This window comes from Thermobia domestica, chromosome 9 (genome assembly GCF_964235325.1).
Source record: "Thermobia domestica chromosome 9, izTheDome1.hap1.1, whole genome shotgun sequence".
Classification (NCBI taxonomy): domain Eukaryota; kingdom Metazoa; phylum Arthropoda; class Insecta; order Zygentoma; family Lepismatidae; genus Thermobia; species Thermobia domestica.
The window spans coordinates 147,908,711-147,980,799 of record NC_137462.1 but is presented as its reverse complement, the minus strand read 5'-3'; the positions used below and the strand labels follow the sequence as shown (position 1 = coordinate 147,980,799).

At 34.6% G+C, this 72,089-nt stretch overlaps 1 protein-coding gene across 1 annotated transcript; it reads right to left on the bottom strand.

The window, feature by feature from the left end:
- Positions 1-18,522: 18,522 nt before the first annotated feature.
- On the bottom strand, positions 18,523-42,195 carry LOC145694171 (general odorant-binding protein 56h-like). Its single transcript, XM_081770288.1, has 7 exons — positions 42,094-42,195; positions 36,677-36,740; positions 33,498-33,547; positions 28,246-28,281; positions 25,890-26,019; positions 22,551-22,606; positions 18,523-18,655 (listed from the first exon to the last, which is right to left on the bottom strand). The coding sequence occupies exons 1-7, from the start codon at positions 42,148-42,150 to the stop codon at positions 18,653-18,655; spliced, it is 396 nt and encodes a 131-aa protein (XP_081626414.1). The 5' UTR covers positions 42,151-42,195; the 3' UTR covers positions 18,523-18,652.
- Positions 42,196-72,089: the final 29,894 nt, after the last annotated feature.

Here is a 72,089-nt window from a genome sequence, read left to right as displayed (position 1 = left end):
TGTATTTCTAATACGCAATTAATTCTTCGTAAACAAATACAACTCTATAGTATCTGAAGCGGCTTGAGTTGGATTCAATGAAAACGTGAACATGTATTCGAACTGCGCAATGTATTGTTAATTATCATGAACTGGAAGAATTAGGAAAAAAATGGAAGCGCGACTGATGAGCACCAAACATCAAAATTTCACAAAGCATGGTCAAAGCTCACACCTCAAAGACCAGAAAAAAAGATTGCCCCATCAACTAACCGTTGTCTTGTCCAAGTCAGTTGCTTCTTTTCATTGTGAAATTTCCTGCAAGTTAATCAGAATGTTGAAAATTTCCTACATTTTAAATTTATTTAGTATGTACTGATCAATCAGAACATTATGACTACCAACCTACTATCGATATAATTTCCGTCCAGGCAATATCTGTGTCACCTGCCGACTAATGCCTGCTAGTCAGTCACGCGTACGGTGCATGTAGTATCAGTGAGAGTGCTGGCCATGTGTAGAATGGGGAAGGCGCGCGATCTGAGTTTGACCGAGGGCAGGTTGTAATGACCCGCATACTCGGCAGGAGAATTTCGGAAACTGCATGACTTGTCGGATGTTCGAGGAGTGCTGTGGTGAGTGTCTTCAACAAGTCGCGAAACCAAGGGAAAACGACGTCCAAACGTCGAGGGGTTGGGCGCCAACACCTCATTACAGATGTCGGACGTCATAGGCTGGGCAGACTGGTAAAACAAGACAGGCAGCGAACTGTGGCAGAACTAACATCATACTTTATTACTGGGCAATGTACAAGTGCGTTTGAACACACAGTGCACCGAACACCCCTAACGATGGGCCTCCGAAGCCCATGTCCCATCTATGTGCGAATGTTAACACCACGACATCGGCAACTACGACTGAAATGAACACATGACCATCGTCATTAAACCTTGGCACAGTGGCAGAGCGTTGCATTGTCTGATGAATTCCGATACCTTCTTCATCATGACGATGGGAGGGTGCGGATTCGTCGTGTTTCAAGAGAACAGTTCTTTGACACCTGTACTGCGGGACGGAGACAAGCTGGCGGTGGCTTAATTATGCTCCGGAAAACATTTACGTGAGCATCTATGTGTCTAGTGAAGCTCGAGCAAGGCACCATGACGGCCAAGGCGTATCACACACTGCTTGCAGACGACGACCATGTTTCCCAACAGTAGTGGCATTTTTCGAAAAGATAATGCACCATATCACAAGGCCAGGATTGTGATGGAGTGGTTCGAGGAACACAGGGACAAGTTCCAAGTGATGTGCTGGCCGCCCAACTCGCCTGATCTGAACCTAATCGAACACAAATGGGATGTGATTGAACATGACTTCAGAGCGCATCGCCCCTCTTCCCGGAATTTACGGGAATTAGATGACCTGTGTGCAAGGGCCCGATCCTGGGGGGCCGAGGGGGCCCGGGCACCCCCAAAGCTCATGTGAACCCCCGCATTGTATTTATGAATATACAATATTTGGCATAATTTGAATACAATTTGTCTTAAAATCCTCATATATATGCCTTCTGCATCTGAATGCCCCCCCACATTTACAGAAAAATTGGCGCCCTTGCCTATGTGTAAAAATCAACTCTCTCCAGTGACCTTTCAAGGATCATTGCGTCCATGCCAAGACGCGTCGCCATTGTTATCCGTGCCAAAGTTGGACACACTGACAATAAGGTAGGTAGTCATAATATTCTGGCTGATGTGTGCGTATATTTTAACTCATATATTTTGTCTCGACTCGAATTTTGAGACGTCTCGACTCGAATTCGAGTCGAGTCGAGACAGAGACTGTCGAGTCGAGACAGACACATATTTTCGAGTCGAGACAACATTTTCTCGAGACGAGTCGAGACAGGCTTAAATCTCGACTCGACTCGACTCGAACGCATCCCTATTTGTCAGAGATTTATGACCCCTATTGACTAAAAATCAACATTGCCACATCGCTCTATTGTCCCTTTCTTTCATCTTCCATTCATTGTTTTCTTAAGAATGCTGAATTTTGTTTCTTTCCATATAGTTTAGGCAAGTATTACTAAAGTACGGCAACGTTGAAGAGAATAACAGAGCACTTGCTGCCTAAGATCAACCGAAGGTTGTGTGTGGAAAAATGGATAGTGGTTGGGGCAAGTGAAAAGTGGATAGTGTCTCCCAGGTAACACAAATTGGAACAGAAGACGTTTTTTAAAAGGTATCACATGACGTCTTTTTTTTGGTGATAATGTCATCAAATATCACGTGATCTGCGACGTCTTCTGTAAGGTGCAGTAGACGTCTACAGAGGACGATTTGTGCACCGTCATTTCTTTCACCTCGATTTCGTCGTCCGTAGACGTCTACTGATGACCTATATAGTACCATCATGGTACGTCATCTTTTTAACCTCAATCACGTCATCCTGGTACCTACTTCAGGTACCCTTTTGGTTATCCTGGTACCCATTGGTAATCATGTAAGAGATATGTGAAAATTTGGTAGAACCGCGAGTTCAAGTAATGCCACTTGTGTTTCTAAGTTTACAATTGGAGCGTTCCTATGAAACCATGACCAGTGCTAGTAAAACTCGTATCACTGTCAAAACCCCACTTCTTTCCACTACCCTTACTAGCGCGTATACCCATAATCGCTGACGTGCCTGCTCCCTTCGGACACATTCCCGCGCGTTCGCACTGCCCTGACTTGATTAGATAGTATTCGTGCTTCTTAGTGGCAACATAGCAAAGGTTAGTTTAGTTTTAAAGTTTTATGCTACACATCTAGAAGCCGCATTAATAAGTAAATCGTAAAACAATCGTTGGGGTATTCTGGACCCTAAAGTAACAATCTAACAAACTACTCTAACCTAAGCTAATGTGAAAAGAAATCACCAAAATTGTAACATTTTTCTTAGAAAAAATTGCTGTACCTCTTCTCCTAGACATATATCTAGTTGTAATTTTTAAAACAATTCCGGTGGCACCCTTGAATTGTATCTATGCGAAAGTGGAAAGCTTTTAGGAAACAATAAGAAGGAAATTAATGAAAGATTTATAATTTATCAACAATTATTTCAAGTCATGTGCCAAAAGTAAACCTGTACGGGAAATTCAATGCAAATACTCACTTGTCTTAAATCTGATGTTTTTTATTTTCACGGGAAGCCAATTTTCTTGTGGTTGTTCCCCTGTTTTAAGCGTACGTTTGAAACGAGTAGACACTTTATATGGAGGCCATAGAACTTCACATTTTCGTGGAGTGAGCCAAATTTCGTTGGCAATAATAACTGGATTGCCTTCAGGCAACTGTATCTCCGGTTCTTCCTCAATGACACAATACATAGTTCTTCTTCACACTAATTAAATGCAATGTTCTGAAAAGATAAGATGAGATATTTTCCTTCTCCTCCGGTATAGTAGCACAGTGGTATGTTATGACAATCTTGCTGTAAAACGAGTACTTTTACTACTAAAAATTAAATTAACACTACCCGACTTTCTAAATGATGGACGCTCGCTATTCTATCACGTGATTCTATCAAGCACGACTCCCAGCATGCACCGCGCTTTTAGCACCTCAAAAAAACGTCCTTTTTAGGTGGTGTTTGAGACGTCAGTTCTTTCAACCATTCTGGCACGTGATAAACACGTACAATTTCGGTCATGTTTGACACGTCATTTTTACTACCATTCTGGCACGTGATAAACACGTACAATTTAAGTCATGTTTGACACGTCATTTTTACTACCATACACGTGATAAAGACGTTCCAAATTTTCAAAAGACGTAATTTGAATTCGAACCCCCAAAAAAGACGTTCATGGTCCGGTTTGTGTTACCTGGGCTGTAACAGTAGCTGTTCTAGCTTTCTATGGTGGGGTAAGGGACGGACGTACTAACAATATAGTGTTAAAAAGGTTTTACAGGTGATTATACTAAATAATAGTCTTGCAACTTACAAATCATCCATCTTCATTTGTCTGTGTTTAATTTGTCAGCACCTTACAAGCATTACTTTAGCAAGCGGAGACCGTCTCCTTTAGCCTAACCGGCATAAACGTGGGACGTAAAACTTAAAGATTTCATTTTTAGCAAGCAGAAGCCATCAAACCTTAGCAAACCTTAGCTGTCCATTATGCACGTAAGGATGGTGGCGTTTATTTCAAGAACTGTTCGTCACATTTAGATGCTGTTTTCACTAAATGAATAAATAACCTTTTCCAAAGGAAGCTCTTGTGTATGAAATATTGAAAAAAAATGATAATAAATTAATTGTATACCAGATTATCTTTAAAATATTGTGCTCTTAAATTCAAAATTGTGAAAATGTTTATTGTAAATTGAAAAGCCACCTATTTAGTATCTTCTTCGATAATATTATTCCCTTTCTGAGGCAACAGCATTATTCTGTCGCTATAAAACTTATATTATTTCTGGTCAAATAAGTCGATACATGGTTTTGTAACCAAAGTAACACAATTCTGAGAGTCCAATAGAGACCGAAACGGAGTTCAGCGGTGACCTTGTTAGTGATAACAAACTTTTGGTGTGTTGTAGAGAAGAGGAAGTGATTAAAGTGAAAAGTGTTCATCTTACATTTAAGATACACATCCACATTTACTCATAAACACATATAATTTCATCCACAACTATTCTTTTCATCTATATTTAATTTATTTTCATTTTTTTCAACTTTTACACCCTGATCAACTGAGTAGCTAGCCCTCTTCGTCCCGCTGGACCTCCTTCCCAATTTTAACTTTGATACTTCCCTACTATGGCAATTTTATACCTCTCCCAATTTTGAGATACTATACACTTCTTTCACGATTATACTGAATTTATCTTTTTAAACTTACTTCAATTTTTAACTATATAATTCAGGCAATTCGACTCTCAAGTCGGCCAACAATTGCAAATGGTGGCGTCCGCCATTTGTAAATTTTTAATACAATTTTATACAAATAATTAATTTCTACACAAATAATTCACTATTTCTTCATTTGTAGCACATGAAACCTTAGTTGTTGGTACATCAAATAATTAAACACCATTAATGGTGATGAAGACAAGACAAGACCGAAACAAACGATAGTTTGAGTCAATGACAGTTACGGACTATGTGGTGAATGTACTACAACCTTCTAGTGAAATTTTAGAAATGTCTGATTGGTTGTTACAGATTTATACGGCATGGCATTGTCATCGTAGTGTAAAACACCTTTTCTGTTGATCAGTTACTTCCGTTTGTTTTGAATTGCTAAGAACATTTCAGTTAATTGTCTGAATCTTTCGCCCTGCCCGGCAGCAGTAGCTTGAGGATAACATTCAAATCCAGTAGGGGAGGAGCCAGGGGTCCTCCATGTGCACCCCTCCCCTGATCCTTTGCGACATATATTTTTATATTGCTTACAGCCCAAGGAAAATTTTAAGCCATGTTCCCAAAAAAGAAAACTGGCACTACTATAAAATAGCGAGCCTTTCTTTTTAACCTTTATAAGACCAGCAGGTATTTCACGGAAAGCGTAGACCTTCACTTAGACGGTCCTAGAGATTCCCCTAATTATCACAGGGCCACGAATAATACTTCGTTGGAAAGCTTATTTTACGTAGATTCCAATGAAGTAACAAGTGAGGAGATTGTGCGTTATTTGTAGAAGAATAAGAAGAAGAAACCCCGCAAAAAATCTTAAAAAAAGACATTTTCTGGAAATCCTGAAATGCTGGCAACACTTGCTACCATCGTACGCAGGCAAAATCACTCTAATGTATACATTGTACCTTGGTGTCAATAATATTTAAAAATCATATACATTGGTGCAATAGCAAGCGAGATAAAAATTCGATACTCGTCAGTACTGAGAACCGCCCTGAATAAGGTTTTTTAAGGGCTAGAAGTGGTACTCACATTGATGACTCTGGTGATCTCCCTATTTAACACAGGACCATGAACTACATTTCGTTGCAAACTTTTTTCAACACAGAGTCCAGCGAAGTAACATTTGTACAGATTGTAGGATATTTGTAGAAGAGGAGGAAGAAGAAACTCAAGAAATTGAAATATATATTGGGAACAACTGCACTGGCAACACTTGCTATTATCTTACGCATACAAAATTACACTAATGTGTACATTATATTTTTATATTAACAGTATCCAAAACTTATAGACATTGGTGGAATAGAAAGCAGGATAACAGCTGGATACCCGATAGTACTGAAGATCGCCCTGTATGAGGCGTTTGAAGGTCTGAATAAGACAAGTTGAGACCTAGTGACCCCTTTCCCCCGGTTACCGTGTAAAGGTGGACATTTCACTCATATTTTGAAATTACCCAATGCACAAGAACGGATTGATAAGTTACTGGAAGTAAAAAGAAAAAGACAGTTACAAACGTCACCAACAGAAAGACTTAAGATCTGTTCCCAAATTCCAGATACTGTGCAAGAAAGAGATGGTTATCACAGGGAGTGTTATCAAAAATTTACCAAAAACCTTGATCGACTTAAAGCTGAAACATCTACCTCCTCAGTCCAAGATGAGAAGAGTTACTCAACGTCACGACGATCACAGTCTAAAGATCGAATCCTCTTCCAGCCTGATTGCATTTTCTGTAATGTAGTTGAACCTAAACGCATTTATAAGAATAAAGCCAGAACAAGTGAAAAAACATCTCTCTTCGAGTATGGTGATGGAAACACTGTTCTAATATGTGCTGAAGCGAAAGGTGATGAAAAGCTTTTAAGGAGAATCAGAAATGTTGATTTATTTGCAGTTGAAGCCAGATTTCATCCATCTTGTAGGAAGTCCTACTGTAATATTGATACCCACTGGAGAACTAAGAATGAAGAACAAAAGCTGATACAAATGCAGATGGAGGAAGCACACAAAAATGCTTTTGAAGTAGTTCTTGAAGAGGTTAGAATGAAAGTCGTACAACTCAAATTGATTATGAAACTTAAAGATTTGAATGATTTGTACATTGCAGAATTAGAAAAGTCAAATTGTCGGAATCCAAATCATAGATCTGAAAAACTAAAGGCAAAATTATTGAAACATGAAATCAGCTAACACATCTCATTTACTCAGAGCAAGTGTTTTCAAGCTGTCCTTGTTTACAGTAAGTCCCTTGATACTGATACCGCAGTCCAAATGGCTTTTCAACTAGGATCAGAGAATAGCATTGAGAATGCAGCCAGAAATCTTCATGATTCTATCATTAGAACATTCAGAGCGGAAGGAGACCTTAAGTGGCCACCAACGTCAAAAGAACTTGACCAAGATGTCAAACTTCCGAAGAATTTGGAAAATTTTCTGTTCATTGTCATGTCCAACAGCAAGGAAAAGCAAAGTGATAAAACCAAGAAACTTATTTCTTCAATAGCCCAAAACATCTGCCGGGCCACAACCAATGGACAATGGAAGATGCCAATGCATGTATTACTCTGCCTGAATCTTAGACATTTATTTCGAAGCAAGGAACTAATAACCCTCCTCAACAAACTGGGTCATTGTGAATCGTATTTGTTTAGTTTAGAGGCAGAGACTGCAATGGTTAATGAGATTTTGAACAAATCTTCTGTTGTATCTGATGCTATTGTAATGAGGCCAAGTGGGAAATTTCTTTTTCATTCTGAGTTTGATAATTTTGATCAACATGTGAATGAATTGACAGGTGCTAGCTCTGTTCATACAGCTCATGGAATAATGCTGCAGGAAGTAGAGGAAGATGACATCAGAAGTGAATGTATCAAAGATACAGAAGTGAGGACCAAACAGAGAAGCTGGAATTTAACAATTAACATGAGTTACCTGATTGCTTTGTACACATTTGAAACAGTCTTAAGTTAGTCATATATCAAATTCATTATTCAGAGGGGCAATCAGCTTTCTCAAGAAGTCTTCAAAACTACTTGTGTTGGGTGTGGCTAAGGTCTCAGGAAACGTCTGATTTGAATAAAATACCTGGATGGAGTGGATTTCAGTCAATCGCTGGTGAGCCACCCAAGAAGCTCACAATCATAGGTTACTATCCAGTCATTTACAAGCCAATCACAGACTACAGTACAGTGAAGGAAGGTTTGAGATTAGCAGAAGAAGCTTCTCAAGCTGTTGGGCAAGATTTTGTAATCATAACCTTTGACTTAGGTGTGTGCATGAAAGCATTTCCAGTAATTTGAAACTCTCCTTTGGAATACTGGAAGCACATAATTCTTTTATTCACCTTTCATTTAACATGTGCCTATTTCTCAGTTATAGGAAAGAAAATGACAGGGTCATGTTTAGATAATGTTATGATAGAAGCTGGACTAATGACATCGGGATCGATGAAAGGAGTATTGAGTGGTAAGAACTACAGTAGAGCTATGCATTGCTATAAAATAGTTCTTGAAGCTTTGGAAAGAATGCTTCTCAAAACCTTTCAGTTTAATAAAAAAGATGATTTGAATATGTTGGAAAATTTGAAAGATTATTTTAAGCAAGCAATATTAGAACCCAATCATGACAGCATTAATTTGATCATGCAGAATGAAGAAGTTGCTCACTTTTGTAAAGAATATCAAGATTTCAGACAAGAAGTTAAAAAGGGATCACTTGGTAAAACAGCTCAGTTTTGGGTGTCATTTATGGATCATGTGTGGCTGGTTTTGGAACTTCATGAAGCTGTTAAGAAAAATGACTTTTATCTGTATGCAGAGTGTTTACATTTAATGTCACCTTTGTTCTTTAGCTACTCTGCTCAAAACTATGCACGATATACTACAATCTTTTCAGTTATGATAGCTAACATTGAACATACTCACCCAGGTGCAAAGGAACTGTTAAAAATGGGTGCTTTCAGTGTTGCGAGGAGTATGGTTCCAGGGTGTAGAACAGATGTAGATATAACCATAGAAGAAACATTCATGAAGCATGCAAAGTCAAGAGGAGGTGCTGGAGGTAGTGGGGGTAGGGTTGACCGGAATCACAAGGAACTATGGTGCATACCAAAGATGGATACTGACAACACATATGCGTTCGGAAATGTTAGGAGCAACTTTACATATGGCTGGTATCAAAAATAGAAAAGGAAATATTCATCGAGACTTAGGAAGATCAGCAACTGAAAGAGGGCACAAGAAAGTATTGCGAGTAATAGAAGCTTTTGAAGATTACATGAATCCCTTTGACATTAAAGAAGATCGGTTATATGTAATATATTCAGGTGTTTCTGTGTCTCCAAATATTGAGGAAGATATTCTTCAAGCTGAATAGCTAGGGAAAGGTGCCAGAGATACTTTTGTGGAAGAGCGACTGAAAAAGAATGAGAAATTTTTTGAGAGCAAAAAAAAAAAACTGAACTTGAAAACTATGGCAAACATGCAAATTAGTGTCAAGGCGGCAATAAGTACAAACCAAGTTATAGAATACAGACGTCAAGGAAATATTCTATCTCAGCTACTAGTGAAGGCACAAGAAAAAGATATGAAGATAGATTTGAAACAGCTTATGACATATTCTTTATCACCAATACCATACAGCATCGGTACCACTAATGGATTTCTTTGCCAAGACTATCAAAGCCAAGTTGTTTTTGTACTTTGCAAAAGATGTTTGTGATTAGGCTTTTTCCCCTGATCCAAAAATGTTGACTGTCGAAGATGGTAATGCATACTTTCACATTTTGAAATAAAGTCCACCAACTTTCAAGGACATAGCTTTGAAGATTTTCCATATGACTTCTAAACAAGGTGATGTCATCTTCAGTACTGATATGTACAGCAAGATATCAGTAAAAGCTTTGGAAAGAAAACGAAGAGGAGAAGCAGAAAAGTTGATTGTGTCAGGCCCGAAATCCAAGAAACCTAAAGACTGAAAATTGTTTTTGAAAAATGAAGAAAATAAGCAACAGTTAGTAAATGTTATGCATGATGTTTGGTCAACAGAGAAAGAAGTAAAGGATTTGATAGGAACTCGCAATTTTTTTTTCAGTAAAGAATGGTGAAGCTTTCAATCTCTCTGTTTCCAAAGAAGCCGTATTGATACCAGAACTGACATCAAACCAAGAAGAAACAGATACGAGAGTCATTATCTTTGCATGTATGCTGCTGAAATGGGTTACGAGGAAGTGAGAGTTAAAAGTCCTGATAGTGACATTTTTTTGGATATTGCTTGCTCATGCAAGTAACATCAGATGCAAAATATTGTTTCAATCAGGATATGGTAACAAGAAAAGGTTACTTAATGTTAGTAAACTGTCAGAGGATTATGGTGCTGAGAAGTGTTCTGCTTTACTGGGGCTTCATGCTTTTACAGGGTGTGATTCAACAAGTGCCTTCAAAGGAAAAGGAAAGATCAAACCTTTAAAAATGCTGCTCTCTCAGAAGTATCAACCCTATCTTGCACCTTTCCAAAAACTTGGAGCATCATGGACTGTAGATGACAAATTAGTTTCACTCCTAGAGTTTCCAAATTAGTTCGTTCAATTGGTGAACTTAGGCTGCTCTTAGTAAAAAACAAATGCCAAGACAAAGATCTCATCCTTTCAATGGAAGCAAACGTTGACTTTTCCATGTTACCGCCCTCAAAGGCCTGTTTAATTGACCCGTTGCTGAATACACTTTTTGCACTGAGAAACCTTTTCAGGTATGAAAGTGATAGTGATTGTGAAAGTGATTGCGTTTGCTGAATAACTGCAGAAGTGTCCCTAATTTGATTTGTCTATTTGTACAGTGAAGATTTCGTTTTATCTCCTCCGGCAGCATATACAGGTACGTTGCATCTTACTCCTATAAAAATAATTAAACTAACATGCACTGTAAGGGTTGGTAACGCCAGAAATTGTAAAAAAGAATTCCCTTCGATACTAATAGCGTACCATTCTAATTGCAATCTAAAGGCTATATCCCCCCCCCCAATTGGGCAAAGTAACTATTTTTTAAATCAGAATTGTTATTGGAGGATATCAAACGTAATAACGAAGATTCATGTGCGTAGTTCTAATAGAAGGGGGATAATATTGAGGGGTAATAGGAGTTGTTTTGTAAGTCTAATAAAAATGGCCTTAAAGAAATTTGAGGTTTTTCTCATGTTGTATTTCGCTGATCTCTATGATTGTTGCATATGTTTGACATATCTATCTAGAGCATACGCAGAAATTATTTCGTTGACGTGCAGCAAGTGCAAGGGTTGCCAATTGCCCACGAATCTTAGAATTTTCAGAATTTTTCAAAAATTTTCAGTTTTTTCTTCTTCTTCTTCTAGGAGTAAAGCACGAAAGGTGGAAGCATTACCCCGTTGGAATCTGTGTTCCATAAGCTTTTCAATGATGTATCATTTATGACGATGCGATATTTAGGGGGAAATAAAAGCATCAAAATGAAGGTTAACTATTTTCTTTATTTTGCTGGCAGACGTACATAGGTTCTACTAAATAAGGGCAATTCTTAAGGTGTAGAGCCAGTTTGTTTTCTTGGGAACATAGCTATAAATTTTCTTTAGACTATGAAGATTTAAAAAAGTATGGTCTCATAGGATCAGGGGGGGGGGTGCACATGGAGGACCCCTGGCTCCCCGACTACAGCAAACGCAGAGCATATCTCTCCTGGACGTCAGTGTGGACTTTGAAACAGACTGTGGAGCTTCTCCTCACTTCGAACACTGTATTTTTTGTACATTGGTTTCGTAGCGTGTACACTTTTTTATTACTGATTATCAACCACTTCAGAAATCGCTTTAGTTTGTTACATTTCAGTAGAGATTTGCAAATAAAAGTTCAAACAAGTAAATGTTTCTTTCATCAGATCATGTTGAATCCAAACATAGACTTCCTGTAACTTGCTTTCTCCAAATGGTTTATCAATGTTTGTTGATGAATATTTAGATCATTGGCAATTTCATGGCAGCTTAGAAGCTTCTTTTGCTTGATTTTACCAGAATTTCATCCAATTTTACTATGGTTCGTCGCTCCTGGGCATCGAAATTTTCAGAACGGGACCAACGGAACATTTTATTGATAATGTATGGTATCTTGCCCATTACCACCACATTTTGTTTTTCGTTGGACTGCGCGGCATCCCACTTCTCGTGGGCATCCCACTTATCTTCATGGCGCATCACTTTACATATAATAATAATACCACCATTTTATATGCATCTACTAGCTTCAACTATCAACTGTCAAATGATATAACATATGACTTGTTGTACTAATATACCATAAGATTTGAAACAATAACATCATCTCGTCCGTCAAAGATTCCATTCATTTTAGACTACATGATATAAAATCTAGATTACTAGACTTTTTTTGTCTTCTAACACTAGACGGAGTGAAAAATCACCCAGCTTTCTTGTTTATCTTTTTTTTTTTTTCTCTCTCTAGGTACGATTTACTTTATTTGAAGCTAATAATTATATATTAAGATAGATATATTTATGCAACTTACAGACTTTTTTTGTAAATAATTTCAAACGGAACCTGTTTAAAACGTACATGAACTAAAATCTCACTTTTAGCACAAAAACATTAGTCAGCATTTGTCTGATCACTAATAATAAGACTTTTATGCTTTACCCATTTTTTTTTATATATATAAAACTGAAACAAATATTTCAATAAGTTTTCCCTGTGTGTATTTTATTTCTTTCGATATATATTCAATACACTTTTTTTGACAATATGAGAAAAGATACGTTTGACAAAACTTTAAAAATGTAAAATGCATGTTAAGAAGATATCTATTTCTTGAGTACTTGTTAGTATTACAGCATACGACTTGTGTCTACATATTATGCAGTCATTGAAATGTGTGATTAATTCAAGTTTCGTTAGCCAGAGTTGCTTAATCAAAAGTAACGCAAACACTAGGCTGGGTGAAAAATCATCCACCCTCCTGTATTTGACGCTGAACTAAATCTGAAAACACTTTCTCAACATTCTGTCACATACTGCACAGAAAGAAAGAAGAATACCAGAGGTTGCGTGAAACTAGGTGATGGTACCCTCTGGTAACACGCTACGAAAGCAAACTCTGGGTGAATTTTCACACAGTCTAGTAATCTAGGGTAGAAGAAATATTCAAATAATTCCTGAAATGTCTGATGAAAACACTTTAAAATACTCAGCAACTAGGTGTAAAAGTGCGGAGGAACGCGAGAGGACGCCGTCTCCTCACCTCAAAATATATGTATTGCGTTCCCCCAGTTCTTAGAAAAATTACAATGGGCCAAGATAGGCAGGGGGAACGGCGTGACGCTATGTCGCTACCTACCGTCCGCCCACCTTTTCAGATCCACTCTTACCCCTGTCAGCAACCATAATAATAAAGAAAGTAAGATGGGTTGGATATATCCAAGGAGATAAATTCATTTTATTGCCGTAAAGTACAGTATATACTCAAATATTAGCCATACAACCAGAACCGTACTTAGAGATTTCGACGCCCGGGGAGAAATAAAATTCGGCTCCCCCTACACTCACCTCACCAAGCTTTTTTTTTTTTTTTTTTTTTTTTACATATAAGACATGTAGTTTTCCTTGTTATACTACACTGAATTTTTTTCAAGCTGCTTGGACAGATCGTTTTACAAGTAAGATCATTATCTATTCTTTTACAAATAAGAGCTGTTTTCAAGAGGCTTATTTTGTACTTTCTGTTAAACTTGACAAACCTACCTTTGTTCACGGGCGTCAAGCCCACCGGGGACATGTCGCTCCAATATTTATAAAGCTGTTTTCGTCCTCTCCTCTGCGAAGTATCTTAGGTTAAGTATGACCGAAAGGAATCTCAACCATATAGCAGTTTGCTACGTTCACAAACCAATGTTAGACAAAGTGGATATGAAAAAAGTAACACAAAAGTTTGTTTCCAATTGTGGAAAAAGACACGCAGTTTGTATGCCTATGGAGATAAAGGTGTAGTAAACTGTAAAGTAACAAACTGTTTGTGTTTAGATAGCAAGCAGCAAAGCAAATTTAGTTAGCTTAAAAAAAATCAACTATTTTTTTAACCATATATTGTTGAACTTCATCTACATTATTTTTAGGCTTGAAGATCTTAAACGTGTTTTCAAAACTTTATTATCTCTGAGTATTCACTTCACAGTACTTTTTATCATTATTTTGTTTTCACATACATTTAGTATCATTTAAATTTAACTAAAATTATAAAATAAGGTTGAATTTTACTGTTTGAATAAATAAGCATACTGTAAAGCGAGTGTGTCTGTGTGTTTTTTTTTTTTTTCGTTCAGTACCGCATTTTCCAAAAAGATAAAAATAAAACACAAAACATTCTTAGTTTTGGTTATTTTTTAGATCAAAATTGCTTTAAAATGCAATGTACGAAGACTTTTTTTTAAAATTTTCCGGGAAGGATCCCTGGACTACCCACTTTCTTGGAGGTATTCCATACATTCCAATCCCCCTGGTATAGTCTGACCCTCCCAAATTTCATGTGCTGCTGACGCCAATGCCTTTGGTTGTATACAAATTCACTTGGAAGAAGAATTGTTGCAATTTACAACTATCTACAACATTTCATCCTATCGATAAGAATAGAAGTTTCAATCCATTAAAAATTATGTTCTTTTATAATGTTCAACATGGGTGACAACATTAAATTCCAGTATTAATTGTAAACTTTTGAAAGTTTATTCTATATGTGACCACACAAAAAGCATTTTAACTTCTATTCTTTTACGGTACAAAATGTGAAATGTAACGGAAATTCAGAAACAAAAATTCGAAATTCTTTGCGAATTTCTCAATATTGATCAAGGGAGGTGAAGAATGTTTAATGTCTTATTTAAAATCCAAAATATTGTTTGGCTACTACATACGTTTGAAATTCTAGTAATTATTTAATTTCTTAATGAAAGTTCTAAATTTAAATTTATTTCTTATTTATTAACATATTAAAAATACGCTAACATATTCACACATTATACGCATATATATATATATATATATATATATATATATATATATATATATATATATAGATAGATAGATAGATAGATAGATAGATAGATAGATAGATAGATAGATCAGAGTGCTGATTAATTCGTGTGTCAATTTCATTTGTTCACTGTGCAAAAGTGGTATGAGGTAAAGCCGTGGAATTTGGTGTAATTTTAGACGAAGGACATAAGTTTTGTTTTGCCATAGAAGCATGTCACTTGTACTGAAGATTGAAGAGATATAGGGTCAAAGATCGAATTTCGATTTTTCCTTACGGGATTCCAATTTTAAATTCTGAAAGAGCCTGAAAAAAGGTAAATTGAAATGATAACAAAGAAAAAGCTGTATGGTATGATTCTATGTCGCAAACCGACCAAGTATGCGTCAATCAAGTGTCAAGGTCAGATCAAGGTCACAGGTCATCTTGAGAACCCACTTGAATACACTGAAAACAACGCAATGTCCGTCATGTCAAACAGGTTCTCAAGGTGACCTGTGACATTGATCTGACAGTGACATCTAACCATCACACTTCATTGACTCATATTTGGTTGGTTTGTGACATAGAATCATACCATACAGCTTTTTCTTTGTTATCACTTCGATTATAGTTTTTTCAGGCTCTTTCAGAATTTAACATTGGAATTCCATAAGGAAAAAAATCGAAATTTGATTTTTGACCCTATATCTCTTCACTCTTCAGAACAAGTGACATGCTTCTATGGCGAAACAAAACTTATGTCCTTCGTCTAAAATTACATCAAATTCCACGGCTTTACCTCCTACCACTTTTGCACAATGAACAAATGAAATTGACACAGGAATTAATCAACACTCTGTATATATATATATATATATATATATATATATATATATATATATATATATATATATATATATATATATATACGTACAATGTGTGTATATGTTTTGTATGTATGTAAATAGATAAAAAATATCACGCAATTAGAAACATCCGCACAAAAATATATCCTAGCGATACAGGTAGTTCGAAAAATGATCCCAATAAACTCATTCAAATTGGAAGCATTTCATATGTCAATGAAATAAAAAATCACTGGTAGTGATCAGTCTTTCATAAAGACGAAATTCGTTGGGTTAAGTTCTGACCCTTTAAGCCCCTATTCTACATCTGTTTCAAGTTCGAAAATGTTATTATTCCCTTTGTTTCCCTTCATTTTTAATATTTCCGTGCAAAGAGCAGCTTGCGTGTTCTCTACAACTATCTCATTTTCATACCTTCACTCTCAACGCCGTAGTTAATCAGATATGGGTACAAAAGTATGATTAACTAAGCAAATTCATCACCATCAAAACGCCGAACACATATTTCAGACTGGCAGTTTCCGATTTTGAAAACGCTACTGCGTACACTATAAGTGATTACTTGGCACATTGTATATAACATCGTTATTAACAAATCATATATAATAACTTTCATTAGTAATAAGTAAAAACTCATTGTGGGTCTTACCAAAAGTTTTGTGTTGCGAGCGGAGCGAGCAAGAAAATTTTTAACAAATCTATTTAGCAAATTGACAATATTGATTTAATAAAGCGCCAATACCTTTTCGAGGCGACGTGTCGTTTACTCATTTCCAACACTTTTCCTTTCTTCTTCCTCGCTCGCCCCCCTCTAGCTACGGCTCTGGATACAACATCTCGATAATTTTTCGATCCTGTTTTAACCGACGTATGAAAAGAAAGAAAGCTTTCGGTTTGGCATGCAGGTTTGCATGAAGTAAGAGTGTTCACAATTATGTTGATAACTGTTGGTCATATTTCAATGTGTTTTTCTTTTCCTAATCATATAAGGTATTTCCATACATATACCTTACATATAAGGTAAAAGTGCGGTGTTACGTATAAAATGCTTGAAAAATGTTAAATAACTATGAAATAACTTTCATACTTATTCACTAGGTTAGAATACAATATTGTTCTGGGTATTCAAGCCTAACTTCGAAATTGACGCACTGACTTTGATCACTTTTTTTTTTTTTTTTTTTGGAAGAATATACTTTCCTAGGGGTCCCATATACATTTCGTTTGAGATTCTTCGGAGTTAGATAGTGAAACTCCTCAAGTAATGTAGTTGGTCAAGGTAACTAAACGACCTTAATACATGCATGTTTGTACACAATTTCAACATAGTAGTACTGATTTTGACTGTTCCTTTCTGTATGACGGGAGAATACTTTATCATTTGTATTATGTAAATTTCATGACGATATAACAATAGCCTTTAAAGGTAGACTATGAAGTTCCTCAGCAGTTTGTAGTGCTAATACCAATGTGTGTTCATGTATACTCATTTACACGTACACCGAGTTAATATATAGGTCCTATTCGAATATAAGCCTATATATTTGTTCACGTGTGTTTCGAACATAAACCTATTTTCTAGGACGTTTGTGACCTTTCATAACTTTATATATCTGGGGTAATGAAAAAGTGAAAACATTCAAAAAATTTAAAAGAAAAAATGCGACATCAAAAATTCACTGGAAAACAGAGAATAGCTCTTTTTAAAATATGAACCGTCTTCAAGCAACACCTGAAAGGCATAAAAGAGTAAAAGCACTAAAAACAGAAAACGTTTAAAACCAGAAAATAATTCATTTTATTACCTAGAAAATATGTTATCATTTGTGCCAAGATCAGCAAATTAATGCCTCATAAATTTACATGAAAATAGTGGTAATTTTTTGATGTGTTAGGCATTAACTTGTTCGACTTCATAGCTTCAGAACTATCTTACAGATAATACCAACTTCTTAAAGTTTTATTCTATTATTATTATTATCATTATTATCATTATTATTATTATTATTATTATTATTATTATTATTATTATTATTATTATTATTATTATTATTATTATTATTATTTGTTACTGAAAAGGAATGAAAGAATTTTCAGGAGGTTCGATTGTAGCTCAAGCCAATAGAGCTTTGAGGTAGACAAACACCCTATGCATGGGGTTTCCCGCTTATTTTCACTTTCTTCTTCCCACCCTTTTGTTCATTAGCCTTGTTAGAATCTCTCTTAGAAATATAAAATTGGACTTTCAACTTTAAAAAAATGATCAGTTAACATTATGTATTTTTTCTTTAGACATTTGCTTCAAGCACACTTCGAATATGAAAATATGTGCTTGGAAACTGGATGCATTGCTATAAATCTGGGGTAAAACCTTGAAACACATTACACTTATTATTATTAGAATGTTACATATTTTGTCCATTGGATTACTTCAACAGTGTACAATGAATATGAAGGACTAAAGTTTTCTTTAAGATAAATTTGTTTTATGTATAGTACAATGAAGCCCATCTACCACCACGAACAGGAGTTTTCTCATATTATCTTAGAAAATCTCTTACTGACGATAGTAGGTTGACTTTTGAAATATTTTTCTCGAATTTTTAAGGCTGGTTTCATCATTGACATGCATTTCAGACATTTTTGAACCTGGATATAGGGGGATGCACAGTACATAGTGTAGGAGTTTACATAAAATTATAAACAATTAAGTAATTTGAAATGGCGATCTTTATTCGTTATATATGTTTTTTACAATAGTTTCCTTCTTAACAATCAACATCATAGCGTTCTACAGTGTATTCATGTAATTCTGAAGTTCTCCTATAATTGAATCCATGTAAGTGGAATTATTCACTGTAAAAAATAGCACAATATTAGACTGATACTTTGTAATTAGTTTGCACCCTAAATATGGATAATCAAATCCATTTAATAATAAAATAATATTTGTTTATTATAAAGAAAAGCATAAAATGCCCCGTGATAAGATATGTACACGAATGAATAGACTTCATTCAGATGATGAAAATTATACGTATGTGTGAGTGTAAATCTTCAAACATAGTATCCCTGAACGTTGATGTAGTATAATAACTACCTATTTATACTAAGCCGATATTAAATTATTTTCTCAGCAAGCTTTTTACTACGATATTTGCATAACAGTATACGGCATGGTTAACGAAATACAGCCTAAAGTTGGGTTTTATTCTTGAATATTAATTTTTATTCATAGTATTCTCCAAAGCATATATATAAATCAATAACCCCACCATGGCTGTTCCCAAGCCCGTGCTGAGAAAGGGACATCAGTCCCCTCTAACTGTGGTCTGAATTGCATGCATTGTGGCAATCCGAAACTGGAGGTGAAGATTGGAACTCGGGAAGTACGTTAAAACACTATACGTCTAGTTATGTCTTCTGGAGCTACGATATCATAAAGGTAACAAAGAAAGTTCTGTCGCCTTTTCACCCACCAACTGCGACTATCGATATATCACCCAAGACGTACCTGGAAAATCAAAAGTAGCCTCCATCAGCATCGACGACCTTCTGTAATAGTTCTGGAAGGCCATGGATGCCATCGCGGTTGAACATGGTGGGCCGTGAAGTTAAGGAGAAATCAAGTTCATTTTGCACCTCTACTAGGGATTTCAACTGGCGTCCCTAAGGTGATTGTCCAAGGAATGGAACAGGTGATAATCGGACAGTGCAATGTCCGGGCAGTATGAACGATACAATAGTGTTTCCCATCCAAGGTATGGAATGTTGTCCCGGGGAATCCTATCCGCGTGGGGCTTAGCGTTGTCATCTAACAGGAGGAATCCTTTGTAATTCAGAAGTTCTGGCTCCAAAGCTTTGAGTTTTTCTTAACACGACTCAACTGCTGACAGTACACAGTTGCATTGATGCTCTGGACAGCTGGTAGCAGTTGCCGATGCAGGATACAGCGAGCACTCAACCAAACACACAGGACGATCTTCTTCTGGCGTAGTGCTGGTTTCGGCTGTTTTGAAAGCAGCTCATCGAATGGTAATCAATGATGATTGCGACGTATAGCTTCGTATAGAACAAACTTCTCATCAGATGTCAACTTCATGTCCAGAAATGGCTCCTTCTTCCGACGAGACAGCAAAGACACACGGTTGTCTACTCGCGTTGCCTTTTGAGTCGGAGTCAAATCATGTGGGACTCATCGACCCAAGCTGTTGTGCTTCCTAAGTTAATGAAGATGCTGCCGAATGGCTTCTTCACTCACAGTGAATTGCAGTGCCAGTACTTCACATGTTTGGATATTATTCATCTCAATTGCTGCCTGAAGATCTTTATTTTGTACGAGTGTTTGTCATCCTTCACGTAATACGTATTCGAGTGTTTCATCACTGTCCTTAAATGTGTTTGATAACCGCTGCATTGTCTATATAGCTACGACACCCTCACCAAAGGTCTGTCATATGTTCCGCCCGCTGTACCAGCGTTTGATCCCAGTTTGAACTCGTACTGCATACACGCCCATGTGACGCTCTGTGGGAGTCCCATGTTCACTCTGTCCTTACGCAAGTTCACAGGTACCTGAATTCCCACAACCAGGTAGTATGTTGGATATATCCATACCAACAATTGATCTTTTCCTTATTTTTATTTGCATTCAACACACGGTGTGAGCGTCAATTGAACACAGACCTCCACAAAAAGAGACAGAACTTTTTTTTGGATATCTTTAGATATTATGTTGTAGCTACCAATGACTGCAGGACATTAACTTAAGACAGATGTGAGGCTTTGCCTATCCTCTGAAATGGGTGACTAAATGGTGTCATTCTATCCAGGAGAGTGCGTTCTACCTCGTCACTGCCTTATAGAGTTAGGCTATAAATCTAGCGCCCCTACCGGCGGAACTAAGTCTTTGGCTATCCTACGAAATGGACAACTAGGTCTTGTTCCTAAGTACACGAGATGAGACTACGTGATACCCCAAAACGTATGAGTTGAGTTGATTTTGAGTTTAACGTCCCGTTCAGCAGCGAGGCTATTTGAGACGTGGACCTACTGATTAACGTGAAATCCAAACCACATGAGCTCCCGCCGAGAATCGAACCCGGGCCTCCCACGCCAAAGGCTCGTATGGCCCAAAACGTATGAAAGAGAGGTAGTTGATGTGCAATTGATGGAGAATCAAACGTCCTATCGGTAGGATAATGTAGGTACTGACCTCAAAGAGCGTTTCGTGCGTGCTCTTAGGCACAAAATTGGATATTTGGTATCCTAATGCATACTCATATCTCAAGAGTAAGAGATGTAGTGATGAATAACCTATTAAAATTCATGGCCCTGACGATGGAACTGCCGTTCAGAAGTGGCCATTGTCTTGAAGAAGACAGTCTACATCCGTCACTGTGCCTGGTAAGCACGCCGTACGTCTACCGTGTTCAGGGGATATTCCTTATTGCTTGAACGGCCCTACTGAAGTAGGGTGTGGTGGTCCAGCCTAATGTTAGTCTATTCATACCGTTGAGTTCGGAAGGTAGCCACAACGTACATGTTTCGTAGTCGTGTGAAAGATAGGTAGCACCGGATTCCTTGGGTGAGCCTACTAGGGAAGATTCGCACCAAATGAACATGTCTGCTTGCATACGGTCTACATCAACCATCGGTTCTGGTAATATAAGATATGACTCTACCGTAATTAGAGAAAGTCCCGTGTTGCTTGGACGATCCTACAGGGAAGAGAATTCAGTTTACTCTCTACACGAGTGACTGAACGGTAACTGGGAAAAAGCCTATCATAGGTATCTGGGTAACGGTTTCTGTTCTCAGTAAAAGGGAGAAGTTTGGGCTCACATCAAACTCAAACAGTGACTTAAGGGGGCAGACTACTAAAAATGATACAAAAACTAACCATTTTTCTTGGGCCCGTTTTTCATAAGCGTAAATAGATCATGAAATGTAACTTACCACAATAATAGACAATCTTATTGTACAGCCGAAAATATAAATCAAAGTAATTTTCAGTGTTGCCATCTATAGAAATTGCAGTGTGGCTAGAATACGTATTACCCAAAATCTAGACTAAGGCAGCGACTAGAAAAAAATGAACTTAACGGTAATTGATGACATCATGTTGTCTTGGTTTCTTGTTAACAACCTTTTAAATAATATTTGTATTTATGTTGTACTGTTTATTACAAAATTATTCATCTTCTACTGTTTATTAGAAATCTGACAAACCAACGAAGAATGGTACGTTCATCTCCATGCCTCGTCCTAATGCTTTTGTGGCTTGCTGTGCAGAATGTCTAAGTTTGAAATCATAAAAGAAAAGATAATTACGAACATAGCTTCTTTATAATAGTTTCATACTACCCTATTCAGCAATGCACTTCTAACTGACAAAGTACTTCATCCTGATTTCTGGACGTGCACACAATTTGTGATACTAGACACAAAAGTGGACATTTCATTTTCACGAACCTAATATTTACACGAATTAAACAAGATAAGTTTAAAAAAAGAAACCCTAGGAATAAAATATTGAGACAATTTAAAATCTTCATTAATTATATTGTTCTCTTCCTTAAATGCGCTGAAGAAAATTTAAAGCACCGACAGTTTATTCAATCATAAATATTAAAACACTTAAATTTTCTTCTAATTTGATCATTTCTAGTTGTATAATGTATTTTCACTTTCCTCTATCTATTCATAGACGTTGTTACAATAAAAAAATATTTTTTCTCTTAATACTTACGTGAAAATGTTTCATTACGCACATGCTCGCTTCGAAACATTCTTCGCAAGTTGACGCTGGAAATGAGAAATCAGAATTATAATTTTACAGCATTAATTCCGTTTGACGGGTAAACTAGCTCCAAACTTGTGAAGGATATAATCGATAAATATTTTCGAGTTGAATAAAATTATATTGGTGAACATCAATTCTTTTGCATATTTTTCGAGAAACAGAGGAAAACTGCTTTGTAAATCTAAACATTGATGACGTACTGTAATCATACTACCTATTATGTTGAAAATGTTAAAGAAGAATACAATAATCACGCATTTCTTTAGTACTATTAGTTAGAAGATTGTATCTATTGCTCTTTGATTTCCATAACAGTGAGACACAAGCAGTCCTACCACTAACGCACATGATATTTGTAAATTTCATTTTGATAATGTTATTGTTAGTTCTTATCTATTCATATTCAAAGATGTGTTACCCATTGTACCAAAACAAAACTGAATGCAAAGTGTATCTCACCTTATTCCTACAGTCTCTGAATACTCTGAAGTGTTTTGACGCTAGACAAACCTCTGACTATTTACCCTGGTTTAAGCGATCCCTTATGGCTAAGTAGTTATCGTACGCGCTTTCAGTGCGGAAGATCCCGAATTGTTTTCCGATATCTCATGTGGTTTGTATTTCACGTTCAGCTATAGATCCACGTTTCATATAGCCTCGGTGCTGCCAAGAATTTTAAACCCCAAATTGACCGATCAAACAAGATTAGATTAAATGACTAGTACTCTTTCAGTGCGATGAAGTCCAGTTTGATTTCAGAGTAGGATTATTTCTGTTTCGGAATTTGTATGTTTCTTGCTGCTGGAGAGAGATCTTAAATTACTATACACCATAGCTACTAAGAAACATTTCTTGTTCTGTTCTAATCAGAACACCCTTTCTTCTCTTATTTTCTTTTCTTTCAGAAACAATTTCTTAATCATTTATTTATTTCCCAAAGTTGATTTTATTAGTTAGAACAACATCGAACATAGTAGAATACGTGTATGTAAACTAAAGCTGTTCCTCTTACCAACACAGTATTTGTAATGCAGTTTTCTTGATGTTTGAAGCAGTTATACAATACCAGACCAAGATCAGCGCCTAGCCTGAACAGGCTGGATCCTGAAGCGGGATGAAGCATAGGAACCGTATATTTGACTCCTCCTCCTTACGTATTACAGAATAAGTTAGTTTATTGTACTGCAAACCTCTATGTAAGAGTTTCTTTTATATTATTTTTTTATAAAATGTGTTTTCCGCTTTACTGTGATCCTACCCTATATATGGTAGCTGAACAACGAAACTTTCAGTATCCGCATCTGAATGTAGGATCCTTTGACGATGACAATTTTATCGTTGTAATTTGCAGCACAAGAATTACATCTATGATATAACTATTATCTGATTCCCTTTTATCTCGTGATGTTTATTCTCAACATTCATATAGTCTTCTTATCCATTTCATTGTTAAATTGCTAATATTCTAAAACTAATGACTGAAGTCTTACGCCTCAACTAAAAATGTTCTCCATATATTAAAACAGAATGAATAATAACAACACGACCATCAACTTTGGCAAGTAGAGATGTTTCGACTGATCGCTAGGTCTTAATAATCTTTCTTCAATGGATAACAAACACAACGGGCAAAATCTGGATCAGCCGATTTAGTTTGAGAATTTTATTTTTAACTGTAAGTGTACAGTTTACCAAATTATAGTGTATTTACAGTGGAAACATATTTTAAAATATCAGGTTCGATAGGTGCTTGATTGTGTACACGTACAGTACTGTATTATACCTGTATATTTCGTAATGCAGTTATGAATATTACACACTACAAACTTGAGCTGGCTATATACTGAGGGAGCACAAGGGTGGAAGCAAGTGTTGCGTCATTTTCTCTTGATTGAGATTTTTTCCGAAACAAGCTTCCCAGTTTTCAAATAAATCGGCTGCACAGCGAGCCCGTGCTCCAGGAACACTCGCAATTCCGACCGAACCTTGAAGCAATGTCGGGCGCCCACCCTTATTTACTTGTTGCGCGGCAAAACTTCAGGACCACTTTGATCGGAGCATGCGCAGATGAATGAGACCTGAAATTCCTGTCTTTTTTGTTTGTATTTACCGTGGATTGTATTCCAATGGATGTGAAGCCACCACTCACACAGCGGGAGAAAATAGCTAATGTACTCCAGTAAAAATGATTTGTAACATTTGCTTTTGCCCACTTGTTCCCTTATTGTGTATGAAGCCCGCGTGTCAGAACTTACGGATGAATCATTAACATTGGGCCTTTTTATCTGTTAAAACGAGAGAATAGCAGATATTAGTGTACATTTGAAATTGCATTATCTTACTTGTTTGAGAAGAACGGTTATAGAAGAATAGTTTAGGGCAGTGACGACAAAGGATGGCGCGCGTTCCAAATGCGACCCCGTATAAAATTGTATCTGGCCCCTAATCCGGATTATTGTATCCCAGGTTTAGCCAGATTATGAGAAGCTTCAGCAATTAATAGGCCTTAGTGCTACAAGAATTTTAAAACGTACAATTGTTGGTTTTAATAAACAAAATTGGCACAATCTAATTTACATTTTGGGTTATATTCTTTGTATCCTCATAAAAATATTTGACCATCATTCGTGTATGCACTACAGTCTAGAGCATCTGAACATGTACACATCTTGCACAGTTATGCAATAACCCTAAAAACATCAAGGTAATAATACTCGTATATGGAATTTGGAATTACTTAAGTCTCACATTTACCTGGAGAAAGTTAGGAAGATGTTATAAATAGGATGTAATAAACACAATGGTCTAATTAATAGATAGATGTGTATAACCATGAATTTTCTTCAAATTACAACAAACAGCATTAGCATTACTCAGAAAAGTACAAAATGATATTGCAAAATTGTACCCTGAATACATGATACTATTATCATATTAAATTATTTTACTCGTATTTATAAAATACTATTAGACTTATATGAATCTTCATATACTGAATATCACGATATATTATTGTTATCATTTACTCCCATCATTACAGCGTGCCTCTGTAATACTGTTTTGCAATATTCGAACTGCACTTAAAACATTTGAACAGCACATCATACTTTTGAAAATGCTTACATCATTCTGCTTTAATGTTAGAGATTTAATACTCAGTTACACGTAAACATGGATTAAAACAATAAACAACTCTAACTATTTTCAACGTGCTTGAAACAATCTTATAATAAACAAATTCCATTGGTTGTATGAAACATTCTTAGAAAAATGCTAAGATACTACCTTTCATTCCATCACACTCCGTTCTCATCTTCTGGAATTTCTCTTCATTCTCATCACTTTCGGATCGGAATTTCTTCATCTTGTCACAGTGCTCCATAGGCTCTGTGTTAAAAGTGCCGTCTTCTCTAACCTGTGTAGGTTTGAAAAATAAATTAATGATTGCTCCTCTTGTTAAAAATAATATAAAAATTAGTTCCTCAACTTGAAGTCGGTGTCCAAAGGGTTGAAGGGAAATGGGAACGACAAATATAATTACAGATACTATCTTGTTCGCAAAAAAATGCATTTTTAAAAATTATTTTGAATTCCTTATTCTATTGTATCTATTTTATTTCATGTTTATTGTCAAACAAGCTGAATAGCAATCTACTGAGAATGAAGCCTTAGCTTAATCTCTAAATGGAGACGAACCCCTGCTAGGATCTGGAAGGGCACGTGCGACCTTGTAATGGCCTTATCGAGGTTTTTAGGTCACTCATGGAAACTGTGTCTATACCGGCGGAGATGAATTTTGGTATCCTCTGAAATGGTAAAAGTAAATAATGTCTTTGAATCCAAGAGATAAGACTACGTGAGACCCTAAAAAGTATGAAAGAGAAGTAGTGGTGTGCCAGTGCGGTGAATACCGGGAAGATGATGTTACATCCCTCAATGAACACTTAGTACGTGTTCTTGGGTCTGGAATGAAATATAGTATTCCAACGCACTCTCATACATCAAGAGTAAGGAAGGTAGTGGGAACAACCCTTCGTTTCAATTTTGTTACCCTTTTTACTGGATGCAGGTACTGCAATCCTTCCAAGGGAGGCGCCGCTCCCAATCTTTTAGTCACTAAAGGGAAAAATTCTATAACGACCACTGGGTCTGGTAATGTACACTGTACCTCTATCGTAACTAGAAGTCGTTCTGTATTTCTTGGACGATCCTACAAGGATGAGTGTGGTGGTTCCACACAAATGATGGCCTATACCATATTGCATTCGAAGGTAGTTTAGTTATAACGTGTATGCGTTATAACTAAATACACAAAAGGTAGGTAGTCCAGTATTGCTTGTACGAGCCTACCAGAGGAGAAAACTACGGTGGCTTCTCAAATGGCAATGTGTCCCCAGATAGTTTACATGAGTAATTGACTCTGGTAATGTGCACTATATCTCCACCGTAATTAGAGCAAATTCCGAATTGCTTGCACGATCCTAACGGGGCTAACGTCAGTTTACTACTTGAAAACTGAACAGTAATTGGAGAAAAGTTTTAATCCCAGGTATCTGGATAATGATTTCCGATACCAGTTTAAAGAAGGAATCTTTCTGGGAGGAGGGATTGCCATGAAACCCAAATAGTGACTTAATATGTACCATTGATTCGGGATGAAATATCAACTGTTCGCAGTATTTTAACGAAAAAGTTGGAAGCCATTGATCGATAGAGGTACACAGGGTCTGGAAGTCCTCCCGATCATGCGTGGAGATGCCGGATTAACTTACGCTCTGCAGAGTGGTGGTCAATCAGTGAGGTACCGCAACTGGTGTTAACACTGGTGGTTTGTTTGCATTGCGTTATAGTACTCGGTTGCAATTATTGCCGCACATAGAAGGACCTGACTTCTTATCAGCGTTTAATTGATGAGTAGAATAAACTGGTAGGCAATGAGAACTTCAGTCTGGCCACCCAGTGGGCATATCTCACTCCATGGGTGTGTAATCTTACAATCTAATATCATTTTGTACTTCCCATACCCTTCTTATCCATGGAAGCAAGGTTACATAACAAGATCGACGGATAAACATGGAAAATGCACCACATGCACAAAGAAAATTTTGCCTAATAACTGAGCAACCACAGACTTTGTGGTAGCCGGTACCAGCATACTAAATTAGTCCGATAAGTCATAGCATGTCGTTTGAAATGTGAAATACGTGGTGAACGACTACTTCATCTCTAATGTGTGAAACTATGTCACATGTACAGTTGCTTTTTAAAAACTTGTATTACACTCATCCAACATAATCCAATATACTTGTGAATAAAATAGTATATTCATATATTATTAGTGTCGGCTCCTGATTAAAGTCTCATCAGTAAAAATTTATATCTCATCACATGAGCTAGGGTAAATGAGCTTCATACAGTTTCAGACAGTAGTTTGCACAAATTACCATATTCGGTAAACTCTCTTCCGCGTGTTTACAGTGATATCTTTTCTTAATATTTACCAATGTCACTTCCATCGTCAGTTATGGTTGATTACACAATTTACTGCTATAAAGGTTCTATCTTCAATTTACTCTCCTTTTTCTAACATTTATCACTACATTCTTTACAATCTTACAATCTAATATCATTTTGTACTTACCATGCCCCTCTTATCCATTACGCATTTGAAATGGCACTAGAATAGATAAGTGTAAGATATAATGTTAAAATACACTCATGAAATGCTATATAAGTTACAATTTACATTCTCTAAAAACATCAAATACCCTGCATATTCTATGTTAACATGCTCCTAGTGCTATTATTATATATAATACAAGTGCAACTTTCAAAGTAAGTGTCGTTCAGCAATAAACTCAATTGAAAAAAAACATACTGACTAGACTGGGTACAATTTTTCTTCGAAGATATTACATACATTCAACTACTTCTGTACGGAGGTTTCTATTGTATTCACAGATTTGTCATTTCACAAAGTCATTTTATGAAAAATATCCTCATAGAAGTACACCGCCTAAGAGAATAATCGACTATAGGATGATGAAACCTTTCCTTTACAACAACGTTTTGAGATACAGAAGGAGTGGTAGTTCTTCTTGCCAAATCTGAGCTATAGGTTAATGATTCAATTGCTCTCATCCAAGACATGCCTTTTATGGTTTGCTCTTGGATAGCAGTCCGGAGATTTGTATTGTAAAGAAAAAGATCTCAGGACGCTCTCAGCATTTATTCTGAATTGGGACCAACATTTCTGTAAGATTTTATAACACATTCCAACTAACAGGACATGAATGAATATAAAACAATACAAAATGTAATAACCCGGAGATCTTCTTTTGGCTTTTTATTATATCTCCCCGCGAATCAAATGTATCCGAACAACTACCTCATCTCGTAGTGTCAATCATCATCATCATCATAAGTATTGGCAGGTCACTATCTGCAACTGAGAAGCCTCCATTATTCACGGTCTTCATCTAACCTCTTCGTCTTTACGTACGATTTCTCCTTTTGATATCGTTCGTTAATTGTAGACTCCTTCACCCTCTTCCTCTCTTTCCTACCACCATACCTCCAGCAATTCCCTCATGATACAGTTCATTCTTACCCAATCTTCCAATCTGTTTCTTTTCCTCTTCTTAATAATATCGAAAATAGTTTTTTTTTCTCCCTCACTATTTCCATCATCCTCTCATTCGTTTTCCCTTCTGTCATTCTTCTCTTAGCTAATTCTAATCCAATGGAGAAGTTAATTCTCTTCATTCTTCTCCACACCCATATTTCCAAAGCTTGCAGTCAGGCATTGCTTTTGCGTAATGTCCATGTTTCTGATCCATAAAGTACAATACTCTACACGAAACATTTTATGAGTCTTTTTCTCAACTCTTTATTCAAGGTCTATTAAAATAGCATTTTTTTCCTCCGAAACTTTTCTTTCGACATTCCTCTTCTTCCTTTTACTTCTCGGTAACACTTCACATCATCACTAATTATAATTCTCTGGGATTGAAACGTAGTCACCTTTTCTATTTTCTCCCTCCTATTTCTATATTTGACACCGAAACCTTCCTTCCTTTCACCATGGCTTTTGTCTTTCTAATATTTATTTTTATTCTATATTCTTCACAACTCTTCTTCAAGTATTTATTTTCTCTTCAGATTTTGCAACAAACGCCATGTCATTTGCAAACCGAATACACCTAATCATTCTACCTCCTACTGAAATGCAATCTTCATTTTGTATGCTCCTCTTCACTATGTCTTGTAGATAAATATTAAATAATGTAGGCGAGAGACAGCATCCCTGTTGAATCCCCCTTCCAATCCTCTGTCATTTCCTCCTCTATTCTAACACTTACTTGTTGGTTCATATATAAGTTTCTTATGAGTCTTCGATCTTTCCATTCCAACCCAATCTTCTTTAGAAGTTCCAACAACAATTCTCAATTCACACGGTCAAAAGCCTTTTTTGGATCAACAAATACCTCATATATATCTTTCTCTATCTAAAACATTTCGCCGATCACAGTTAATAATCCAATTGAATCTCTTATGCTCTTACCTCTCCTGAACCAGAACTACTCTTTATTTATTCTTTGATACAACTTTCTGTGCAGAATTCGAAGCAAGGTTTTTACTGCGTGAGATTTTAGACCAATAGTTCTATAATCCTCACATCTCTTTGGGTTCGATTTCTTAACCATCTGTATCATGATCCTCGTCAGGAAGTATCTTGGCCACTCTCCAGTATCATATATTTCATTGCAGAGTCGGAACAATTCGTTCTTGCCTTGTCTCCCATATTCTTAATGAATTCGATTCATATATTACCTATCCTATTTATCTTTCCATTCCTAATCTCGGGAATATCTTTTTCAAACTCATCCCGAAGAATACTAAACCAATTATCATCCTCGCCTTCACCATTTTCTACTCCATCATTTGGGCCACATGGTCATTCCTATTCTAAGTCCTTACTGTATTATTTCCATCTTCCTAACACTTCACGTCTCTTCTCGACTACATTATCTTTCCTATTTTTTACTGTCATCGTAATACCGCTTCTTTCCTGCGAAGTTCTATAGATTTCATCTCCTGGTACATTTCCTCATATTTCCCAACTCTTTGTAAAATCTCTTGTATATTCTCACATTTTGTTTTGTAACACTCTTCCCTTCCTATGTCTGTTTTCCTTCGCAAATCGTTGTTTAACTTCTTGTATATGTTTCTGCCCTTTTCTATATCAATCTGTTTCCACATTTTCCTTTCCGTCATTTTCTACATCTATTCTGTAAAATTTTCTTTAGCCCTTTTGTGTTCGCTGTAATCTACTACTTCTTCTGCATCCTGCTGTATGACAAGTTCCATTATGTTCCAACCATCTGTTACTACCTCCACCTACTATTTGCTCGTTTGAGTATTTTTCTTGGAATTTCTCATCGAAATGGTTTCTTTCTTCCTTGTTTTTCAACTTTTCAATATTCAACAAATTGATGCCTACTTTTCTTCTTCTTGCATTTTTCATTTGAATATCCATTTCAGCCAGCACAAGGTTATAATTAGAGAAAATGTCAGTCTCGGGTGGGACTTTGCTTTCTTAAAGCTTTTCTGATATCCATCCTGAATCATAACATAGTCTATCTGATGTCTTCCGCCATCTATTGGAAACTTCCACGTATATAATCTTCTCTTCCGCTGATTGAAAAATGAGTTCGTAGCTACTAGTGAAGTCTGTCTACAGAAAGTGACTAGTCCTCCTCTCCTTTCATTTCTTCTGCCTAAACCATATTAGACTACTATCAAATTCACTATCAAAAAATAAACAAAGCAGGTGTAACCAAGAGTGAAGGTTATGAGGTATTCACCAGGGAGGCAGCTTGTGGAGGTAATAGACACAGAACTATTCTCGGGATTTCTTCGAAAACCTATTTTAGTACATTACAACCGTGATTGTTGTACCTAGCGTCATGAAGGCAACACGCAAAACCTCGCGTCTTTCCCAAAACAAGACTGCCATAACAGACGACTGGCTTCAGCAAGATCACCACACATGAACTCTGTACTTTTTTTCTCACATAGTTACGAACTTTTAATCAACCATGCCATTATGACTATACAGTTTCGCAGATCTGACGACAAATATGTTCACATTTTAGACTTATAAGATCAAGAGGCAGATAATTAACCTTATTTCACAGGTAGCAGATTGTTCTATCTTCTTAAACCTTTTAATCACCCGATGTAAAGTGTATGCTGACGAAGTAGCTAAACAAATTGGTCTGTTGTGAGTCAAGCATGCTGGTAGTCAATTTACATGTGAAATAGGAAGATATTGTGTGTGTATTGTTCAAAGATACTTACTTTAAAAAGAACTTGTAATAAGAGGAATCGCATATGCTTTAACAGTTCTGTAGTAGTAGGATAGTATAAATGAAGAACATAATTATTTACAGAAATCTTGTTTTACTCTACAGTAAGAAACGTAAACTGTACCCCATTATTCTGGAACTTACCTTTCATGAGTAAAATATTTATATAAAATGTCAATTGCCACTGTATATACAGCACGATATTACTGCTGGCACGGTGATGATTGCATTGTCAATATTTTTTTCTTTTACGTAAGTTACAAAGTAACCATTAAATATTACCTTAATCAAGAAGTAAATACTAGTGTTGTAGTTACATTGTACTCTAATAAACAGGAGAAATATTTATATTAATTTGTAGATAACTCATTTGAAAGCAAAATGAAGTGGTCGAGTTCGTTAAGTAGAGTTATCTTCTTCAAGTAAATGCCAAAACTCAATGGCACATGTGCTTTATCAAATTTCAGGACTCGGTAAAATTATTTGTCGATCCTCTCAAAGTTCAGGACTAGGTAAAATTATTTGTCGATCCTCTCAAAGTTCAGGACTAGGTAAAATTATTTGTCGATCCTCTCAAAGTTCAGGACTAGGTAAAATTATTTGTCGATCCTCTCAAAGTTCAGGACTAGGTAAAATTATTTGTCGATCCTCTCAACATTTACCTGTAGCATAGCAAGCTAGCTCTTAGGAGAGCCACTATGGGTGATAACATGGAAAAGTGTCCGACGATTAGATAATGATCAATCATTTATATTGCATGTGAATGTGGTATCTGAGAATTCTTTACCTCTGACATACGTTTGAGGTCATCATTCTGTGATTTAAGTGTAAGACAATGAACAGGCTAAAGCGGAAATCGCTGGGAAAAGGTTAAAATCCGTTCTTATACAACTTTCCGTAATGTATAGCATTTTTCGTAATCATTCTTCGTACAATTTTCTTCCGAGTGAATATTAATACAAGTTTAGACACTACCCACTTTCTTGTACACTGAAAGGATGCATCTTAGAAATTTAATGGAAACTTTCGATTCTTAACCTTAGAACATCTTCTTCAAATTGACTTGCTTAGGGCGTTAATAATATAAATTACATTTTGAATTAAAACAATATATGCGTGTGAAATTTTAAAACAACCAGTTTGGAATTCTATCAAATAATGTTGCAGTGATTGTGTAATAACTTTCATTTTACATTGAAGTTAATTCAACTGGTATATAAAAACATTTGACACTCGATCATAAAGGAATTTTATACTAAAATGAAAAGTATTGTACTTACAATGCCTCGAAGTAAAAATCCACAAATGTTTTCTCATTCAGATATTCGCAGATAAAGCTTTCCAGTAACGAAGTGTAATTCAAAATCTCTATATATATTCGAAATAAGATATTACATTATTTATATTTTGAGCAAAAGAAATAAATATGTATTTAAAAGTTTTAGAAGCTTCTAAAAACATATTTAAAAGGTTATATTTTCAAAAATGATTCTGAAGAACATGTTTAATTCATATTTCCTACCTTAACTTTTTGACTTGCTTCACCACTCTCCTTCCATTGATCGAAGTCGGCTGTAGATGAAAGAGAAAGAATATATATATATATATATATATATATATATATATATATATATATATATATATATAATTACTATTTACAGACAAATTCAGGTTCACCTTACAAATTGACACTCTTGATATTCTGAACTCGATATAACCTGATACTTGTTGCAGCCCCTACAACATCCGAGAACTGGAGGCGTTGTCACCACGTAGAGTGGGATCATGATGGAAATGTAGCAGAACATGAAACTCTTACATATCATTATGTCATCCTTTAACAGTACATACGACTTTCCAGGAATGAAGTTTGTGTTGACTTGTGTTTTATGGATAACAACGCACGTTTATATTAAGGTCTTTACTCTGTGAGTAATTTGAAGCAAATGGTATCAGGCGAAAATTTAGTCAACCAGATTTCTAGATGACTTATGAGCATACATGATGCTTACTGAGCATGCATGGGAAATTCTAGTACAATGGATTGCCAAAAATCAATTCTTCACTAAGTTTATCTACAATATTAGAGTTAGTTCAAGCATATCAAGAACATGTAAAGGAGAATGCTCGCACAGTGAATTCCGACCACGAATACTACTAATGAATTATGTAGAATGTAGAAACGATCTGTTTGTTAATTTTAACTGCAGGTATACCTACTCGTCTTGAAATATCACAATGTATAATTCTAGTAGCATAAGTTTTATTCACCTCCCAACTCATGAACATATTTTTCTATACATTATACGACTGTACAGTTTAAATATATCTCATTATTAGCCACGCATTTAACACATTTTCATTCCACCGAGCCTTCCGTGATCATTCCCATTTTTTGTCACCTATCTAATTTTAAAGGACAATCGTAGGAGGTGCTACAATTCAAGCTCCACTCACGTTCTATCCAACTGTCCATCCATTCAGAGCATGGCAAATTATGTTCTTTCACCAGTATCAGTCAAGGACATCATCATCTTGAAATGAGATTTGCAGTTGACTTATGAATCATAATTGCAATGTTGCCTCAATATAGTCGTCTCTATTATCTTTTCCACACACTCTTCCGGCGGACACTGTCACAAGTTTAATACACTTCACTGTGCAAGTGTGACAGGCAATTTATAAAATTACAACTCAAACAGAGCTTTGTTTTTTCATTAATTATAAAATATTTTCTGTTGTCTAGCTTTACATCATTGAAAGGACATAGGTTTATATTTAGTATCGATAAATTATCGCTAATATTAGACCATATAATTTTATTCAAATATTCAGAAATTAGTATGTTTTCTCATGATTCTTCTATCTCGAATATGTTACAGAATATTTTTAAAATCTCTAATACAATGGTTTGACTATATGATAGAACAACTTTGATATGTTTAAGAAATTTTAAAATTGTTTATGGATATTTAAAAGGGGAATTTGAAGTACGCTTTCTCAAATATGACCATTTCAAATAATGCTTTATAGTTTTACTAATAGAAGTGCCCACCTTTCTACAGGAAGAACAATGCGTATGCTAATTGTTTTGAAAATAAAGAAACGGCCGAAATAAATATGGGTGTAACGACAAGCCACTGCTTCGATATTGTACCTATTCATTCTTGGAACAGCTAACTTCCTCGCTTTTCACACTGGAAGAATAAGGTTAATGCAAAACAATTCGAAGATATGAACGGTATGCAACCCGGAACACTGTAAAATGGATGAGTTTTCATGCAATACGGTTCATTGGATATACAGGGTGTTTCCAAACAACATCGACAACATTTGGGAGGGTTATTCTTGACACCAAGATAAGACAAAAAGTATAGACCAATCTTAGTGCACATATGCGTCCTTTCAGAGTTATAAACTGCCGGAAACACGAACAAAAAATGAATTTTAAAGGTTCATAGCTTCAAGATTATGCCATCTATCGCAGTCGGGTCAAGACTTCACTTAGGAAGTAGTATGAGCCCTATTCAAATATCCATGTTTCAGAATCCTGCGATACTTCCGCAAGAATTTTCATAGAGGTAGTTGGTGAGTACTTCAAATTATATGCCCCGTAGGCAAATTCTCTCTATAAAAATTGTTGTGTGAGTCCTTACGATTCTGAAACATGGATTTTTGGATAAGGCAAGTATTAATTATTAAGTGAAGTCTTGGCCCGACTATGGTAGGTCCTATAATTTTGGTGCTATGGATCTTTAAAGTTCATTTTCTCACGTTTTCGGCAGCCTATAGCTCCGATAGGAAGCATTTGTGCACCAAGATTGGTGTATACTTTTGGTCTTACTTTGGTGTCGAGAATCACCTCTCAAAAGTTGTCAGTGTTGTTTTGGAACACCTTGTATAAGTATTTTATTTATAATTTTGGCATTTGATTGTGACCTTTCCAAATTTCTCTCCAGTTGAAAATAGAAAAAGGCTTCTTAGATTATGGTGAAGATATATTTCCAAACAAAATTTGGTGTTCTACTTTTCTTGTGCTTCATTTCTATGCAAAAATCTAATGGCAGAAGTGCACACACACACAGACACACACAAGTGATGACAAACAGATACACCCACACACACATTATTTTATGTATTAATTTGGTCTATGTTGACAGATTAGCTTAGTCCCAGAGTATGAACACTAATTTTGTAAAGGATGTATTTTTATTAGTTTCAATAAATATTGTGAGATATGTCATGCAGTTAGACCAATCATTTCCTACTGATCATTGTATGACGTACAATGCACATTTGCAATCTGAGAAAACCAGAGAGAAACAAAATGACAAAAAGAGAAGGATAAAGTAGGAGAGAAAGTGTTGGCAGTGTACCGATTGTCATGGATTCACAAATAGTATGCCTTTTAACAAATCTACTTTTTTGTGGATGATCTTGTTTGCTTTTCACTATTCACTCTATTTTATCGACGGTAAACTACCTGCTAGCCCTTCCCCTCTCATTGAGAAGGCGAGAATGAAATTTTGAAACGTCACAGAACATACAGTTAGAAATGAAGGTGTCATACAGTACTTCGGTATTAATTAGTATAATTAGCTGAAAAGACTTGGAGACTGACAACACTCGTATGGTGTTACTTTAAATAAGTGATAGGAAGAAAGTTTATGATATTAATTAATATCAAATTCAATCTTATACCTTTCGTTATTCCATGCTCTTCTGCACACTGCTGGAACGCCTGATCTTCTCCTTGTTCATCTTCCTATAAGAAGAAAATAAAGTTAATTATCAACTTATCCTTATAATGCATAGTCGAATAGATAGTACCTTACAGAACTGGAGAGAACGGAAAAAATTAGTTTAATCATCTCTCTACATTCTAAGAATTTGTTGAGAACAAATTGACAATTATTACCTGCATCACTCGTGTGAATCTGAAGTTCTGTGTGTGATGCATGGTTTGAAGGAATGCCGTTCTTAAAATTCATTTTAATGTAACGAACTCTCGTTTGTGAAATTTTCAACACCAAGAACGAATAACGAAATTCATCCAAATTTGCACGATTTGTACGACAGTGTATGACTCATGAGCCATATAATTTTAGAGAGAAGACGCGTCAGTTGGCTCAGCGCCTATCTGTACTGACGAGGGAAGGGCATGATGTCACTCAGAGATAATTGCAGTAAATTTGGTGTAGGAGTAGGTAATGGGAATAGAAAAGAACATGTGGAAGCATTCGTATCGCAGGCGTTCAGAATCAGAAATAATGGGCCCTACAATTCATGAGAAGTATTATCTGTCAGTCAGATATTGATGTGATGGAGCCTTTGCTCGCTGTTGCGACCGATGCAGAAGAAGTTAAATAAAGTAGAATGAACAGAAAAGAGGAACTGAACAGAAAATGCACCAATATCCGCCCTCAGTCCCACCAAAGGAATGCTGAGATACTAAATCATCAACTGCCCTAGTCATTACCCACCTTATCTCTATAAAATAGGAATTGAAATATTTTTTTTAGAGAAAGCAATCTCATCTGTTTCAGACTGAAGGTGTGATGTATTTTTAAGCATATTTAATTTTTAAATACATTTCATGGTACTATATATGGCTGTTATATTTCTTAATGTTTCTATTAACAACTATTTCATCATGTCAAAAAAGCAATATATAACTCACTGTACTGCAATATTAAGGTCAATTATGGTATTTTCCAATCTTGTTGAGACAAATTTATAGCTAACTTTACGAACATAGCATATATGTAGACAGTGAAGACGTTCTGTCTCATATGCGCTAGACGATAGAAGTAAAACGCTGATGTTCATTTTGTCTTCACACTATTAAAATGCAGTGTTTGTGAAACATTCTTGAATTATATTTGGAGTATTGAACGCAGTTATTACGAGGTTGTTTCTGTCCAATACATTTTGCTGCTTTCTATTGGTGAATAGACCAAATTCTAATATTTCCTTTATCCCTTGCGTTAACATAGTTGTGTTAATGAACAGTCTTGTATGTATTCAAACGGCTATTTTTGTTCTGACCGTCCATAGTCATTACCACTAATCCCGAAATATATATTTAAATTCGCCTCACAAACACACAGCACTTTAATTTTGGTGGGCGCCATGTCGTAGATATCAAACACTCGTATAAATGAAATTTGCTAATATTGGTGGGTTCAAACATTTAATACCTGCGTATTAACAGTATCTTATAGTGTGAAGAAATACAGCAATTTCATTTCGACCCTTCACTGGAGAATTGCTGTATATGCCAATGATTAATTTCTGTATATATTTTCTTTATTTTTTAATATAATTTCATTAAGCTAACTTGTGATGCATACCCAATTGATAACGGCAAGGGCAGAGCAGATTTAGTATCAAACTATTCGCCTGGTGGGAGTGAGGGCAGGCATTGGCTCATTTTCTGTTCAGCTCATCTTTTCTGTTTTCATTCTACTTTATTTTACTTCTTCCGCGTTGACTGTATATTTTCAAGAGTACGTTCCACCTTTTGAAAACGTCCTTCAATTTTATCTTCTATCCTGGCATTGGACTGTTCCATTTGTTCAATCCTTTCCTCTATATAGGCCTACTTAATTTAGGTAATTAGTTACAATCTAACTGTCACTGCAGCCCAAACGAGATTTGACTGATAAGACTGCTCGTAGTAGAGAACATTTTATTGATTTATTAAAGTTTAGAGTTCCTCTCAACAGCGAGACTATATAAAAATGGACTTACAAGATAAGGGGGAATCCAAACCACGTGACACCCACTGAGAAACGAATCAGGACATCCCAAGCCAAAGACACGTACACTACCACATAGCCAGAAGGGAGCTCTTGGCGATGTTTTGGCAGGAGATTTGAGCCTGTCACCGTCGATCTTGGATTTCTAGATTGTGGACCCCTTACATTTAATTTAGTCATTTTAAAAATTGCTTTATAAATTGATAGGTGAAAGTAAGAGAATTGCAACTTATCAGATATACCCATAACTACACACACTAGAAGCAAATTAACATTGGACAGTAAAGTTCTTAATTAATTGAATCGATAAGTTCGAAAACCTGGAGTCATCTCTCCACATTTTGACTAAATTGAGATTATTTCACTTGACAGCTCAACTGATATGGACACACATTCAAGATGAAAACAATTCATCTTCCCCCACTGGTTATAGAAAATATTGATTATTGAAATCCCTTTTTAGTTCGAGAACATGACGTATCCTTGAAATGAGTTAATTTTTTGTCTATTCAGCAAAATGAAGATGACTGGTTTTCCACCTCAACGATTCAATTCATTATCAGCATGTAAAATACTAAATTTCATTTTGTATGATTAAAACAAATAAAGTAAATATCTTTACTGTACAGCTCCACAATAATTGCGCTCTTTATGCTGTTCCTATTGGAATTTTGACATAGGCAATTACTACCAAAAGAATTATTCCTATTAATAATAGGTTTTCTGATAGCAGAGAAGAAATCTTTGCATCCTTTTTAAAATTATAAATACACTTTATAGATACTGAAATTGAACAGGTTAAATTAAATTCGAAAATTATGTGTTACAAGTGTTATCCGTGTTGTTCTTAATTCTTGTTCCAAATAGTAATTAGCAATTGGTTTTACAAATTTTCTCAAATACAAATCTCAAATTTCACACCCACTGACTCACCAACCAAATGTCTCTACAGGAAAAAGTTTCAAATGTCTACTAAGCAAATTAAGATCTACCTCTATGCAGTGTTACTCGGATGAGTTTTGTAGCTCGTGCATGACTACGATATACAGTAATAATAGTAATAATAATAATAATAATAATAATAATAATAATTATTATTATTATTATTATTATTATTATTATTATTATTATTATTATTATTATTATTATTATTGAGATCTTTATGATACATTGAACAACAAACAGGAAGAAACCACAAATGTAGAGGTTGTTCGACAACTATAATTCCCATGACTCGCAATTTTTAAAAGGAAAATTAGTTTACGACGTAATATTCCTAATACGCGACTGAAAAGGACTAACAATCAACAAATATATTCATGATTTCAGTAAGCCAAAATAAATAATTAAAAGAGTCAAGGAAAAAAAATATGGCAATTTAATTCGAATTGAGTATGAATTTAGTGCAGGAAACATGGGATATGAACTGTTTTCGTTTATACGTTTAAATTTTAAGGAGAAAAAGATATCTGTCAGGTTATATTAAAATATACATATTATGACACCCAGTCTTACATATCGGGCCTTATATTCAAGCGCAAGATTATTCGTTGTCGTAGCTTTTCAGTTTGTAATAAACCTATCTCAGAAACAAAGAATTGAAAAGAGATAAATTCGAATAAGAATATGCATTTATTTATAGGAGTTTTAATAGCGCTACGAAAAATCGCATGCAAAAAAAAAAAATCACATTTCGTGAATACATCAATATTTCGTATTATAAAAGAAAGTAGGAATAATATATATTTCAATAACAAAAATTTTAAGTATTAGTTTGTACTCTTCCAGGAATTTCAAAATAAATAAAAGAAACTCATTTGTTTATCTCACATACTTTTAAAAATATCGAAATATTGATATTTAGGTAGAGGAAAAACCAAGTTAATTTTGGTATAAAATTCCTTCAACGATTTTGCATAAATGTCCTATATTCTTTGATTCAATTTGTTTAGTTAAATTTGTGACAAGTTGTAGATCTGAAAGGAGACCTGCTGTCTCTAATTATGTTTAATTGAATACACTTATTTGTACCCGATTAATTCGGTGAGGAAATAACATAAGGCAATATGTCATTTTCTTTTGTTAACATGAATATCTTCTCACTTCTCTCCACTGTCCCACAATCGAGAAAAAGCTTAGTTTATGAGTGAACTAAAATGCCATTACTAAACAATTTTCCTAACAATTTGGAACGCCAAAGTCATATTTGTTTTTACTCACATTGATTTGTGTGGGAAACTATTTTCCTGTGTGCTTTTAAACGAACTGAATTTTTAAATATATGATTTTAGTGTATTCTTCAAACTTTCTTGAGCCTATCCTGCTTCTTCGAAACGATCATACATTGTATATAATTCTCTATTAATGGAATTAAATTTGATTGTTGGGTATTACATATATAGGGTGTTTCAAAACAACACCGACAACGTTTGGGAGGTGATTCCTCACACCAAGATAAGACAAAAAGTATAGACCAACGTGGGTGCACAAATGCTTCCTTTCGGAGTAATAAGCTACCGAAAACATGAAAAAATTAACTTTAAAGGTTCATAGCTCCTTACTAGCTCCCTTACTAGCTTCATAACTCCCATTAAAGGTTCATACTATGAGACCTACCACAGTCGGATCAAGACTTCACTTAGAAATTAATATGTGCCCTATCCAAGAATCCATGTTTCAGAATTCCAAGGTACTCACGAAACAATTTTTGTATAGGGAGTTTGGCTACGGAGATATAAATTGAAGTACTCACGAACTACCTCTATAAAAATTGTTGCGGAAGTACCGTAGGATTCTGCAACATGGATCCTTATATAGGGCACATACTAGTTCCTTATTCCTAAGTGAGGTATTGATGCGACCACGGTAGGTGTCATAGCTTTGGAGCTATGGAAATTTAAAGTTCATTTTTTTTATGTTTTCGACAGCCTACAACTCCGAAAGGAAGCATTTGTGCACCCAAGTTGGTCTGTACTTTTTGTCTTATCTAGGTATCAGGAATCACCTCCCAAACCTTGTCGGTGTTGTTTTGAAATGCCCTATATATATATATATATATATATATATATATATATATAATAAACATGATAGCGAAGTAATCAATATGTATCAATTCTCTGTTTTACCAAAAAATTAAAATATATACCCCACATCAAGTTACTAACTTAGCAGTTTATGAATACATTTTCTTTTCTTCTTTTTATTTTATTTTATTTTTTTACTTTTTGATGATTTTCCTGAACCGGCTTTTTTGATGCTTAAACATTAAATAATGAACACCACAAATGAATCTGAAGTAAATCACGTAAATATTATGATTTATTTTTACCCACAGAAAGAATTATAAATGATACTTACATTGCAGTTAACAGCTATGAAGAGAAATGCGAAAATAACAAAAAATTGGATCTTCATATTGGGTTTGCTTTTGCAAAACGTATACACTTCCGTGTTTTGATATCGGGTGTGTATGAGAAAAATCTATAGATATATCACTCTTTATATACGATTAGGTAGAGGAAGCTGTCACGTTGTTCCTGACTACAACTTCCATTTTTCTTCTGAAAATCAAACTTAGAATTATTTGTAAAGAAGACGACTACAATAGGATGTCAGCTCGTATGACATGAACATGACACATTATGACAATATTGTATATATATATATATATATATGTAAGTGTGACTCATTTGTAAATCATTTCTGCCGTCTATAACGACTTTAATTATAAACACATTTCTTCAAGGCAATTTAGTAAATATGTTGGACAGTACAAACACCCCAAAGACATAAGCGTAGCTACACACAGACTCACGTTATTTTGTCATTAACGTTAGAATGGATGGATCAATTTAAGATTTGTTTTCCTTTTTATGAAGCACTGAGGTTATGAATGAGAAATCCTATATTATTAACATGAATTTCGAATGATGATCTTGGCTTGTATCCAGTACTTACCACCATGCAAGATCAACCCTTAATATAGGCCTGTTCACCACACTATCTCGCCCTCAAGATAGCTAAGAGAATCTCAAAGAGGGTTTAATTATTGGACCACTCGACCAGGCCGCCAAGAATGAGTTTCTGTATCACACAATACGCCTCCTCTTTGAGGAATAGACAAAACAACACTGGAAAAATTCATACAAAATCAGTTACTTTCAATACTATTAGTCAGCATACAGTATATATATATATATATATATATATATATATATATATATATATATATATATATAGGTAGATAGATAGATAGATAGATAGATAGATACATTGCCTTGTGTTGTTCAATAAATTATACAACCTACGTATTTTTAAAATACTTACGATGAAAGGTAAGATAAAAATCTATAATATACTTACTGCATACTCTAATATTTAGGAAACGATGGTCACGTGAAGCAAAAGAAGGATGTCTGTAAGAAAAAAAATCCCCTATTTTCCCGAACTTTTAAGAATTCTGAGCGTGAAAATGTCTGGTTTTTGTTTCGTTTTTTTTTCTTTCATTATGTTTTAATTCATTCCAATCTATAAACACAGCTTGTATTTCAGTCGAAAAATGAGTGTGCTATATAAACACATTATCTAGACGAAGAGGGCGGGTGTAGTTTATAAGGATGATCTGGTATTAATTGTCAAGTAAGTCATTCAATAAGCAGTTATAAGGTTGGATTGCTTATAGGGGATTTATTTCTATAATTTATTTATTTATTTATTTGAAGAAAAAAGTGGTACGTGCTCTGAATGATTTAAGTTTGCTGTAGAACATGATCTCGTATTAAAAACTGTAAGATGCAGGTGACTTAGAATGACCTTCGACAGTTTTTAAAATTTATTCATTATAAACTTAATTACAATGATATTATGACAATATAACTAATTGTTTTTCTAATGCCCTGAAAAGTAATTGACTTTATAAGATGAATGCCATAATAACAAATTACATATAAAGAGAACTTCGAAACAACATCAATAAACTTACAAAGGTGAAGCATTACCACAGGGCCGTCGCGTGGATTGTAAACGCCCAGGGCGAGAATTCCCAGGCACCTCCTCCATGTTTTATGAGAAACAACCAGAGTTTATTCTGAACTCCTAGATTTAAATATGGAATGTAAGGTAAAAGAAGTTGGTATTATGTCATTTTTTCAAAATATAAATAGCTTTTGTAGTTAAAATATAAAAGTTAATGAAAACAGTTTTGAATTCTTGATATCGGGAGCTATTCTTGTTTATTTTGAACTTGATACATATCAGCATAGTAAGAGCACAGAATATACAAATAACGGTACAAATATTACATTCCAAGATTTAAAAAAAAAAACTCTTCTCACAAAGGGCTGGAGAGAGTTCCAGTGGAATAAACCTTGGCCTAATGACGCACAGTGGATTATTTAGTCTTGAAACCAGGACAAAATATTTACCATTTAGTATCATAAAATAATCCATTAAATTAAATTAATTTGTGTTTACCTACAGTTTTAAGGGTACATTATAGCCAAAACCTGGTCCTGCCGTATTGAACAGTCACGAAAATCAGAGAAATTATAATATCTCGTGTATTAATTATTTTTTATTGCTTTAAACTGTCTATGATAAGTACTTTGAAACATTTTAATTCTTGGTATTGTACTTTGAAACATTTAAACAAAAATTCTTGATATTGTGCTATTAATTAGCATTTGCTACATCAAATAATGGATAAAAAAAGCAACATAAACGTAAAATAGAAACAGCAATACACTTTTTTTTTAGATATACTGCACAGGGTGTGGCCAAAAGTCTAGACCGGGCTAAATATTTAAGAAACTCTAAACGCAGTCTCTCCAAAGGGTTTGGTATCAATGTTGGTGGTATGGAGAAACATTATGACGTAGTTAAGGTTGTCGTCCGCCATCTTGGTGGCCGCCATATTGGAATCAACTTGTTTATTTTAAATGGCAATATGGCAATATGACATATCAAACAACATCCCCATTCGAAGAGAAATCCAATGGTAAAATTATGTTTCCAAAATCTGCAACGGTTTTGAACTTTAAATGAATTTAAGATCGGTTTTGTTATCTTTTTAAAGCATTGTATGGACGGAAACTAACTGTCTACTTTTATCTTGTAAGTAGGATGGGATGTTAACTCGAGAGGAAAGAATTGAAATTATCTTTTTGGCTCGATTAAGATGTCGTTCATTGAAGACGGCTGCTATTATTGCTGAACTGCGTCCTTTAAGTCGAAAATGTTTGTTTCTAGTCTCAGCTGCTTCATCTCAGAGTTACTCAATAGGCAAAATAGCATATTTTATGATTGCTGGTCCATGAATTAAAACTTTATATAGGGCTGGAGTCATCGGATACCAATCATATAGTTTCACATGAAGTTCTGCAGTGGCAATAGCGAAATTCTGAAATTTCTACGTCTATTTCATGGCCATTAGAAATTGCCTACAAAATAACCTTGAAATATTTTTATTAAGTTTAAATCCACACCAGTTATTCGGGCAGCAGTTTCATGGTCAGCAGAAAACCTCCGTGAAGTGTTCTCATCGTTCGTATTGTCATGGCCTTGCTTAGGGACGTCCGCTAACAAACCCATCTCTTTTTCTGAAATTGGTTTGAATTTCTATTATTCGCTTCTTTAACTATGGTTTTCTCTTCTTCTGTTTTCTCTTGTCATTGTTTAATAGGGATTTTGAAGGCTAAGTGTAATATTGATTAGAAAAACCTGATTCTCGTATAAAGGACACACAATCCAAACAAGGACAGGCAATAAATTTCATGTGTCATAATTCATGGTGCAGTTTATGAACTTAAAAGTTTCAGTAAATGCCATTTACTATAGAATTAATTAAATGAAACCCCACTTGAAAAATTAATTCTACTGTATAAACTCAATCAACTAAGGACTGAACTCATAGGTTTATGTCAGGAAACTGCTGTAAGGCCTTCTGAACTCACGTAAAAACCAAATTAGATATAATTTATAAATATATTTTTATTTTTAATAGGGCAGTTTCGGGTAAAATTTTATTCTGGGACTAAGTTAACAAGAGATTGAACTTTTAAATGCAAAAGGAATCACTGATCAACTAGATTCAAAACATGAACAAGAAACACTTCTTAACTTGCAAACTTTATATTTTTTTCTTGCAAAAAGCTGATGATATTTCATTACATATTTAACCACCAAGACACAGAACTAAAATGTTAACATACCATCAAATTAAAATTTCTATCAATGCCCTTTAAAACAATACAGTTTTTGTTGATAATGACCTTAATACAATTACTAAAATTAATACCTCAAAAACTGTACGCGCGGCCATAGTAATTTAAATTTGCATGGCCAGAAAAATTAAGTGACTTCAGCAATTATTACTTCATTTCATATTTAAATAATGGAATTTATGTTTATAAGATCTGCCAGTTATCGAAGAACAAGAAATAAACTTTATTTCATGCATTTTTCAAATTTTAATTTTTCGACTTTTGTCCGTGTTTTAGGGTCAAATACTCCACTGTGCGACGTTTTACACTGCCGGTAATTTTCAAGTCCAATATTCTATCGGGAGCCTCAAGAATCTAATCTAGATCCCCTGTTGTTTTTTCTTGTTATTAATGATATTTCTCTGTGTATTAAAACTTCTCAAGTTTTTCATTTTGCCGACAATCTCAAATGATAGCTACTCCAAAGTAAGTTCAAATGATGACTGCGTGAAACTTCAATAGGATCTACAAAGAGTTCAAATATGCCGTGATAATAATAAATTAGTCAAATGTGTCCAAATGTAAATCTGTGTCTAACGAGGAAAGAAAATTCAATTAAGTGGCACTTCCTTGTCTACCCCAAATACTATAAAAAATCTAGGAGTTATATTTGATGACAAATTAAACTTTGCTCAATACGTTGACTAAATAACGAGTAGTGCAGTAGAAACCTAGGTTTAATTTATAGGATAGGGCAGGATTTCTACAAAGAAGCAACATATATGATTATATTTTTGGTATGTGAGGTCAAAATTAGGACACCAAATGTCACGAAATACTCTGATGTAATAAAAAATATACAGTTTAAATTGTTAAAAGTGCTTGCATACAAGAAAACCGGCTTCTACCCGAAATGTCCCCTATGAAGACTTATTAACGAATTTTAGTTTTCAAACATTAGAAAAAAGTAGGATGGGTTTTTGATTTCTTGTTCTTGTCGTATTAAAAAGTAAAATCGATTGTCCAGAATAAGTTTCAGAAATGTTATTAAGACTAGGTTATTAAGACTTAGGTAAGACTAGAATAGCAAACATTGGGATATTCTATTCTAGAAAAGCAAGAACTAACATATTACATAATTCTCCTCTGTGGAGAATGTGTGCCTCATACAACGAATTAATTAGATATCATTGTAGTAGATTAATTACTATGTCCTAAAACAAGTTCAAAACAATTGTCAGGCAATAACTTCTGCGTATATACATTTATGTATGTATAATAATGTATGTTATGTATAATAGTGATGTTAGGTAATTATGTACATATCACTATAACTGGGCATTGAGCCTATCGTGTTGTCCTTATGAAATAAACAAACAAATAAATTTTACTTAGCCGTGGCCTGATCATTATTAAAATATCTGAATTAACATTTAAAAAAAAACATTTATCAACATAATCTGAATTCCTTGAATTTTTTTATTTGTCTTCCCGGCGCCCCATGGTCACTGCACTCGGGGCGATAGCCCCGGTCGCCCCGCCCACACGATGGTCTTGTGTTGCTATTAAGTTGTCATGAAACATATTCCTAGGTAGACCAACCTGGATGTGGAAATTTCCGTTCTGCATTATGATCAGTGGAAGGTGATCAGAAATGTGAGGAAACAACCGTAAGTCTAATACGAAATGTCGATATATATATATACTAAGGAAAATAGCAGCGTTTATTATTTTTAGTCATAGATTCCATTAATGCACAATCTAAATTTGTGTACGTGCATTACAAAAGCGATTTACAAAGAAATTTGTAAATTCCTAGTTTATTTTTGTTAAACGTTTAATGAGAAGTAATATATATTAATCAAGTGCATCATTTCAATGAGTAACAATCTTAGTATATTGTCCAAGTTACATAAAAAATATTAGAGTTCGAAAGATAAATGTATAAGTTGATTTACTAATTTACTTTTTCTTAGTACAAAAAAAAAAAAACTCTCGGCAGAATAACTGATCTAATATGAAATACTTAATTTAAAGTCTCACAACCATGTCTTTTCAGCAATTGAAACAAGTATGTCATGAAAGTAAGTAACTGTAAATGATTTGATGGAGCGATTACAGGAAGTTACGGGATAAGCCGAGAAAATCAATGGGTACAATGTTGTCTACCACAAACTCAATAGCCAGGAAGCATTCATATCAGAGGTGAATATTCTACCAGTGAAGCCCCGTACGAACATTTCAGAGAAAGAAATGCTATTATCATTACATATACCTGTCCAGACAATACTGTGTAGTATAAAGATGAACAATATGTACTGTCGCGCAGATTGTTAAGTTCTAAGACTTTCCTTCTTCTAGGCTGAAATTGTAAGAAAATGTAAATTCGATCAATAGTGTATGAGTTGGTCACGTAGTTTCGGTTTATGAGTCATATAAACTATCATGAATAATGAATTGTCTCAGATAACTCTCTAATAAACAGGCAAAGAGAATTCTACGCAGCCGGAATAATGTAGTTGTAGGCAGGTAGTGTAAATATGTTCAAGTTAATGGCACAGCTGTACGTCGAAAATAGTGCAAGCAACTTATATTTATTTCTGACAAGGTCTAGGTGTTAATTTATTAAGCTATATACTGAACGCTTTTTGTATTTCACGTTACGGCATGCAAGTTTTAGTAGGACAAAGGACGCATTCTGAAACGGTTTGCGTCACGTCATAAGAAAACTGAGATCTAGTTTGCAATAATTACATACCACTTATAATGAGTCTTTTGTATTGTTTACGCTTCATTGCTGTAGACAGAATATACGAAAACCTGTATCGAATGGCTTCCAACCAAGACCTACGTAGCCTAGTGTAGAGCAGAGCGTAATAATGGTCCATGGAAAATGCACATCTCTTCCACAACATAAATAAAATAAAATATTGAAAAATAGATATCAACTTTTATCCCAAATCTACAGTGTAGCATATAAGTTGAGAAGTTTCGCTGTATAGCTGCCAAATATAAGTTCTGTAAAGTAATTTTCAGAAGAAAAGGAAAAACTCTAAACTCTTGAGTTTCTCATTCTAAATTATGGTTCCTTATACTAATAGTGCTCCCATGTCCACAGTTGATTTATAAGTTAATTCCTGTTAACGTCCTTACGCTATACAAGATGAAACCTACAGTTTCAGGTGGGATCGTTACATGCATTTTCACCGTGAGACTGACTGGCAGGCTAGTGTACCAGTGTAACAAAGTATACATAATCTAATAGACTATGGAGGATGGACAGAGAACTTTAGAAAAAAAGAAGAATACACTGAGAAAAAATAGTATGTAACACGTGTAAATCCTGTAGTTTTTGGACTTTGCGTACAGCAAACGTATAACAGAAAACGCATATTTTGTAATACTTTCCGTATAAATGTTTTATCTATATGTACTTTCCATATGAAACAATATAGGTGGCCGGATCTCGCATACAAATGAGCGTATATAAAATAGATGACGAATATAACACACATACTGTATATGTATGTAATATACGAAAGACTGTTAGGTGTCAGACATCCTGCAACGGCATGATGTAACATCTAAGGGAAGCCTATGTAGCATATGGATAACGTATCCTCCGTATTAACTTCTGTAGTAAGCAAGAAGATTCCGTATATTTGTCCAATATACCGCTGTTCGGATAAAAGATATTTCTCAATGTACTAAGATAGAGGAGAGAAGATAACGTAAACCAGAATCCTAGATGAATAGATGTAGTTCTGTCTGGGGAGTGCTTTTAGCTATCCACTTTAACGGTAGAACTTAAGGGAAGGGGAGGATGGGAATTATAAAAAAAAAATAAATAAAACTTAATATCTCTTGAACCAAATGATCAATCTGGATAAAATTATCAACATGACGTTCGAGTCTCGGATGGATTTTACCATTTTACTTCGACGGAACAACGTAGGGATTGGGAAGGAGGGGGAGATATACAAAAATCAATAAATATAAAAATAAAAGTGACCATGTTCGCGAGTTAATAACTCTTGAACCAATCGACCAACCTTAATCAAATTATCACCATAGATGAGGTTCGGACCTGGGGTGGTCTGTATCATATCCCTTTGACAGTAGAACTTAGGGCAGGAGGAGGGGAGAGATATATATAAAAGTAAATAAAACTTAATAACTTCTGAACCACCTGACCGATCTCGATCAAATTTTCAACATAGATGAGCTTCGAGCCTGGAACGTTTTTCTTTTTTTTTTTTAATATCTTTACTTTGACGTAGAACCTAGAGGAGGAATAACGGAAGGGGAGATTAATATATAAAAATAAATAGAAGTTAATTCTTGAACCACCCAACCGATCTCGATCAAATTTTCAACATACATGACATTCACGCATAATTTTTCTCATGCCGTGCCCCACAACATGGAGAGGGGAGAGGGATAAATAAAAATCACCGAAAATGATCAAAGAGCGCTTTAGTAATAGTAAAAACGGAACATATTACAATTTTTCCTTAACTTAACCCATGGAAATCGGGGTGCGTCTTCGATTCGAGTACGTCCTAAATTCGAGTAATTATCGAGAAATTCTTAATTAAAGATATTATTAACGCGTTATTAAAACTACTTTGCTAGCCATAAATATTTTTAATTTTGTAACGTATTCAACCATTCAGAGAACAATAGTGCTAGTTATACATAATATTGCAATATTATATAATATGAAATATACTAACCAATATACTATATATCTATCTATCTATATATCTACCTATCTATCTATCTATTTATCTATCTATCTATATATATATATATATATATATATATATATATATATATATATATATGTACTGTGTCGGATCCAGGATATGATCAAGGCAGGGGCTAAACCATAGTTTGCCGTTTTATCCAGTGTAAAGCAGGATTGAAGCCCATTTTATCTAGTGTAAACTTGAGCGTAAAGGAGGGGCTATAGCCCCTATAGCTCCCCTTAGATCCGCTACTGTATATATATATATATATATATATATATATATATATATATATATATATATATATATATATATATATATATATATATATATATATATATATGTGTGTGTGTGTGTGTGTGTGTGTGTGTGTGTGCATAGATGGAACCAGGGTTGGAAAAAATATTTTTTTTAAAAAAAAAGAACAAAACATGTGTTTGAAACATGACAAAGGTGTTTAAAATATTTTAAACATGTTTTAAAACACGCACGAACAAGACATGTTTTAAACATTTTGTACAGTTTATAACATTATTTTAAACATATATTTCAAAATCGGGTAATAACTTATTTGTTAAGATTTCTTGATCTTTACTAGCAATCAGTGATATTATTCTAATTCTTTAACAACTGGTTATGTATATATACATACATATCAGTATATATATGAGAGAGAGAGAGAGAGCGAGAGAGTGGATAGATAGGTAGATAAATATATGTAGGGCTCTCTTAGAAAACAAATCGTACAAGGTAGACAAAAGCAAATTTTTTACTGGATACCACAAGAGACAAGAAGCGACCTACACAGCATTCTAATACAAGGTGGTGTCACGAAATTAGATACTATTGCAAATATCTAGGAAACAAATTACCCAACATAGACGGTTGTCAAGAAGTATTGGAAAGACCTTAATCCAGCAATAGATCGGCAAGTGTTGATAATATGTATGCGTTTCAAATATACGTAGACCTAAATAACCCTCATCATTACACTCATGTGATTCCAGTTTTCATTCTTGGTATCTGAGCATTTGAGACTAAGAAATAAATCGCTTATACTTTGTTTCTCGGAATCATATGTTCAGTGTTTCTTCCAGACATATTTATTTTTTGGGGGAGCAGCTCTGAGAGTGCTCTCGGAGGAGACCAAAATAATAAGTCTATAATATAATAATAAACAGAATAGTACCAGCAGTGTCCTCCGGAATACGAAGTGTGCCCCCCCCCCCCGAAACATTGTTTCTGAAAGAAACACTGTATATGTTTAACCCTTTAGCTGTGAGAATGTCTAAAAGCAAAGATAGTTAAACTAACGTTTACTGTTCCTAAGTATAATTGGGTAAAATTTACTGTTATGTCTGGTTATAACAAACGATTCTGCGAATTCGGAATATTTAACAACCGGTTCTAGAGAACTGGTCGGAACCGGCTGAATAGGACCACTACTTGTAACCGACATTTTAATTTATTTTATCCCTGTTAAGATTACAATATGTTGGGTACAGAATATTTCAGTATAGATTAGTAGTTCTCAGCTTATTTCACATCACGACCCCCTTTATTACACCCTCTTGCCAGTAGCTCTCATAAGTACTTTCTTGGTTGCAATAAGCTTTTCAGGTAGATTTTAAAATCTATCTATTATGGAGATTTCACACAATCTATCAATATACATAATGAAACAAAAGTCCTCACCACCCTTGTGTGTTCAGAACGGGTTGAGGGAGAATGATGAAACTTGAAAGTGGTCTGACACATTAGATGGTACTATCAAGCATCATGGCAGCCATCTTTGATTGCAATTCGAAATTTTAAATACAAAAAGAGTCATTTTACATGTTTTAAGGTTAGAATTTTACCAGAAATACGCTTGTGCGGTTATTTTAGCCCTAAGACAAGTCATTTCAAAGTTACTGTTTCTGAAAGTTTCCTAGTTATGTCCTTAGGGGCTAAACTCACGTTTCGTGAGGCGGATGAGATTTTAGTTGCAAAATTTGATTACTATTTGAGAACACTGATGCTAATAAAATTATTTTAGAATAATAAATTTTCGAAAAGTAATATTTGGAGCACACTTCGCGTTGTGTTAACTTTAGGATATTTTCTGCAAGCCTATGTAATTGGTTCCATTTTTTTAAAGTCAATAATTTATTGAAGAAAAGTTATGTTTGGGACGTACAGAGCGCTATGGATCCAAATCCATTTTCAATAAGGTTCAGTTTTACTCAGGAAATGAATTCTATTTTGTAACGTAAAACCATCGCAGTAAGAGTCCGAAATAAAGGTAACTAAAACCACGTAACATGGCGTAGGATAGTTTCATATGACAGCCGCTAGACAGGGGCATCAGTGAGCAGAAGGGCAGCCGCCCCCAACCCCACCCTGAATCTCAGATTTTGGGGACAGTAAGGAAGTTTTAGAAACCTTTTGATAAGCAAAGTCCAACAGAACAAGTTTGACGTCCTTACACCGAATAAATACGGAGGAAATATAGATGATCAAAACTGGAATGTTGCTTAGGACCAATTTCCAGAATTTTAATCAGGCCCGAAACTCGAAAGTAGATCCACCTTTGAAATCCTAGGCCAAAAAAATAAACAAGAGAGCAATTTATGCCTATAGTTCCTCTAGAAATGGTGATCAAAGTCCGTATTTATTCGATATAAGGACTTCAATTTTTTCTGTGGATTTTGCTCATCAAAGGATTTCTAAATCTGCATTACTGCTCCCAACATCTGAAATTGAGGCTAGGAGACGATGACCTCTAAACGGATGACCCTTTCTAGCGGCAATCATATAAAACTCTAGATTGCACCTTGTCATGTAATTTTTCTTTCTTTCATTTCGGATTCTTTCTTTCTCTAAAAATGTATGTATGAAGACTGAGAACCAACATGTAGTATCAACGAATGCCTGCGATATTTCAGAAGCACAATTTAGCAAAGATCCCTTTGTTTGTTTTCCGAATACAACACAAAAACTTGTTTCCATGATAATTCTTTTATTTATTTTTTAATATCAGTTCCATAAGAAGTCCTAACCTGACCTAACCTTCGACTACGACACTTTCTCGCAAGTTAACTGATATACATTTAAACAGTACAATAAACGTTAAAAACAAAGGAAGAAAGATACAAAGGAAATTGTAGATCACCACATTGGCCTGCTGTAGCCACGAGAAATCAAAACATTCACATGGGAAGAAAATAGTCTTTTGAATGAGAAGCACTTTGTGACCATTTTCTTTCTCTGGCAGATTTTCTTTTCTTTACAAAAATAAAATAAAATAAAAATAAACATATATAAAGTCTTAAAAAATACACGTGTTTAAAATAAAATGTTTACAAAGTATATAAAATTTGCTTAAAACAAAATCAATTGTTTAAAACAAGTTTTAATCACTTGTTTTAAACATTTTGTTTTAAACAAAACAATCCTGGATGGAACGCTGCGTTATGAATGCTATGTTCCTAGTTGTATATTAAGGATACTCGCGCGACACGATCTATCTTTTTAATACGGTAAACAGTCATTAAGATATTATAAAATACTTATCAACGTTAGATTATTTAATGATTAGTCTTACATCCTTACAAAAAATGGTTTCGTCTTTTTTCTAAAACAAACGAAATAGGAGGTTAGAACATGTGACATGAAATAGTATTTACCAAAAAAAAAAAAAAAAAACGTTTTGCTTGTATAATAACAATAACTATGTTATATCTAATCATTGTATGTCACAATATTACATTTTCCAATATTTGTTCTGTTTGTATGTATGAAAGGATTAAAATGAAATGATTATGTCTATTGGCGACGATGCACGTGGAGTTTTATATTAAGTTTTCATATTAATACAAGAAAATAGACGATCCCGAAGAATTTTATTCTATACTTCTTTTCTTGCATTAAATTTTCGCAACCTTTTCAGCACCAAACAATTTAAAATTACATTTTAACGGAACATTACAGTCCGTACAATCGTATTTTGTTCAAATATCAATTCTCTCTCTCACCATGAATTGAAACTGGGACACATTGCACCAAACACGTGTGCGCTAGCCACTATTCCAGCGAAGAGGACTATTTACGTTCATCGGTTTAATATCTAGAGCTTCGTGCATAACAGAAACAAGTTAATTTTCTATAAGTTAGGACAATTTAATTCTTACGTTCGAAGAATTTCATTTCCTGGCGGTAAGGGAACTTCCTAAGCTTCAAAATGAAGCATGTGCCGTGTATCAAAAATATCAAGTAGCCTTTAGAAAAGATTTAACTTTAGACCTATACACTATTTGAAGTGCATGGCCAAGTGTAGATAGATTGTTTCGTTTCCTCAATAATTTGCAAGTTTCTTGTTTGTTTTTAACTCTCTATCTGTAGGATAATTGGTGGTTATCCACATATATTGACACCTCTGTTATATTACGCACATGTATCAACATATGTTATATTAAGCATAACGCAGGAAAATAAGTATTTTTTTTACGACATGCCACAATCACGGCCGTGGGATATCTACATTTGTTGTTAATGTGTCGTTCTTATTTTAGAACGAAACACTTCTGTCCAGCCTACAGATTAACATTCCCATTTGCCCATAAAAAGTTAGAAATGACAGACAACAACTCCTTATTTCTAATTGTTCAAGTTTAGTGCAAACATTATTCTTCACGTCCTTCTGTTGCTCACATTCGTGAGCACGAACGTCAAACCCAACCTCACGGCTTATATCTTAAAAATATCTACAAAAACAGACTGGATGATGGGAATTTCATTTCATTCGTGTATATGTTTCAAAAGTTCTGATGTTCCCAAAATTCTGGTTATGTGAATTTACCGACGCTATGTATCTTAGGCACGATATTGGCAGTAATCTGTGTATTTTAAGTTACACACATATATTGATATCGATTTTATAGTGCTATTACTCAAGTTATTTCTCTCTTCTGTCCACTGAACTTTTAACCCTATTCTATAATTTTTAACCTCTATTGAAGTATAATTACAATTAGGTCCCGGATTAATAACTATACAAATGTGCACGATAAATTGGAAACATAAGCATCAAATTAACCAAAAAGCAAAATATGTCCATTTTTCATTATTATTACCATTTCAGCTTTATTTTTTATTGTTTATTGATTTGAGCTGATTGGAACAATAACATTGCAGTATATTTAAAGTAGATTTGTATTAATAACAACATTACACTACCTTAATGATTTTTCTTAGATGTTTTACTGCCTAAGACATGTATAGCTACGGTTTACATGGTACAGTACTTTCGTATGGATTTGTTTTATTAATAAGGATTCTATGCAATAATGATTGATCCATTTGCAAATGAACTGTAGCCTTGTTTAACACAAAAGTGAAGTATCCATGATTCAGAAATAATTCAATGCTTTCAAATCATTGGCAGATTTTTATTATTTTCTACTGTTAATAGTACTGAAACTGACACGAAAATGTTACAATGGAAAGATGCACATTAGTTTTTAGATATTAGGAATGAAAGATATTATTTCAGCGTACTGTTAACAACGAAAGCTGTTTTTCATATGTACATGGACAGGCTTGTGGCGTATTTAAGGGGGAATTTCAGGACTTTATTACCGAAATTTTATTTACTATTTTAAAGTAAATGAAATATCTTACAGAATTTTCACATTTCCAGGAATAAAGTGAGCAATGCCTTCTCCGAAACAAAATCGTAAATAAATCGTAAATAATTTGCTGAGAGACTTCACTTATGTTTACTGGTATAACATGGACAGATGTATTCAAGAAAACTGAAACAGAAATAAGGTATAACAATGGCTTGATACTCATCAGTTAGAATTAAATACAAAGAAAACCAAGTATATAACGCCCACTTTAGCTAGCCAGTCTGAAAACATGTCACTAAAACTGCATTATTGTCAAAATACTGAAAAATGTAATTGTAGTCCTCTTATTAGTGAAAATAAAGTAAAATACTTAGGTATATTTATTGATAAGCATCTAAAATGATCTTCTCACATTACACGTATCGCCGCAATATTAAGAAATTACTATCTATATAAATTTGTTCAATTACGATATATTGTAACCATAAAAATATTACGTATTGTATATTATGCTCTTATAAATAGTATACTTATATATGATATATTAATCTGGGGTGCTGTTTATCCTACACATTTAAAACTTTTGATAATTTAGCAAAATAATATTGTAAGAATATGTTAAAAAAACAGCACTTAACAGTAGACTAGATAGACTTTAAGACCATTTTTCAGTGTTACCACTTTCAAAATTATATTTGAGGAAGGTATTAGTATAAGTTAAAAAAAATAGAAACAAATGGGGCGAAATAAAACATACTGTATGTACATAACCAGAAATGTGACATTCAAAAATTTAGAAATTAAAGCGACAAGTAAATCTATAACTCAATATCAAACATATTATAGAGCTCCGAAGATCTATAATAAACCTCCACTCCGAATTAAAAAGGAACGTAATTTTAAATTATAAAAGTGTTAATTTTACAGTGGTTAAAAAAATTAAAAAGTATTTTAAAAATGATTGTTAACCAAAAGTAAGAATCATAAACCTTATATGTTACGGTAAGAAAACAAATAAATAAGTAAATAAAATACGAGAAATCAGGCTCACAGACAAGCATTTGCTTGTGTGAGCCATTTTCTATCTTTTCTTTATTCTTTGCATAAAAAATAAAAAAAATCTTGCACTATAGAAATAAGTACCTTGAATTAATCTGCCCAACACCGGAAAATAGACATGACTTCTGGAAGTCCGAAATCCTGTCATCCCTGGGATGCCTGGTATGTTAACCATTATTAATAAAGGGAATATAGGAATTTCGATTTCCTTTAGAGAAGCAATAGAACATAAAATACAAAAAAAAAAAAACCAATTTATGTAAGCATTTATAAACTTTCCTTTTTCTTCCTATAATATTTTGTATATTGTTTTTATAATATATATAGTATGTTTTAATTTTATATACTAATACATTGGACACATCCTATGTATATTATATTTTCTTATTTCTTTTAATAAATATTAAATAATACGACAGAAGGCTAAGCTTAGTGAGATGAGTGTAGAAGGCACCGTAATTCTATTTTTTGGCCGGGAGCTGGATTTTCTAACTACGCTCTAATTGTAATAGTAGTTTCAATGAAATATCCCAAATTGAAGATTTAACGAGCTTGATGAAGATTTTAATATAAGGAGGTTTCTACAGTGTTCAAAAATAAGTATGATTAGAACGTATGCTAATGTACTGGTGCTCATAAAATATAACTACGTGGAACAATCTATACGTCATGGCTCTCTTATGGAAATTGTTGTGCTACAGGTATGAAACTTGAGAAGTAAATATGGTTACACGAACTTCCTCTGAGCTAAACATGCCGCCCATAGGCTGAAATAAATTCAGCCCACGTGCTAATCTGGATCTGGAGTACCTACCATATTTGATACAACTAAGAGTTGGACGCCTCATTTCAAGTATTAATATTTGAATATAAATGCTGTAAAATAAAAGCACTAATGTAATCAAATCCAAACAAACTTTTCCATCATATATATTACCCAATACATACAATTCGGATCTGAAAGAGAAAATAAGTGAGGTCTTTTGGCGTCATTAGTAGTACCTCTCAAAATAAAAGAATCACTCACTAGTCGTTTAAATACATAATTGATTATGTTATGCAATTGCTCAACTTCATTTAAAACATTACTTGTAATACATTACTTTGTTCGGATTATTTTTGCCTTTTAAAACCCAGGCATATTACTGTATTGTTAAAAGTTATCCGGACGCATTTCCCAGGAAGGAAAAAGTAAAACATATCCGGGAAAGGGGGATTTTTGATAACTTGAACTAGAACTAATTAAATAAAAAAATACAGGTTTATTTTCCCTTGAAAGGAGGCGCATAGTATTTTATTACTGTACTTTGTAACTGTTGCAAGAAACAAACTTTCGGTTGGTTTCCTTAAACGCTGCCTCAAAAATAATGTATGTGTTGCCATGCATATAAAGAAAGGGCGTGATTACAAAAATTTAAAAAGATGTAGGATTTTCCCAGAACCACTTAGGTCTGTAACTATTAAGTAACGATACAGAAACTGTCTGACACTATTTTTTTTTTTTTTTTTACTTTAACGACTTTTTACCATATAAAATCATTGGTTATTATTGGATGAAGTAATATACGTTTTCTTTTACAAGATTCTTCGTTATATAAACTACGATGTGTTTCCTCGTCATTCGTTTCCAACGAAGCGGCACCTTTATGTTCCACATTATTAAGAATTTGCCAATTGCAAAATACTTTATTAAAATGTGGAAATCGCATGGAATACCTAGTTACATTATCATGTTTATGAAAATTGCTTTCCTTTTACGTAATGACTGTTGCATGTTGACCATTGAAAAGTATACAACTGTTGACCTTTTCAATGTCATTTATTAATGGAGTCATGCGACAAATGAGATGCTTACGAAATTCTAGGGATTTCTTTTTACTAGATAGACCTTGAAAAAGAGATTTTTTTTTTTTTACTTTGATGATGTGGATGGATTTAACACATATGGAAGAATTACATAACTGTATGGGCATCATGAATAATTTGCCTCTAATGGAGGTAATTTGCAGAGATAAAATGTTATATTTCCCGGTACTTTTGTCTTCATTTTAATGTAGGAATTATATACACTTTATTATATTACAATTCACTATATTACAGTTTTTCAACTTAATCGTTTTCGTCGCTTCTCTCTTTCATTGCAACCGTATATTCTTCGTATTCGAATCCACTCATCTCTGTCTGTTCCTTGAACGCTCACTGGACGTTACTCCAGGGATTTTGTGAAATCTAGGAACGTACGCAAGAGGTTGTTAGTGAGGTTATACCCTCCCCCAAAATCCTGACTTAAATGTAATTTTAGGGGTGGTTTTACAAATTTTAATATAATTTATACTCATATTGAATTTGGACCTTAACAAGAGTTTAGGAATTCTTCCGAAATAAATTGAGGAGGTTGATGCAATAAGGGCATAAGTCTGAAACATGAAGTTGGAGCAAAACGATGTTGAAAATTTAAGTATTTTTTTTTGTTTGTTTTTTGCATAAAACAATGTAATATGCATCATTTTATTCCGATATTGGCTTGAAATGTTACCAGGAGGCTAAACAAACATGGCAAAAGCCACAAGTGCGTTTGATGAAAAAAAAAAGGCGTAAACTCGCTTACGCCCTTATTACTTCAAACTCCTCAATTCCTACATACATACCCTGGTTATATCCACAGTGCCGTGCCGGGGAGCCCGGGGAGAGATTATACGACGTCGCCCCCGTACATGTGAGTGAGGTCAACAGACCAGCTCCGAAGCGCCTCCATGGTTGGCACGAAGCGTAAGTAAATTTTCAAAGATAAACCCTGCTTTTCCGTGATTTTGAGCATTTTTTATTACTTCACTGTTAAAAATGGTTTCCTAAATTCGAGAAAAATGTTCTCGTATTTGAGAACATCCGTTTCTTACCTGAGCACCGAGTAATGCATTCGTAAAAGTGAGATTTCGATTTTCTTAAATCATTTTGAGAAATAATGACTCAAATACAGAAATTTTGTCTCATTTCTGAGGACGCAAATGCTTTCTCCAATTTGAGAAAAAAATACATTTTCTTAAAATTGAGAAAGAAATATTTGAGGTAATGAGACATATAGGCCTATCCCAATTTTGAAAAACACATTAAAAAAAAAAAGTGAGAAATGTCTTTCGCAAAAGTGAGAAACGGTGCACAGAAACGGGGTTCCCAAATACGAGAGGAAGAAAGGAAATTACACAAAATATAAACATGCAAAAAAAAAAAAAAAAAAAATCAAACCAATAGTACATACAGAATTTATATTAAATAATTATTTACAGTTATATTGTGTAAAATATAGCACACTTAGACCTTCATTTCAAAATTCCACGAAGTACACGAAGACTTGTATTTTAAGGGCGTTACTTATTCCTACTGCATCAGACAATTAAACGTTTTCCCTTTTATCATTGTCCACTTTCTCAACACTTTTCTTTTTCATCGACTCAAGATTCTCCCGTTTCCTCCAACATTATACTAACTTCTTGGTAATTAAGATTCGAGAATTATCGTGTACTTCAATCTACGACAACAATTTCTTCTGGAGTGTAACGTCCCATGATTATACTACGAAGCTTAGGAAGACGTTATGATGATAGTGGGCGAAAATGGTGTAATGAAGAAAGTGAGGAAATCCCGAGAAAACATACATACGGTGTTTACTCACACAGCCCACTTGGCGGAGCTGGAATCAAACAAGGGACCCCATGCATCGAAGGCGTATTCTATGACTGAGTCATCACGGTCTAGTATGCCTACTTTTCTGCCATAAACAAATTGCCTACATAAGAGTACAGTGTGCGTGGGCTCTTCCAGGATTCTAAAATTTCCTCCTACAAGCAGGAATTTATTTCGGGGGGGTCCAAATTCAATATAAGGACAAATTTTATTAAAATTTGTAAAATTGTCCCTAAAATTAGATAAAATTTACAAAAAAGTAGCGATTCCGAGAAAGGTCCGGAGACCCTACCTTCCATCTTCTTCATTATGTCAGGGACATGCGATCGTTTCTGACTCTCATAAATATGCTGAAATTCCAATACTAAGGACACAATTCAGGTTGGAAACAAACCCGTATTCATGCAAAAACTGCCAAGAAACGTACGTCCACATTTTCTTTACACCGTTATTATCCATCTCTATCACTGTCTTCCTTTGACTTGAAGCACAATCTTGAGAGTTAAAGTTTTAGAAAAATGAAATCTAAATCTTTAATCATCTTACTTATCTTTTAATATGATACTTGAATATTTGATGCTTATTAATTTCAATCTTATCAATCAACTCATTCATCATGAGATTCTGCTCTCCGGGGCCTTGTGTAAAGAAAGAAAGAACGAAAGAAAGAAAAAGAAAAGAAACAAGAATAAAAAAACGAAAAGGGACGGAGACTATTACATTGAAGTGGAAGACCGCTTACACACTAATCGAAAGCACTAACTATGCTCATTAAGAAACTGTAATATTATTATTGGTCCGAATGTATGTACGGTGTGAGTCATATGCATGTTTAATTGTAAGTTTTTCCATTTTCACCGAATATTGTATCAAATAGCATCGGAAATGGTTTGAATACAGTCTGAAACTGATTTTCTAGACATTTGTGTTTGACAAAAGTGCTAAATCGTAGTTCATTTTACATGCACAGTGAATAACTACTTGCATACACATGTAGTTGTTTCATTTAACAACAGCTTTCAAACAATATTCTATTTAACTCCCCTTGAAATTTGAAAATTTGAGTAGGACCACGTCAGGGACCCTGTGGAGGACCCTGGGACAAATGTTTTTATTTTCAATCATACTATTTTGATGACTCACGTGTTTTCCTGTTTTGACATCTGTCGCACCATTTCAGATTTATGAGGGTGCCCATAGACTTTGCAATGGTGGCTTTGCTGACATTTTGACCGGACACCATTTTGCATATGGTAATTATAGAGAGTAGAGACTTGTTTCGTCTTCGTTCATTTCCAAACAGCTTTCCAATGATACGCTACTTGATCTCGTCACCATTTGCAAATTTTTTGTTGGACCCCTCCTGGGACCCTGCGGGTGTCCCTGGGACAACAATTTTTGCTTTGATACGTTGTACTTTTAAAATGATCAAACACGTGTTTTCCTGTTTTGGCATCTATCGTACACTTTGCGATTTCTAGGGGTGGCAACGGATTTTCTAGACACCCTGTATATTAATATAACTCGCACAGTATATGCATTCGGAAAATTTTTATTACGGTTTCGTAATAGGTGTCAATAGTACTTTCGATTGGTGTATAAACCATTTTCCATTTCGATATATAATCTCCCTCTCTTCCCTTGTGAGTCTCGTAGATTTGATGACCCTAACAATGTTCGATAAACGGTATAAATTATGCTTTTCTTCCTTATGAAATTTCCGCCAATCCCCAATCCCGTTTCACTTAAGTCCGAATATTCGTGTCATGATCTTATTCTCAAATACTTTCAATCTACGTTCATAATGTTATGCTACGCTAAATTTTTATCAAGCTGCTTGGGAAGACTATCGCAACAGTCAAAAGCGATCATTATGTATACTTTTATAAATAAGAGCTGCTCTCAAGAGGCTTACGCGTATTTTAGAACCTTTGTTAAACTTGACAAAACTTCCTTTGGTTGTATATAAATCCGCTTGGGGAATCGTTATGGAAATTTATAACTATTTACAACGTTTCATACTATCTATAAGAAATGAAATTTCAATACATTACAAACCATTTTTTATGTTCTTTTAAAATGTTCAAAATAAGTGACAACATTAATTTCCAATTATAATTGTAAACTTTTGTAATTTTATTCTGTATGTGAAAACACAAATAAGATTTTAATTTCAATTAATTTACGCTAAAAAAATATTTTGAGAAATATAACGGAAATTGAGAAGGCAGGGCCGTCGAGTCGGTTGTAAGCGCTCGGGGCGAGAAATCTAAGGCGACCCCTCCTCCAGTGTGTTATAAAAAACAACCAGAGTTTACTCCTAGATTTCTAGATTTAAATATAGAATGTAAGATCATAAATGTAAGATAAAAGAAGTTAGTATTATGTCATTTTTCAAAAAAAGTGAATGGCTTTTGTAATTAAAATATAAAAGTTAATGAAAACATGGTTTTGAATTATTGAAATCGAACGCTACTGTTTATTTTGAACTGACATCAACATAGTAATGGCATAGAATATACAAATAACGATACAAATATTAAATTCCAAGCTAAAAGCTTCTTCACTCACTGTCAGAGGGCTGGAGAGAGTCCCAGTTCAATAGGGCCTAATTCTGACGCTGTTTTAAATTACCGGTAATTTTCAAGTTCAATACTCTATCGAGAGTCCCTCAAGGATCTAGGTCCCCTTTTGTTTCTTTTTGTTATTAATGATATTCCTCTGTGTATTAAAACTTCAAGTTCATTTGGCCGACAGTCTCAAATTATACTCTAAAGTAAGTTCAATTGATAACTGCGGAAAAGTTCAATAGGATCTACAAAGATTTCAAATATGGCGTAATAAGAACAAATTAGTCCTGAATGTGTCCAAATGTAAATCTGTATCTTTCACGATTAAAGGAAATTCAATTGTCTTTGCCTATACAATAAACGGCACTTCCTTGTCTACCCAAAACATTATCAAAGATCTATGAGTTATATTTGATAGCAAATTAATCTTAGCTCAACACGTTGAAGAAATAACGAGTAGTGCATATAGAAATGTAGGTTTAATTTATAGGATATTGCAGGATTTCTGCAAAGAATCAACATCTATAAAATTATATTTTTCGTATATGAGGTCAAAATTAGAGTACTGTTGTACTGTTTGGACACCAAATGTCACTAAATACTCTCATGCAATAGAAAATATATAGTTTAAATTTTTAAAAATGCTTGCATACAAGAAAACCGGTTTCTACCCAAATTATGTTCCCTACGAAGACATATTAACGAATTTTAGTTTTCAAACATTAGGAAAAAGATGGGTGTTTGATCTGTTGCTCTTAAATAAATTATTAAACGATAAAATTAACTGTCCAGAATTAGTTTCAGAAGTATTATTACGTGTCCAAATTGGTAACACTAGAACTGCAAACACTGGACATTCTATTGTAGAAAAGCAAGAACTAAAATATTACATAAGTTTCCTCTGTGGAGAATGTGTGCTTCATATAACGAAATAATTAGATTTCATGTAGTAGATGTATTTATTATGTCCGAAAACAAGCTCAAAACAATTATCAGACAATAACTTCTGCATATTAAACGACGTATATTTATGTTTGTATAATAGTGTATGATAGATAATCATCTACAAGACACCATAACTAGGCATTTAGCCTGTTATGTTGTCTCTATGAAATGAATAAATAAAATTTACTTAGCCGTGGTCTCATCATTATTAAAATATCTGATTTAACATTATTTTTTTTTTAAAATTAGTTTTTTAACATTAGTTTACCAACATAATCTGAATCCCTTGAATTTTTTTGATTTGTCGTGTCGGCGCCCTCTCTGGTCGTGGCACCCGGGGCAATTGTCCCGAGCGCCCCGCCCACTCTACGGCCATGTCAAAAGGAGCCTTCTTTGTGACTTTTTTAAATTTTGATCGATGAAAGTGAAGAATATCTTCAATGCTTCTATTTAAAATGCAAAATATAGTTTGGCTAAATCATATGTTTGAAATTATAGTAATTACGTAATCTCTTAATAAATGAAAGTTCCGAATTTAAGGTTAATCAATATTAATTAACATGTTAACACACACACACACACACACATATATATATATATATATATATATATATATATATATATATATATATATAGTAACTTTCCTACCTATACCCGTTAAGCCCTTATTCTGCAACTGCTTCTACTTCGAAAACATTATTATTCCGCTTGTTTAATTTTATGTTTAATATTCCCCTGTGAACCGCAGATTGTGTGTGTCTTTTAACTCTTCTTATTTTTATACCTTTACTCTCACCGTAGTGATTAATCCAATTGGGTAGAAAAGCGAGATTACCTATGCAAACTCATCACTATCAAAATGCCAAACACGCATTTCAGACTTTGATTGTTTCTGATTTTTAAAACGCTCCTGATATACTGTAAGTCATTACTTGGCACCTTGTATATCACATCGTCATTAACAAATTATACATAATAACTTTCTTTAAATAATAAGTAAGAACTTGTGACTCTTTTGAAACGTTTAGATTGCGAGCGCAGCTAGCAGGAAAATTTATAACAAATCTCTCTGCAAACCGACAACAAAATTGATTTAATAGGGTGCCAAAACTTTTTAGGGGCGATGTGTCGTTTACTCATTTCCAGCACTTTTTCTTTCTTCTTGCTCGTTCGACGTCCTCTTGCTATCAGCTCCCGAGCGACCGGCCTGCTACCACCCCCTCCCCAAACTATGTCTCTGCTCATCTGTATCTCTAAAGACACGAACATCCTTGTCACTTGTATTGAGTAGAAAGAACATACATTGGTGAATATTATCGCCCTCTATTCGCCTAGCCACTGTATTCTTTCCCGATAGAACGCAAGGCGTTCTTGAAAATTTGAAGGTACCAGGGTGGGTGAGTGTGCGGGAGTAACAGTGCAGTGTATAGTTGACTACAACATTATTTAATGTTCGTACTTTTCCACGAAAGGTATGGTGGCTCGGATTTTACCGGCGATGACGTAGTGTACCTGGGCGAAAAAAGAGACCGTTTCGTGTAGATATACCTCGATGCGCCACGAAGTACAAGGAAAACATTGTCGTAGAGTCTTCCTCAAATATACCACCGTGCGATCACTAACACATTACGACCTATGTGAGCAACAATTCTGCGGAATGGAACTAACTGCTTCTTGCAGCTTTGCTACGGTCAATGCTTGAAGTCAGTTAGTTGCAAATAGATGTTCGCTGGTAAATTTGTAACAATGGTGATGCAACCTGTTATTCTCACATAGATTTGCATACAACTAAATTCTCCTATTGACCGACGACCTGGCAGGTATGTTAGCATACTCTCTGCAGATTCTACACTCTCTGCTTTTCCGAACACTTATTTTGTGATGTGCACGGGTAGATGTATACGGATTAATCTTAATTGCGTTTGGATCACTGAATATACTTGTGATTATGTTCCGTAAGTAAATAGTAATTATTTGATAAGAGTTTAATTGCAGTTTATGTTAACAACAGCTAACCTTTAATTTAAATACAAATACAACAAATAGTTATAACTATCCTATCATTATTAGATTCCCAAATCTTCGCTATGTATAAGTATGGAAATCTTAGAGAACGTTATGTTCATCTGGGAGTCCGTTGTCAAGTGTCAAAGCATAAACAGTAAGAGATAGTGAGATGAGATTTTCTGAAATGTATTTATGGGTTCCATTTCATCCCTTAACCATCTATTCAAACCAAAAGTGATAGAAATATACGAGTTTCATTTCTGACATTGGTCTTCATACAGCAAAAACTGAAACAGATAGCGAGAAATAGCTTCTCAATATGGATTTACTGTAGTAAGAATACGTTTTATTTCTACCTTTATCACTATATTCAGACCGAAAGTGGTGGAAAACTATAATAGACAAATAAAAACAAATTTTGATATAGAATAATTACCCGTAAGAATAGATGGAGATAGATAGCAAATTAATTTTCATATTGGTACCGGAAATGATGGAAATATGCTACCACTTCTGTTTCTATTTTAATCTCCGTAGCGCAAAAAGTGGTACAAAATAACAAGATATAGTTTTTGATATGAAATTTTCATCCCAAGAATAAGTTTCATTTCGATCTTTATGCCTCTACTAAAACCAGAAAAAAAACTGGAATTCTAGAATACTCAGTTTCAACACTTATCGACACATTGACAAAAGTGGCAGTAGATAGCGGGAATCTATTTCTTTATACAGCATGGATTCAGAAACGTTGATAGGTTCCATCTCAGACTTGAGTTTTCTGTAGGTATCGAAAATGACCATTTTCTGATCTCGTATTGATCTTCGTTAGCAAACAATGGCTCTTAATATGAATTAAACGTCACAAGAAAAAATTCATTTCGATCTTTATCCGTTTATTCAAACCGAAAGTGGTGGAATTCTACAATTTTCAGCTTCAAAAATGATTGCTATATTGAGAAAAAATCTATAGACTATTCGAAGCTGTCTTAATATGAATTGAGTACCGGATGGAGAGATTCTATCTGTGAGTTGTTTCTTTATTGCAAGTGGAAGTGGTTGAAATATATTACCACTTACAGTTTTAGTTTTCTTCTCGATAGACAAAATACTGGTAAGTGGTAGCTAATAATGTCTTTTTGATATGGATTTAGTTTCCCAAGGATAAATTTAATTTCAGTTCTGATCTTCTAATGAAATTGGAAATAGTAAAAAGTAGTACAAATTCCTCTTTAATAGTGCCAATTGTAAGAGATAGTGAAAAACCTGATTTTGTAATCAACTTAGCGTTGGAAGAATAGGTTCAACCTCTTGCCTTTATCCATAATTACAACCGAAAATTAAATATCTGGTTCCCATGGTTTAGATGCCATCTATATTAGTTTCATATTCTGGAACAAAACTTGCTTTATAAAAGAGTTTTAGTGAGTTATGACATACAGGAAGCAAACTACATTCATTTTTAAAGCCTTCAAAAGCATATGTGGATTTTGACATGTAACATTGAAGTGTCTGATGACATTAAAAATACGTATCACATCCTGTTGGTTCGTAAATTCCTTTATCTATATTATGTGATCTGCTATTGTACGTAACTTTAGCTTTATATCAATAAAACTTTATGTTATTTGTGTTTTGCGATGGAAGTTAAATAAATAAACACATGTACTGTAATTGTAGTAGGAAGCGAGGTGGGCAGTCATTGTATTGTATCTGACTTCTAATGGTACGAGCATATTAGTTTTGATGCGATTATAGTTATAATAATGGGTGTGTTTTGTATCTTGTAATCTTTATTATAAATCTTCACTTGATACACAAACCATATCTCCTTATTTTTCCCTTCTAATTGATTCAATATGAACAATACACAGTTTTATATCTAAAAACTTCTTTTTTAACTAGAGCTCCTTTGTGGCTAAGCAGTTAGCCTACGAGCCTTTCGCATGGAAGGCCCGGATTCGATTCCCGTCGGGAGCTCATGTGGTTCGGATTCCACGTTAATCAGTAGGATCCATCTCGTATAGCCTCTGTGCTGAAAGACACGATAAACTCAAAATCAATCAGCTCTTTTTTAACTCCTCATCTAAATTAAGAAACTATAATTTGCAGGGGAACCTTGTTTGATGGTGTTAATAAAGCCAAGCCTTAGTAGCTCCTATAGTGTGAATTGTTTCGCTGTCATCTTGGAAAATTGCATTATTGCCGAAAAACTGCAGGTCCATAAGGTGCATCTGGTCACTTAAAATGTTCATATGATGAATGGAAGTAGTGTGCCCTGTGAGCGTAACCAAAGGACCTTCGGAATACCATGAAACTAATATGCACCACCTGATATTAGAATTAAAATGAAAGAGTACTCATCGGATCATATTACTCGTTTTGGATCATCACTGGTCCAGTGTCCATGTTCTCAATACTGACCATAAGATTGCCCATGAAACAATGCAAGATATAACTTTCGTGCCAAAAGTCTATTCGGACAGAGTTTTAGCAATAAAAACAGATTATACTTTACGAGATAAGACATCGCTTTTAAGACAACTTTTCGACATAAGATATTTTCTCAACTCTTGACTCGTAGAACATTGCAATTCATTATTCTTAGTGCTGATTGAGGTCCGCGGTCTCTGTTACAACATTCCCCCTCTAGTTTTCAGTTACAATGCTTGGCAATTCTTTTCATTACGACTTCTCTTCCGTCCTCTATTACTCTAATTCTCGTTTTGCCAGAAGTTCTGTAGATGGTCTTCATCTTAGATATTGTCCCTCATGACACATCTAAGATACTTGTACTGACCACATGAGAAAAACTTGAGCCAAGTAACCACGCACCCAAAATTTGGTCTCTGAAATTTCATGTTTTGCATCACCACTGTGTCCGATTTAACACACGCTTCCGTACTATACCGCATTACGTACTATAGCAGATTATCTAATTCATCACGAAAAACTGTTAGTTACGGTAGACATACTTTTTACTACCTCATACATTTTGTCTTGTAAATTGCGGTTGTCTCTATTATGTTAACTATCTGTATATTATTTCAAAGAAACTAATTAGTGCACACGTTAGAGTTTCTCACAAATGCAACGAATAATGCTCTTCACCTTTGTGAGTTATGTAGAAATAACTATACAATCTAACTCCTCTTTTTATTTTATGAAACGTCTCTTTCGAAGTTTGCATTTTTTTAAACTCTACATCAATGTAAATATGGATGTAAATTTTACAGTAAGTTGTGTCTCTTTTTTGTTTTTATTCCTTCCTAAACAATAAATGTAGCACAATAGCTTATTGCCATAAATTTTCCTATACGGTACACTAAGACAAAACCTTTGCAAATACTTTCGTTCCAAAAAAGGAACATTACCATCTACAGTTTTTTAAAATTAACTTTTCAGAATTTCTCATTTTTTGAGATAAAATGATCAACAATTGGATAATTTTACAGTAGAAGTGAATAAAGAGGGTGGATATATTATTTTTTATATAGACATTGCGATTTCTAACAAAAACCTTTCTGTTTGAATAAATCATATCACGTAAAAGCTATCACGAAGTTGATGTCACAGATTTAGGAACAGTTAATTTTCAATTTAGAGAAGAAAGAATAAAGGAGTTGCTAATGTTTCCTTTTAAAAAAGAGCTTCTCATTGGATGCCGGCAATAAAACTATATTATTTGTTGATCTAATCGAACGTATTATTTCTTCCTCTTCCTTTGTCTCTCTCTCTCTTTCTCTCTCTCTCCCTCTCCCTCTCTTTGTATGAAAGTGCAGTTTCTCTCACTTTCTTTGAAATTTGGAGAATTGCATGTTGAATTATGAATACTACTACTAATAGTAATTTTCACTTGCCATATGACATTAACAGGTTCTTTTTTTTAGTTACTGAAAATTTCAAATTCCATTCTCACAAATATAGTCAAGAGCAACATAGCGAGTACGGCTTATGACGCTCTTCATAATAGTTATCAAATATACCTAATCTGATTGTCACGAACCTTTGCACCCCTTGTAAACAAAGCAGACTGCAGTGCAGAAATGTTGCCAACTAATTACACAAAAAAATTTATATGTAAATTTGTACTAAGAAATGAATAAACAAACTGAAGGGGGGAAACAATGAGATTAAAAATAAAATGACATGGGCTTGTGATAAGAGAATCAGGAACCATTTTCTCTAGTTTGCAGCGGCGTACGCACTGCTCTCCTGAATCTTTGAACTACAATGTAAACGCAAACACGCATCAGGAGGAAGAAGAGCAGAACGTTGAACTTCTTCTACCAGTGTAAATTACAACTAAAACTTACTATCTCCACTCCTCAGTGGCGTATTTACGATTTTGTTTCGGGAGGGGCTTTACTAAATTTCGGAGGGGACTTTGCCTAAAAATGTGAAAATTCTGCAAGATATTTCATATACTTTACTATAGTAAGTAAGATTGCGGGGAGGGCTTAAGCCCGGAAGCCCCCCCCCCCCCGTAAATACGCCACTGCCACTAATAATGTTTCCTCTAGCTGAGAATCTACCTAAATGTTAGGATTCAGAGCCACTGTTACATGATGAGCTAGTGTTCCTACTAGCAGATCTATGGTTGGATGGATGGATTAAAGTTTATCGTCCCCTTCAACAACAAGGCTCTATAAGATTTGGATCTACAGCCGAACGAGTGATCCGAACTACATGAATTTTGTCCGGAAATCGAACGTGGGTCTTCCGCCCGACGACGAGTACGCGGATCACATAGCCACAAAGGAGTTAATTATCGGATATAGAAACATGTGCAGTTGCACTCACGATTTCTATTCAAAATTGAGCTCTTGGGGGGCCGCGGTGGCTCAGTGGTAGAACGTTCACCTCTGGCATATGGGGTTCCTGGTACGATCCCAGTTCGCGCCAAGTGAACCTTGTGGTAGACAAACACCGTCTGCGTATGTTTCCTCTGGGTCCTTCAGTTTCCTCCCACTTTCTTCATTCCAACATTTCATTCATGTTTTTATCACCGTCTTCTTTAGCCTAGCCTGCATAATCGTGGGACGTAAAATTCGAAAGATTTCATTTCAAAATTGAGTTCCTTGTACGTTTCCATTATAGGCGATCGAGTGTTTGGAACAACCAATTGTTCATTCTGCAAGAACTTGAAAACTACTGAGTTTACTTATTTATTGAATAGAGAATGTATTATTTTATTTTCTTTGTTATATGTAATAAAATACCTATAAAGTATATTTTGAATCCTCGTGACTTATCCTTTCATTAGATATCTAACAGAAAAGTTACGCCATAAACTAATATCAGTCACGAGAGTAGGAAGACTCTATCGATATCTTATTCAACAAATTCCAAGAAACTTTTTAGATTCTACATAGGAATAAAGACACATTATTTAATATGTACATAGTACCTCCTCTTAATTTCACTGCAGCCAGAAAAAAAATAAGACTCAAAAGTTATGAACATTCCTATCCAATATTATAAAAATTCTTAAATGTTGAAGATTCCTTTGTACATTATTTCATTTGTGGT

Coding starts and splice junctions, on each gene's coding strand:
- LOC145694171 (XM_081770288.1), bottom strand. CDS start 42,150: ATGAAGATCCAATTTTTTGTTATTTTCGCATTTCTCTTCATAGCTGTT. Junction 33,548..36,676: donor AGAGCATGGAATAACGAAAG/GTATAAGATTGA, acceptor TTTCATCTACAG/CCGACTTCGATCAATGGAAG. Junction 22,607..25,889: donor GGAGTGTGATGGAATGAAAG/GTAGTATCTTAG, acceptor TCTCATTTCCAG/CGTCAACTTGCGAAGAATGT.